This window comes from Budorcas taxicolor, chromosome 18 (genome assembly GCF_023091745.1).
Source record: "Budorcas taxicolor isolate Tak-1 chromosome 18, Takin1.1, whole genome shotgun sequence".
Lineage (NCBI taxonomy): Eukaryota > Metazoa > Chordata > Mammalia > Artiodactyla > Bovidae > Budorcas > Budorcas taxicolor.
Genome location: NC_068927.1, coordinates 41,142,528 through 41,214,266, shown reverse-complemented (window position 1 = coordinate 41,214,266; position 71,739 = coordinate 41,142,528). Strand labels below are relative to the sequence as shown.

General features: G+C 47.7%; 1 protein-coding gene across 1 annotated transcript; it reads left to right on the top strand.

Annotated features, from left to right (window-relative positions):
• Positions 1-37,109: 37,109 nt before the first annotated feature.
• On the top strand, positions 37,110-64,647 carry CALB2 (calbindin 2). The gene is made up of 11 exons (XM_052656456.1): positions 37,110-37,203; positions 47,341-47,417; positions 50,154-50,243; positions 52,879-52,959; positions 58,134-58,190; positions 58,787-58,864; positions 59,362-59,417; positions 59,734-59,773; positions 59,923-59,976; positions 60,739-60,810; positions 64,531-64,647. Exons 1-11 carry the CDS (start codon positions 37,110-37,112, stop codon positions 64,645-64,647), a joined length of 816 nt encoding a protein of 271 aa, XP_052512416.1.
• The last annotated feature ends 7,092 nt before the right edge of the window (positions 64,648-71,739 follow it).

Sequence of the window (71,739 nt, the reverse complement as noted above, 5' to 3'; positions counted from 1 at the left end):
GAAGAACCATGGGGAGACAAGCCTACAATGTCTACACAGGGAAAATTTCCTTTTTTAAAATCCTGCCTGTCATCACGTGCTGGTCTCCTTGCCCACATTAATTTGTGATCATCTCTGGGGAAAGTAGGGAGGAGTTTACAGAAACAGAACAGAAGAGCACAAAGAGACAGGTGAGGCCTCGGGCGATGCACAAAGCCCTGTGATAGGCAGTTCTGGAAGGGAGGAGACTGCATCAGCTTCAAGAGCAGATGAGCCTTGCCTTATTTTTCTTTGCTCATCTGACCAGGTACTCCATAAATGTCAGACAGAGGATGAGAAGAAGTAAACATGTTATTATGAAAAAAGAAGGGAGCCATCTGGTTCATGTCAGAGGTCTGGACTGTAAAATATTGCAGTTCCCAGGTGACCTTGGGGAAGCTTGCATTGGTATAACACCAGCCATCTATGAAGCTATGGTAAACTCTTTGGTTTGAACTAGAGGGTGTATTTACATGGATGGCAAATGCAGGTGCTCTTTGAACACGTGTGCTCTCTTCTTACTCCCTGGAGTTGGCTGTGTTCTCTCTGGCTGGATTTTCTCAAAGCCAACAGATAATCATGTGGAAGGTATGTTTTGCTGCAGGAGGCCTTGCTGTTGAGCAATCCCTCAAAACATAAGAGAAGCATTTCTCCAGATGGCAGGGTGCTTTGAGTTCAGAGGGAGGTGTTTTGGGCCATCACCAAGGCTTAGTCCTTGGTGTTGGCCAGTCACACACGGAGCATCTTATGCAGCTGTGCCCTGTGACAAGCCGCCACAGTTCTGGGCCCTAGGCTGACTACTGTTATTTGAACCTTCTGCTAAAAAGTAAATACGACACTGTGAAATTGATCTAAATTATTCACCTCTCATACTTACACACCTTAAGGAGAATGTTTTATTAAAAATCTTTGAAGTCAGAGAAGTCTAGATTGAAATTTCAACCCCACCCCCTTGTAACTGTGCAACCTTGAGCAAGTTATAAAATCTCCTCAGGAATTCACTTATTTATCTTTAAATGGACATTAAGAATGATGTCCACCTCTTGCAAAAGGGTTATTATGAGGATTAAGGGAGATAACAGGCAAAGTTCTCAGAACAGTGACTGACAGTAAGCAAGGGCTGTTTTCACTGCACAGAGTTCTGCATTAATATATCCAGCCCTGAAGTCAGAGAATATTTTTCAGGATGGGAAAGAAGAGAAACCAAGCATAAAAGTGCATATCCTGGTGGCTAACTCAAGAAGTTTTTAGGATGCCTTTTTTTCACATACCAAATCTATTCAGTGGGCAGAAATCAGTGCTGTGGACTGCTCCACCAACAGCAAATAGGGCAGAAGGTGCTGGCTTTGGACTTGGACCATCGATACTAGTTTTTTTTTTAAATTGTGGTTATAGCAAAATCAATACTAAAGGGTTGTGACCAGAATTTTTAAAAGAAAAGAATAAAAATTTAAAAGCACAGTGTATTTGCACAAAGTACTATTTCATGAATCCTGCGTGTGTGTGTATACTGATATATATATATATATATTCATACATACACATGCATATATGTGTCAAAAGCTAGAAAACCACCGATTCATTTTTCTTTAGAAATATCCATTCTCAATATATTTCTGGCTTGACTGACTATTGATGTCTCCCTTCGACTAAAGTCACACATACCATTTCTCTTGGTCTAGTCACAGTAAAACAGCTCCAGCGATCCAGCACACCACAACTCTGGAGAACTGAAGTTAGCACTCCAAATATCAAGACTACTGAATCAAAAATTCAGTCAGATATCTGGGGTTTGATTTGCCTGACGCTAAATAATCAAGAAAACTATTTTTCCCCACAAGGCTGATAAACTGAGGAGTACTACCTAAAAGTCAGTTCATCAGGAGGAATGCTCATGAACTGGGGAGGCCTCAAAAGATCTGGATGCTTTAGAATACCAGTCTGGGTAGCATCAACCCAGGAGAGACATGGGGATGTCTGTCTTGGCTTCAGGCCACACAAAAGCTTCCTGGAAAGCATCTTGCCAAAGATTTCCTCTCATAAGCTACTCAGTGAAAGAACTGGGATAAATATCCTACTCATTAAATGCCACCTCTGTGGGGACAGGTGTGTTTATTTGCTTTACCTAAATGAAGTCAGAGAGGAACTCCTGGGGAAATGAGAAACTTTCACTCAAGGTACAATGATCTTTCTCGTTAAATATGAAGCTTTACTCCAAATAAACAAATAAATAGGCAGGTTTAGTCAGTCAGTCAGTTTAGTCACTCAGTAGTGTCCAACTCTTTGCGACCCCATGAACCGTAGCATGCCAGGCCTCCCTGTCCATCACCAACTCCCAGAGTCCACCTAAACCCGTGTCCATCGACTCGGTGACACCATGTCAGCACAGTCATGCAATAGAGATACAAAATCGCTGAGAGAGAAAAATGCACTTATTTCTGATAAATGATTAGAGGGTAAGTATTGCCATTATTTTCCAATGTTATGGTTTATGACAAAACTCATCTTCTTCCCATCCCACAATTATTCCCCTGATAAACAAGTTTTAAGCTTTTCTAAGTTTAGAAATACCAAGTTTTTCTCTGCCAGATCTGAAAACGCAATATATTTGGATTCATCTTGCCTTTTGATCACCCAGCCTCTACCTCCCTTTTCTAAAAGCACCTCTATTTCCTTCTGAGAACTTACTTCTTTTCTTTGAGATATAAATATCTGTGCCTAGCACTCTGCTTCTCAACTTGTGTCCAGCTGACCGAAGCCTGAGGCAGTCAGGCACTCTCTGGATTTTGTGTCCTGATTGGTGAGTCAAGAGGCCGACCTTTGTGGGGTCCGTTCCTGGGCAGCATCAGGTGCTAACCGTGCTGGTGTCTCCCGCATCGTTGCACTCAGATTGACCTTGACTCTGCCCGCCTGATTCTTCAGCCTTCAAAAAATTCGGTGAGCTCTCAGTTCCTTCCAACGAACGCCCCTTTGCTTAAACTAATTTTAATCAATTTCTGATGCTTGCCACTAATAGTTATATTCCAAAAATTTAGCAACCAACCCATTTGAACTAGATGCCCTCAGCAATCAGGGCAGATACCAGTCATAAGGAACTGGTAAGACTGTTATGGTGTGTTCTGGCTGAAGATCAGCCCAGTTTGCAGCCAAAGAAGCCTGACAAAATATCAGGGCAATACACCCCACCATTCATGACCCAAGGAAAAAATCTCACTCAGGAGAGATAAAAAGAAAAAACGGGGGATCACAGGTTTGGGAAACTGCATGGTTCAGAGTAGGAATCTAATGACTCAAGTCAATGAATGAATGAATGAACTAATAGCTACCCAGAAAGAGATACAGGAGAGACGTGAGCCTGAGCTACTGCTCACACATACTCAAAGCCAGGTGCAGTCTTCTTTCCTCACAGAAGGGCCTAGACATCGCGCATTCCACTAACGGTGTGCAAAATAAGTATAAATAATTCACAGACAAACATTTACAAAACTGTAATGCTTATGTGATTTTATCATACCTTTATTGTTACCTTCTATTCATGGCCAGTAATAACGGTTTCAGATTAATGATGGTGAGATAAATTTTCCTTATAAAATTGACTATTTAAGCAAAAATATGGGGTATTTTTTAAATTGTATAGATAAGAACACAGGTGGTACAAAGCTGTGATAAGAATCATTATGGCAATATAAGAACACATGGTGTATAGGAAACACTGTATTATACATGGTGGACAAAGAACATAAATTCAAGATCGAAACTTATATCTTGGCTTCTTCTTGGTCTCTCTAAATACAGAAGCCCATCCTCTCTCTACTTGGGTGTCTGCAGCCACTCAACAGGGAATGACAATGCTGGTGGCGTTTACGCATATGTTGTGAAGGGCAGCACTTAAGCTCAGCCACAAAGTGGCACAGAAAATCTAAATATGATAGCAAATCAAGATCCCGAGTCCTTCACACAGTCCACTGAGCAACGGTTGATGGTTACATGTTTTAGACAGCTCTGCCTTCGGGTGGATTCAATTCAGTGACCTAGACACTAAAGACTGGCTATGTCCCAGTTCCAAGTTTCTGAGTTGTGTTGTCCTGTCCCCGTGCTCTGACTGTTCCTATCAAAGTGGGCTCCAAAACACCGAAGAGTTTTCCTATAATATATTTCTTTCAAGCTTTTTACTTAAACAAGGTAGCTTTTAAAATTAAATAACACCCACATAGCTAAAGGCATGTTTATGCATGCATTCTCTGGGGATACTTCAGTAATTTCACTAACCAGAAGGCATATTTCAGAGAAATTATTCTTAAGTGGTAATAGTTGCAGGGCTAAAGTCTCATCTGAATTTTTAAGAAGATCAAAGAGTAGCAAGGATGAAATCACATCTCCTAAAAGGGGGCTATCAAGCTAGGTAATCCACTGGGCTGCCATAAAGAAAAAATTGCAAACCAACAGCCTATAGAGTGAATCAGACCCACAGATGGGGGAGGAGGGGATGTTGGGGGCACAAAAAGGGGGAACGGACAGGGGAAGATTTATTAGAGTGAGTCGCCTAGATCTTTAAATTGGGAATTCTCACATAAAAATGTTAATTTTCCACCTTCTTTGGACAAAATACAAATAGCTGACAACACTGGCAATATGGCCTAGGGACCGTATTCAGGAGGAATTCAGCAGTGGCTTCCTGCTGGAGGTAGGGCACACACTTTTCAGTTCTCCAGAGTCCCTGCTTATCCGTTTTGTGCTACACCCAACCCCTCTGCCTTCCTTACAGTACCTGCCTGAGACCAGAGGACAGAAAAAGGTCACTGTTACTTTTCACCACAGAACTGGCCTCCTTTGTCCAAAGGTCTCAGGAAGGAGATGGTAAATTTTGTGAGGGCAGGCATTCACTGTGTCCATTTTCTATTGTAGCCCTAGCACCTAACATTTATCCGGTGCTCCGTATATTCCTGGGCTAGCTGGCTGGCTGGCTGGCTGGAGAGATCTTGGGATCCATACTGGAGAAGAGGAACATCAGAAATTACTGGCTTGTTTATGTGGCTCAAGAGAAGTATGGTGGCTCCATAGCTCAACCACAGAAAGGGTTATCAGCCCACACAGTGTCCACTGTTCTAAAAATTCTTTCTTCTGAAGAGGAAAGAAGCAAATGAAGGAAAGAGAAGAGGGAATTTCCCAAAGATTTAGGAGACAGTATATTGGCTAAGAGCATGAACTTTGGTGTCAAAAAAACCTGGATTTGAATTTTGGATCTGCCATTCACAAGCTGTTAGACCTTGGCCAAGTTGCTTGATCTCTCTGGCCCTCAGTTTTCCAGTATTTTAAATAAGAATCATGTTTACCTTGTAGGGTTTTGTAAGTACCTGAAAAGATGGTACATGCAAAGCATTTAGCAGCTAGCAAACAGTAAATTCTCAATAAACACTGTAGCTATTGTCCCCAGTTGCTACTGAACCATTATTTCTCTTTTCCACTGGATTATTCTCCTAAGAATTAAACACACAGTAAACTATTTTAAAAAGGGATAAATTTAAAAATCCTTCTCTTACAAACTTATAGTTACCAGAAGGAGAAGGATAGATTGGGAGTTTGGGGCACTGCTGTATTTAAAATAGATAACCAACAAGGACCTACTGCCTGTAATAACGTAAATGGCAAAAGAATTTGAAAAAGAATACGTCGTTTATATGTATAACTGAATCACTGAATCACTGCTGTACACCTGAAACTAACACAACATTGTTAGTCAACTATACTCCAATATAAAATTAAAATAATAAAAAAAATACTTCTCTTGATCCACATCCCTTTCCATCTACTGCCCCATTTCTCTACTCTTCTTTAGAACAAAACTTTACAAAGCTATCCAAAGTCGATGTCTCTGGGTTCTCTCTTTCCTGTCTCTTCTGAAGCTGTCAGGATTTTTTTTTTTTGTCTCCACCACTTGCCTAAAAGAGTAGTGGTTAGGATTACCAATGACCTCCCCATGGCTATATCCACTGATCAATTCTCAGTGCTCATTTCACTCAACCATCTCATCAATATTGCCAATACTTGGCACAACTGATCACTATCTCTTTCTTGAAAAATCTTTCCTCATGCCTTCCTATCTCACTGGCCACATCTCTCTTCTTTTCACAGCTATTTGTAAGGCCTCCCCAGACAGCCATTTTGCTTTTTTGCATTTCTTTTCCATGGGGATGGTCTTGATCCCTGTCTCCTGTACAATGTCATGAACCTCATTCCATAGTTCATCAGACACTCTATCTATCAGATCTAGGCCCCTAAATCTATTTCTCACTTCCACTGTATAATCATAAGGGATTTGATTTAGGTCATACCTGAATGGTCTAGTGGTTTTCCCTACTTTCTTCAATTTAAGTCTGAATTTGGTAATAAGGAGTTCATGATCGGAGCCACAGTCAGCTCCTGTTCTATTTTTGTGGGCTCTAAAATCACTGCAAATGGTGATTGCAGCCATGAAATTAAAAGACGCTTATTCCTTGGAAGAAAAGTTATGACCAACCTAGATAGTATATTCAAAAGCGGAGACATTACTTTGACGACTAAGGTCCATCCAGTCAAGGCTATGGTTTTTCCTGTGGTCATGTATGGATGTGAGAGTTGGACTGTGAAGAAGGCTGAGCACCGAAGAATTGATGCTTTTGAACTGTGGTGTTGGAGAAGACTCTTGAGAGTCCCTTGGACTGTAGGGAGATCCAATCAGTCCATTCTGAAGGAGATCAACCCTGGGATTTCTTTGGAAGGAATGATGCTAAAGCTGAAACTCCAGTACTTTGGCCACCTCATGAGAAGAGTTGACTCATTGGAAAAGACCCTGATGCTGGGAGGGATTGGGGGCAGGAGGAGAAGGGGATGACTGAGGATGAGATAGCTGGATGGCATCACTGACTCGATGGACATGAGTCTGAGTGAACTCCGGGAGTTGGTGATGAACAGGGAGGCCTGGCGTGCTGCGATTCATGGGGTCGCAAAGAGTCGGACACGACTGAGCGACTGAACTGAACTGAACTGGCCACATCTCACCTTCTTTGCTCACTCTTCATCTCTCGTTAATTATTTTTTGCTTGCTAGGAAGTTTCATCCAGTCTTGTAATTTTATGATCATTTCCACTATGATGAGTCTCAAATGTGCCTCTGCAGCCCAGATCCCTCCCTGAACTCCAGACCTCTATACAGAATTGCAATTTGAGTACACATCTCAACTTAGACATCAAATGAGAGGCTTGAACTTAATATTACCAAATTTGAGCTCCTGGACTAGAAACAACAATGTCCCAGTAGCAACTAGCAGAACTGGCCTGTAGATCTTGGTAATACCATTCTTCAATAAAAGAAATCAGAGATCTTTGGAGAAATAGCTAATTCTAGAGACTAGGGAAGAAAATATACAAGATGAGCCTGGACTGTACTAATTGTAAGAAAACAATAATGATAGGAATATGTCAAAAAGACACAGGAGCCAAATAAAAAATTCTCAATGGCCAAACAACTTCAGCAACAAACTAAAGTAGTACTAGATTATAACGCAAAGTATACAGCAAAGTATACGTGAACCGTGAACTTCCAGATGTTCAAACTGGTTTTAGAAAAGGCAGAGGAACCAGAGATCAAATTGCCAACATTTGCTGGATCATCGAAAAAGCAAGAGAGTTCCAGAAAAACATCTGTTTCTGCTTTATTGACTATGCCAAAGCTTTTGACTGTGTGGATCACAATTAACTGTGGAAAATTCTGAAAGAGACGGGAATACCAGACCACTTGATCTGCCTCTTGAGAAACCTGTATGCCGATCAGGAAGCAACAGTTAGAACTGGACGTGGAACAACAGACTGGTTCCAAATAGGAAAAGGAGTACGTCAAGGCTGTATATTGTCACCCTCTTGTTTAACTTCTATGCAGAGTACATCGTCAGAAACACTGGGCTGGATGAAGCAGAAGCTGGAATCAAGACTGCCCGGAGAAACATCAATAACCTCAGATATGCAGATGACACCACCCTTATGGCAGAAAGTGAAGAGGAGCTAAAGAGCTCTTGATGAAAGTGAAAGAGGAGAGTGAAAAAGTTGGCTTAAAGCTCAACATTCAGAAAACTAAGATCATGGCATCCAGTCCCATCATTTCATGACAAATAGATGGGGAAACAGTGGCTGACTTTATTTCTGGGGGCTCCAAAATCACTGCAGATGGTGATTACAGCCATGAAATTAAAAGACGCTTACTCCTTGAAAGGAAAATTATGACCAGCCTAGACAACATATTAAAAAGCAGAGACATTACTTTGTCAACAAAGGTCCATCTAGTCAAGGCTATGGTTTTTCCAGCGGTCATGTTATGGATGTGAGAGTTGGACTATAAAGAAAGCTGAGCCCTGGAGAATTGATGCTTTTGAACTGTGGTGTTGGAGAAGACTCTTGAGAGTCCTGTGGACTGCAAGGAGATCCAACCAGTCCATCCTAAAGGAGATCAGTCCTGGGTGTTCATTGGAAGGACTGATATTGAAGCTGAAACTCCAATATCTTGGCCACCTGATGCGAAGAGCTGACTCATTTGAAAAGATCCTGATGTTGGGAAAGATTGAAGGCAGGAGGAGAAGGGGATGACAGAGGATGAGATGGTTAGATGGCATCACCAACTCAATGGACAAGAGTTCGGGTAAACTCCAGGAGGCCTGGCGTGCTACAGTTCATGGGGTTGCAAAGAGTCGGACACAACTGAGCAACTGAACTGAACTGATACAGCAAAAGTCCATGAGTCCATACTAACATAAATGATTGAATGAATAAGTAAATGAAGGAGATTAGCTAAATGCAGAAGAATTTCCAAATAATTTATGAAAATACTCTGCCCTGAAGGAGGTGGATCATAATATTTCTTAAGTGTAGATTGTACCGAATGACTTCCTTTCACAGCCTGGGAAAGGTATAAGAAAGTTGCTTTGTAATAGAAAAGCCTGAAAAACACCATTTTATCCAGATGATGATCAAGTTTAACATCAACATGGCAAGTCACGTTGGTAGAATGTACCCTTGGTGTGATATGATAAGAAGAGCACTCTATTTCTAAGGTCTTACTCCAAATAAATCACAGCCCTAATTATGAGGGGGGAAAATGAGACAAATCCTAGTTGAGGGATATTCTACAAAATATCTGACCATCACTCCTCACAACTGCCAAGTTCATTTTTTTAAAAAACCCAACAAGGAAATGTTGAAAAACTGACACAGAGAAGCTTAAAGACACATGACTGTTAATGTACTATGATACCCTGGATGGGATCCCAGAACAGAAAAAGGGCATTAGGTAAAAACCAAAGAAATCTGAATAATGGATGGACTTCTGTCAACATAATGTATCAATATTGATTCATTAATTGTGATAACTGTATACTAATATATAATACAAATAAGGGAACCTAGGTGTGAGGGGATCTGTAGTATCATCACAATTTTTCTATGTATCAAAACTATGCTAATGTCAAAAGTTTATTAAAAATTAAATTCTTCCACAATAAAATACAGTCCTTCTCGTCTCAATAAATGGAGAGTCGATTCTTTCAGTTTCTCAGGCCAAAAACCATCATTGAGCCCATTCACTTCTTCTCACATGGTACCCAACATCAAAGCACATCCCCATATCAGAGCATTCTCACTTGATAATCCCTCCGCCTAAACTGCACTATCCTGGGACCACAAAGCCTCTTCCTCCATATCCTTCAAGTTTCTGCTCAAACATCAACTTCATCAGTGAGGTCTTCCCTGAAGAGACTGTATAATAAGAGCATAGCCCACCATGGCATACCCTCCCCGCCTCAAACTGCCTTACTTTTCTTCATAGAATTCTGTACCAGGAGGAATATGCATGTTCAGCTATTGCTCCACTCTGGTGACGAACAGTCTTTAAAAAATGAAATAATTTTCTTAAGGTCCCAGCTAACAGGTGACAGAGGCTGGATTTGAACCCAGATGTGCTGGATGCTGAAACTCACTGTCTTGATCACCACACTACACCCACCAGAGACAAGGAAACCTGCCTGTGACAGGACAAGAGATCAGGTGACAGGTCCATGCTCAGTGAGGAGAGTGTCAGGAACAGCCAGGTGCAGGTTTCTTGAGCTCACACTTGTCTCAACTCCTGTACAGCTGATGTGAGTTCTCAGAGTTTCCTGCAGAACTTCATGGCTAAGTCATTCATTACAGCATTGCTCATATTTTCATTCATTCAGTGCTTATTCACTGAGTGCTGAGGATGTGCTGCCAAATGATTTACAACCAGAACATGTTCCCAGTAGGTCTGCTTTGCCATAGAGATTCAGGAGTAGACAAGTTGACTATAGCATTCCCTTCCAGCTTTGGGTCTGCTGATCCTAGGTGCTCCTGAAACTGATCAGGTGGTCAGTAAAAGCTTCGGCGTGATTGACAGGACAGATAGGCCCCAGGCTGCAAATGCCTGGCTGGTCACAGCGCTCAGTCCTTGACTGAGGCTAAAGAGTCTTGAAGTAGTCCTATGGTGTTCCCCGTGGTGTCTCCAGGAAGTTTTATTATGGTCCAGTTGGCATATTCCAAACAGATCTCTTAAATCCAGGCCTTGGTCCTACAGCTATGACTCTGGGACAGCTGCCCCTACTAGACAGTGGGGAAGAGACCCTGAAGTCACACTATGGGCTGGAATCAGTGGGAAAACTGCCAGTTCGGTGCTGGCAGAATGATAACTCCATCTGCTGCCTGCTTGTCCTCAGGGGCCAGTGCAGGGGCCACCCTGGAGGGGGTCACAGTGCTGGAGGACAGCAGCGAGTCCAAGAGCTAGCGCATGCAGGGCATGGCAGAGAAGGGCTTCTGTGTTCTAGCCGATTTACTCTTATTGATTCTCAGATCAAAGGGGTTTAGCTCACAAATCAAAGATGCTTCTTGCTCCCTCCTGCTAAGTCTGCAGCTTCTCCTGGAACCTCACCAGTCCTCCTCTGGCCTTGATTAGCCTGGATGCCTCTAGGTTAGGATGGAACAGAGCGGGTAGGAGCCTGAGGATGATCTGGGCCCCATCAGTCAGTTTGCCCAGGGTGCTGCTCTGAGGTTCTGGGCAACGACGTCAGCAGCTCAGCAGCAAGTGTTGGGAGCCTGGGTCCTGATGGCATTCCTACTCACTTGGTTTATAATCTCTGCCAAGTCATTTTAACTCTCTCAGGCCCTCTTTTCTCCAAAGGGGAAAAGTGAAGTCATTCAGTCGTGTCTGACTCTTTGCGACCACATGGACTGTAGCATACCAGGTTCCTCTGTCCGTGGGATTTTCCAGGCAAAGGTACTGGAGTGGGTTGCCATTTCCTTCTCCAGAGGGTCTTCCCACACAGGGATCGAACCCAGGTCTCCCATATTGCAGGCAGACGCTTTATCGTCTGAGCCACCAGGGAAGCCCAAGGGAAGTAAGAGCCCTTCAGCCTGATAGTTAAGGAACAAGGGCTTCAAAATCAAACAGAACTGGTTCAAATCCCAATTCCGTCTTTCGTGACCTCAGGCAAGTGAACTCAGCTCTCTAAGCCTTCATTTCTTCATGTGAAAAATGGGTTTCCGGCAGCTGGGACCTCTCATAATGCAGCCCCCCAGAAAAGAAAAGCAGATAGATGGGAGTCAGCCTCCATTCTCAGGCCCTGAACACCATCTCTGGACTTTTTCTATGTGAGAGAATGAGCCCTTATGTTTTAATCTGCAGTTTGTTTTCAGCTTTTAGAAGATAAGAAGAAGTCATACTGCCTTGACATGTTTAAAATTCTGCTCAAAGGTCTAGCATCTGTGCAGGTTATCCCCACCCTGAGCCCTGACCTGAGACTCATTTCTAATGGCCTTCCGGTCAGCCGGAAACAAGCCTGGGACCAGTTCACCACCCTTATTGGTAAGTAGTAACTAAGGTTCCACCTGTGCCTTGGAGCTAAGAGGGAATGGGGGCTCCTCCCCCCTGAGGCTTCCATGGCCCAGGAAATCTGCAGGGAGAGGACTGCTCTCTCCTGCCTCAGCTGGAACGTTTCACAGAGGAGAAGTTAGGCTAGTTCCCAAAGAATGAGCAGAAACTCAACCAGCAAACAAGGAGAAGGGGCACCAGCAAAGGCAGTGAGGTAAGCCAAGGCTTAGGCAAACACTCTGGAGAATGATGGAGCAACACTGGTTACAGGCCGCTTTGGAAGTTACACCAGATTATTCAGGCTTTATTGTACAGAAGTGTCCCTCTGAGAAGTTCAGTGATGGATAATTACTTTTTAAAAAATTGCCTCAAGTCAGGATTGTTAAGAGCACAATCATAATTTTGTAAAAACATTTATTATATGTATATGCATGTAACACAGAGATCATATATAATACACATGTTTTTAAAAGACTGAAATGAGCTAAAAATAGCTAACATATTGAACATTTATTATGTCTAGATGCTCTTCATGCATTATTTCATTTGAGCCCCATGACATCTTGCCAAGATAAGTATTGTTATTATTATTATTACTCCCCCTTTGCAGAACTTTAATCATTTTCTCAGTTTTTATCTATAGTATAAGACAAGGCCAAGATCTGAATCTGGCTGGGTCTGTTTAACTCCCAAGTCCACTTCTTAACTACCAAGGTCAACTCCTTCTAAAATGATTCCCACCAAAATGTCAACCATGGTTACTTTCAGAAGGAGTGATCATAGGTGGCCTGTCTTTTTCTATTTTGTACTTTCCCTGTTTTCTGAATTTCCTACAGGCAAAGTATATTGTTTTTATACTTATACTGTGAAATACTACACATCTAGAAAGATATAAATTTGCAGCTTAATGAAGAGAGGACTAGACACCCATGAGACTACTCCCTATGTCTGCACCCCAGAAGCCCACCATGACCTTTCTGACCCCAGCCCCCTCCTTCTGCACTAAAATAACCACTCCCCTCACCATCTTACTGTTCACACACTTGTTTTTCCTCTAAATCACCACTTGGTCATGTATCTCTAAACAAACATAGCTTCAAGAATTCTTTTTGAATTTTGTATAAATGGAATAATATCTTCTGTATTCTGTTGTGTCTAACTCCTTTTACAAAACATTACACTTTTTATATAATGTGCTATTTAATAACATAGAAGAATGGTACGAAAAAGATCTCCATGACCAAGATAATCACGATGGTGTGATCACTCACCTAGAGCCAGACATCCTGGAATGTGAAGTCAGGTGGGCCTTAGAAAGCATCACTACGAACAAAGCTAGTGGAGGTGATGGAATTCCAGTTGAGCTATTTCAAATCCTGAAAGATGATGCTGTGAAAGTGCTGCACTCAATATGCCAGCAAATTTGGAAAACTCAGCAGTGGCCACAGGACTGGAAAAGGTCGGTTTTCATTCCAATCCCAAAGAAAGGCAATGCCAAAGAATGCTCAAACGACCGCACAATTGCACTCATCTCACATGCTAGTAAAATAATGCTCAAAATTCTCCGAGCCAGGCTTCAGCAATACGTGAACCGTGAACTTCCAGATGTTCAAGCTGGTTTTGGTGATGGACAGGGAAGCCTGGCATGCTGTGATTCATGAGGACACAGAATCAGACACGACTGAGAGATTGAACTGAACTGAACTGAATATTAAGAATATGTTATTTTAAAATAGATAATAAGAAGATACTATATCAAAAAGGGAACTCTACTTAATGCTTTGCGGTGACCTGAATGAGAAGGAACTCCAAAAGGAAGGGGCTGATTCATTTTGTTGTACAGTAGAAACCAACACAACATTGTAAAGCAACTATACTCCAATAAAAATTAATTTAAAAAAAAAGAATATGTTGTTTTTAAAATTTGAAAAAAAAAAAACAACAAATTTGCATTACAAAATATTTTAAAGCTAGAATCACATAGTGTCTCCAGAGCCTGACTTAGGTGAGCCCTTCCCAGTGATATCTTCTAAGTAGGACCAAAGTGCCTTAAAAATAGGATTTGTTCTTTTTAAAAGCCATGGCCAGAGAGAAGAGGGACCATGGCCCCTCAGTTCCCTCTGCTCACGCTCCAGCTGCCCTCCCACCAGGCCAGTTCAGCCAGCTGCTCTAAATGGATTATCCAACTCACTGCCATGATTTTCGAATCACTGCCTGGGTCACCAGTCATGTGTCCCCCTGCCCGGCAGGCACTGGGACCTCTGGGCAGAGGGGAGTGCCTGTGCTGTGTAGAGGTGACTGGACTTCTCTCTTGGAGGACAACCTAAGAATCCTCTGACTTGGGAGATATGTAGAATCCCTCTTCTTTCTTCTCCTACTCCTTCTTTTCAATTTAAAGCAATTTTTTGATGGAAATTTTCAAACATATGTGGAAGTACTGAGAATAGCACAATGGATGCCCATGTAATTAGTGATCAATGCATGTCCAGTCTTTTTTTTCTATATCTTGCCCTAATTTTCCCCCATTCCTACTGAAACATTTTGAAGCAAACCCGAGAGTTGTCTTTTGTGAATACTTCAGTATATATCTTTAAATGATAAAGCCTCTTTTTAAAAGCATAGCCAAAACACAGATACTATCATAATTGGCTTAATTTCATCAAATATCAAACAGGTCTTCAAATTTTTCCAATTATTTCAGAAGTGTTTCCTTATAGTTGTTCTGCTCGAACTAGGATCTAAAGTTCCACATGCTGCATTTGGTTGAAATGGCACCCCTTCCAGGGTTGAATGGGATTTGGAGACTAAAAAATGAGTCTGAGCCTTGCATTGCTACGAGATTGGTCATTATTCTAGGCTTCTGGGGCTTACAGATGTAAGAAACACAAATAGTGTGCACATGTGTGTGTATTTTAAGGGAAAATATATCATAAAATATTTCCAATTCAAATTTTAAATTACAGAATTTTTCCTTGACGTCTTACACTTACATTTGTATCTTTTCTCATGCTGAAAATCTTGGTTTCTAATAACATCGTTACTTATTTACTTTATTTTCCTCTGTGCATGATGGAAAGTTTTGAACAATAATTATTCCTGATGATGTTTTTACTGAAAACACTGTAAGATCTACTTTTTTAGTTATTTTGTTTTTAGGATATATTCTACTGGGTATATACAATTATTGTGATTTAAAAGTCCTGTGAAATAATTTATCTTTGTGCGCCTCCAACCTGGTACACAATCAGGTTCCAGTGTTTCATATTTCTCTCAATCAACCAAGGTTATTTTCATTTTGCAGTTACTTCGGGGCTTTTTCCCCATTTCTTCAGCTCATTTTGTTCTGTAATCATGTACAACATTTACACTGTTTCCAAGTCAAATGCACAGAAAAGGTACATCCTGAAAAGTTCTGCTGTGGACCCTGTCCCCTCCATCTGTTTCTTCTCCCTTTGTAGGTAACTAGTTTTATTACTGTTATCATCATTTTACTACTTCATCTGTTAATGTTAAAGAATGAATTTCTAAGTGCCAAAGACTACTTTTTAAACAGTAATCATGGAATGCTTTTTTTAATGAACAGCATTGCTATCTATTTCTTTTACGATCTCTCGTCTGAGGATTTCTGAGCATTCAGAGTTACTCCCAAAAAAGAGAGATTTACCCACTTTTATAAATAACAAAACAAGAAAAAGGATAAGGAATTTTTCCAAAAGCGCACAGCAAATTCCACAAAGAAAGATTCTCTCTGGTTACTTTTTAGGCACTAATCTAGCCAACAGAGTATAAAGACCAACCCCATCTGAGACAGTCTGCTTCTCCAAACCTAAAAGCACTTGTGTGTTTTTGCAAGCTCCCTGGTGGGCTGCCCTGGTGGCTCAGAGGTTAAAGCATCTGCCTCCAATGCGGGAGACCCAGGTTCTATCCCTGGGTCGGGAAAATCCCCTGGAGAAGGAAATGGTAACCCACTCCAGTATTCTTGCCTGGAGAATCCCATGGACAGAGGAGCCTGGCGGGCTGCAGTCCACAGGGTCGCAAAGAGTCCAACACGACTGAGCAACTTCACTTCACTAAGTATTTCTAAGAAACAGCCCTGGTGGATAACTACCAACATAAGCCAGTGACAGCCAATCAGGCTTCTTTTCGTGAATCTTGAAGCAATTTGTTGTTGCAGGAACAAGTCTTGTATCCAAGATTCAGGCCTGACTGCAAGAAACATTACCTTGTTTTTCTTTAATGCAGCTTAATCTCTACTTTGACCTCTCACCCCACCAGAGTAGAGATCTTGGCCAAAATGAGAATTCTAATTCCACTTCCCCATAAACAGGCATCTAAGTTCCCAGCAATGTCAAGGTCTGGGAGGAGGAAGGCCTGACTCTGGCTGTTCCCTGTCCACTCAGGCCATCACCCCATCCATCTTCATCGCTGATCCACACAGAAGATGGCCCAGAAAACTGATCCGGCCGCAGGCTCGGTCAGCTTCGACAACTCCCTGACCAGCTCAGATGCTATGCCCAAAGCACTGAAATCAACCCACTTTTGAAGGTCCTGCCTGCCTAGAATTACCACGCAGCCCTTCCTTTTCGGGGGCTCCACAGGGAAATGGAACCCACATAACTGAGGTTCTTCATTCTGCAAACTGACCTGAGGTTCTTGCCATACCCTTCTGCCCTAACCAGGACGTGGCCAGGGAGCGGGGTAAGGGTCTTCTTGCCAGAGAGCCACTAACTTCTATGCACTTGTCTCCTCGGCCTCTGACAGCTGAAGGCATCTATCTTTATTTAGACTGGGGCTGAAGAATTCTTGTTTCTAGTTATCCAATATTCTCTTACCCTTTTTATCTATACTTGGAGTTCATTTTGTTCCCCTAAGGCCAAGGCTTTTGAATGCCAAAGTCCCTGAGGCAGCTCCACTTTCTTTTGTTGTTAAATCCTTTTTCAGGGCTATCACACTGCATAATTCAGGGAGCAGCAGGTGAACTTATGCATAGCCTGAACAGCTATAGGAATATCCACAGCTGTGCGTGTTTCAAAATATTGACCACACATTCATGCAGTCTGAATGGGGAGAAGAAAAAATGCCACGGGGAAATAAACATTAGTTAATATTTCAAAAACACTGTCCTGCCACATAAGAGAGCTCCAAAAAGAGGCACCCATGAGCCTGGACTGTTACTGGGAAGTTTGACTGGAACAGAATATGAAAGGTGTGTGTGACGTCATCCCCCTGTTTTACCATATCTCTTCCCCAGTCTTGCCACCTCGGTGTACCAAGGAAAATCTAAGTCTGCCTCATCTGAGCCCCAAACAACCTGGGATCCAAGAGGTCAAGATGATGCGGCCACAAACAGTGAAAGTCCTTAAAGATCCCTTCCCAAAGAGAGGGAAGCGCAGAGACCCGGCATCCTGGGGCACTTGAGCAAAGTCAGTTCTCACTGGTGAGCTTCCAAACACCAGCACGATTCAAAAAGAGCCCCTTAAAAGTCATCTGATCTCTTGTCTGCTCCAGTCCCCAAGTTCTAAGATTCACCCAGTTACCATGGCAGCTGCTGCCTGATTCAAATGTTCACATTTATAGAAATTGGCCAAAGCATTTGAATCTAATAGGACTATCACACCAAGCAGAGAATGTCGCTCCCCCAGACACACAAGGATGCTTTATCCAGAAACCATGGAAGTACCGGCCTTGAAACCAAGCAGAACCCTTCAGGATCCTCTCTGGTATACATGCCCTCCAAGTCCCCCATCTCTAAGTAGCCAGTTTCTATAAATGGGAAGGTTTCAGGCTCCGCCTGAATCTCAAAAGTCTGAATTAATGATTAGAAAGTGTGACCATGTTGTAACAAGTATAGCTATTGAGCAGGAAACTCGTAATAATTTAAACAATAGATCAGCCATATAGCAGTCACAGGACCTTTAGTTCCTCCCTGACGACACAGATAACAACGTTTGATGCACACTCCTAAGTTGTTTTTACAGAAACCAGACTCCCACCAAATGAAAACTGCTGATCACAAGCACACAGACCACAGACCGGTTGGGACCAGAAAATTGATGATGTTGATTCCTCAAACATCACCTTTGCTATCTCACCACCAATCAATCAGAAGAATGTCCATAAGCTGGTCAGACACCCTGCAACCCACACCTCTATGTTGCTTTTAAAAACCCTTCCCTGAAAGCTGTTGGGGAGTCAGGTCTTCTGAGCACTAGCTACTCATTCTCCTAGCTTGGCACCCTGCAATAAACACTGTACTTTCTTTCATCACAACCTGGTGTCAGTAGACTGGCTTCGCTTCACATCAGGCAAACGGACCCAAACTGAAATTCAGTAACAGCCTGGGAGAAGAACCTGAGACTCCGGGCCCTGGCATCAATTAATCACGTGACTGTAAACAGGCATCCCCACCCAAGAGATGTCCCCTGCTGACACTTCATGGTGCCTATTTTATTAGTAATCCACTCACTCAACAGCACCGAACACTTTCTCTGTATTGAGCAAGGAGCTGAGGATAAATGGTGAGCATTGCTGTGTTCACTAAGGCAGTGTAGTCAGGGAGGCCAATAAGAAAACAGTTACAGTGCAGCATGAGAAAACCAAGCAGAACAGAAGCATGGGGGCAGGGAGGCACCAGACTGGGGAAGGGGTGCTGGGTACTTTCCAGGCAAAACCTAAGCTGAGTCTTGAAGGCTGGGCAAAAGTTAGCTGTGTTGGAGGGAGCAAATGGACAGAATGAAAGAAAGGTGCTTCAGGCAGAGTGAACAGCATTTGCAAAAACCCAGGGATGGGAGAGAGCATTCGGGGTGCAGTAAGCAGCTCAGTGCAGCTGTATGTAGCGTGGAGAATGAGGGTGAAAGAGAGGAGAAATGTAGCTCAAGAAGAAAGCGAGGGAGGAAAGGGAAAGTCCCTTGGCTTTCCATGGGCTTCCAGCTACTCAACTCCCCGTTAAAACCAAACAGCAAAGGAAGAGATTAGTTGAGAGGTGGCTCTGCATCGCGGCAAGGAGGGCCAGCGTCCCCGAGAGGAAGGGCACTGACAGGACACAGCAGGCTGGGACGGCTACACCTTCCCGACGCCCAGCACCCCAGCCAGCCCCAACTCCTGTTCCACCAAGGGCTGCCTGTCACCAGGACATCCCTCCCCTCTCCCACCTCCAGTCTGCTCAGAGCATCCCCACCGCTTCAACTCCTGGAGCACACCTTTTCAACTTCTCATTCATTACATTCAGCTCCCCTAAGAGATAAGTAACAATTTACTGTACATCAATTCAGGCTTGGCACTGTACTCAGTACTTGAAAATGCAAAATTCAAGTACTTTTGAATTTTGTCATCCCCAAAATTATGTTTGAGCACCTTCTAGAAGGTAAACAATGTAATTCAGATACTGGGGACATGGCCATGAACAAAGAAACTCCTAGCCCTCCAGGAACTTTTATTCTCAGGATGGGGGAAGAGACAGACAAAAGAAAACAGACATGTCATATGCCAAGAAGCCACAGTGGTCTAAGAAACATACCCAGTAAAGTGAGAAGAGAGTGAGGGACAGCAGATGCTCAGAAAGGAGCATGAAAAAAGAGGAACTGAATCACCTCATTAAAGCTGCATTTAGAAAATAAACAGCTCACACTCTTCTCATCTGAAGCAAGACCTGAGGGAACTGAGGCAGTGAGGGGACCAGGCCAGATCAATGGAAGAGAATCAGATCTTTATAACTGGGACACGAAAAAGTCAAGCACCCTTGTTCAAACATCACAGACAGAGAAACTGAGGTTAAGTAATAAACACACAGGTTCTCAAACCTTTTCCAGACAGAGCTGGGACTCAAACCCAGCTGTCCAATCAAACACAGGCCCCAGCTGCTCCCTTAGAATGTCTTGTCAAGAAACTGTAGGTAACTAAGAATAGATTAATAAGACTCCAGCCTCCTCCATGTTACCCAAAGCCCCAGTGATTTCACACCCAAAACTATAAGGGGATCATCAAAGATGAACAAAGATTTAGCTACTTTGTTTATACAAGCAAACTAACTGGGAAAGATACCTTTTTCCCTAGTAAGCAGGAATTGGTAAATAAATTTAGGATGCATGTACGCAGTGTCTCATGCGTGGCCATTTTAAAAGACGTTGTGGAAGAATATGCAATGACATGGAGAGACGGTCAAACTATGTCTTTGAAACAAAGCCATTTGCACAGTAGGATCCCATTTTTGTAATAAATAAATAATGTGTATAAGTATAAACAAAAGACTGGAAAGAATTAAACCAAATGTTGATAAATCACTAACCCAGGGGATAGGATTGTGGGTGGTTTTTCTTTTTGTTTAGCAGCATTTACTACAATGAATATAAAATATTCTTGCTCAGGGAAAGTTTCAGTTCAGTTGCTCAGTCGTCTCCGACTCTTTGCGACCCTATGAACTGCAGCACACCAGGCCTCCCTGTCCATCACCAACTCCCGGAGGTCACTCAAACTCATGTCCATCGAGTCGGTGATGCCATCCAGCCATCTCACCCTCTGTCGTCCCCTTCTCCTGCTGCCCCCAATCCCTCCCAGCATCAGAGTAGTTTACATATACACAAACACACAGAAAGCTAGCCAGAAAGCGTCCTGGGCTGGTCGTCACTGGGTGGGACCAACCTGGGCTCCTCCAGCCCCCACCCTACTCCCTGGAGTGTATAGAAAGCAAGAATCTGCCACACCCCCATCAGAATCACGTTCAGGTTGGAAGCTCTTAGTATGATGCAGCTCCCTGACCTGACTAGAAAATTCGGGACACACTGACAGTCTCACATCACTCCCCAACAAAGACTTCAGGATTCAAAGCTGGGGGAGAGCTCCAAGCCCATGGGCAGACGATGGCAGCACTCGGGCCAGGGTGCTGGATCGACAGGGTAATTAACACTTCGCTTGTCAAAAAACCTGGTGCTATTTTTAAAATCTTTCCACCTCATAGTTTCACAAAGGATTCCAGGAGTCCTGCTCAGTCCACCCAGTGCTTTAGGAAGGCAAATGAAGCAATTAATGATGTAGTAGAAATCGCCTGGAACTTTAGAGGAGACACGTTACCCCACCCTCACCCCGGGGATATGTTTGCTACTGTTCCTTCCAGAGATGGAGCGGCTTCCCTGGTGGCTCAGACGTTAAAGCATCTGCCTGCAATGCGGGAGACCCAGGTTCGTTTCCTGGGTCGGGAAGATCCCCTGGAGAAGGAAATGTCAATCCACTCTAGCGGTCTTGCCTGGAAAATCCCATGGACGGAGGAGCCTGATAGGCTACAATCCATAGGGTTGCAAAGAGTTGGACACGACTGAGCGACTTCACTCACTCACTCACTTCTAGAGATGGAGGGAGTGAAGCCAAACAGAACTCTCTCACTTGTACCCTGTTTGCTTCACCCTGGAAGGCACTTGCCTTGCCCCCACCAGCCCCCGGTTTCAGGGAGCAGTTTAGTATACTGGCTTCAGAGCCAGGCTGCGGGCCCTGCCACTCACCAGCGTGTAACCCTGGGCAGGCTACTTGACTCCTCTGCACCTCTGTTTTTTTGTCTATAAAAATGAGGATGTGGGGACTTCCCTGGTGGTCCAGTGCTTAAGACTCCGTGCTTCCAGCGCAGGGGGTGTGGGTTCGATCCCTGGTTGGGGAACTAAGATCCTACAAGCCGAGTGGCACAGCCAAAAAATAAAAATAAACTCTCTCTGGGGAAAAAAAAAAAATGAGGATGTGACAGAGCACCAAGCTCCCAAGGCTGCTGTCTTTAGTCTAAGGTCAGCAAACCATGGCCCCCAGACTAAATACAGCCCACGTGCTATTTCTTTAAATAAAGTTTTATTGGAGCACAACCAGGCACATTCATTCATGGAATACCTATGGGTACTTTTGAACTAGGACAGCAGAGGTGAGTGACTATGACAGACCACAAAGTTCAAAACATGTATTAAGTATTTATTACCTCACCCTTTATGGAAAAAGTTTGCTGACCCCATCTTACATTAGAATCTCCCAGAAGTGGGACAAAGATTTGGGGGAAGTGATTTATCAAGAGCATGCTGCCAGGAGGGACCAGTACAGGGGTGGAAGGATCAGGGAAGGAGGGAAGGGAAGGGATGGGAAGGAGGCCAAGCCAGGGCATGACTTCAGGTAAAGCCCCAGCCTGGCTTGAGCCCCGGTGAGCGCTTCCCTTGAACGTGGTGTGGTTCAGATGGTCCCTGAGGAAGGGAGAAGGTGTGAGCTGAAGCAAAGCCCACAGAAGCAATCCCAGGCACAGGGCACTGTGTCAAGCACTCTGGGTGCATTTCAGTGTTGACTCCTCGGTGCAGTGGCAGGAGGTGTAAGTACATGATGCTCATGTCGTCGCTGAGAGTTAGATGATGTCATCCAGGTGGGATGCTCAGTCCATTACCCGCCACGGAGGAAGCGCTCACAAAAAGGTGCTACTGTGTCCCAAGCCTGGTCGTGTGCTGAGTTCTGGGGCCACCGAGATGAACAAAACTAGTCTAGGAGAAAACATGACGGGTCGCCGGGGGACCTAGCATATAACTTCCACCAGAGCCCTGCTTAGCAGTCCCATCACAGAGGTGGGAGGAGGTGACCCTGGGAAGGAGTCTCGAAGGAGAGATGGGAGTTGCCAGGTTGGGGAACAAGCTTTCCAACACAGCACACAACACGTGCAAGGGCTTGGCCTACAGGAAACAACACACACTCTGGCAACTGCAAGGACTTTGGTGAGGGTGGGGGCAGGCTGAGGTGGAGGCGGTGGAAGATGAGGCCGGGGCACAGAGGTCGCACAGAGGACAGATCTGAGAGGATGGACGGCTGACGCAGATTTCAAACGGTGAGCTCTGCAGTTCGGCTGGGGTGTTGGTTTTCCAGGGATGCCGTGAGAAAACCCCACAGAAAACCCGCTGTGTCCTAACGTGGTCTATCCTCTGAACATCCTCGGTCTCTCTCTCTCTGTCCAAACTTTCTCTTCTTAGAAAGACACCAGTCAGGCTGGATTAGAGCCCGCCCCAGGGGCCTCATTTTAACTTAATTACCTCTTCAAAGGTCCTATCCCCAGATAAGGTCCCCATCTAAGATGCTGGGGGTTCCAATATCAACAGGTGCATTGGGGTGGGGGGACACAATTCAGCCCATACCAGTAAGCATTTCAGAAAGCTCTCTGTGGCTCTGGTAGGAGAAACCAGAGGCAACAGGCTGGGTGAAACCAGCCACTCAGAGCCTGAAGTCTGGGTGGCTGAGTCCGCAGTCTGCGGGACAGCTGAGCAGCGGTAGCCAAGCTGCGCTGACCCTGCCCTCTGGCTGCGACTGACCTTCAGATCCAGGCAGCAGAGAGAAGAGAACGAAAGTATGCCTCTGCATAAAGGCAAGCATCTGGTACCCAGGGCACCGGAGCAAGTGTCAAGGCCAACACATGCACAGAGCCAGCTGTCACCTGTCCCCTGGCCATGCCGTGGGGGTCTGACCTCCTGGGCAGCACCTGAGAGCAGGTGGTGCCCCCACTGCCCTGACTTGTTCACAGACTCCCAGTACCATCCGGTCATCAGACACCTTGTACCATCTGGGTTGAAAGTTCACATCAGAAGCACTGTGCCTTCTCTAACCCTCCCTCAGAAGTTCTGGGGCCACTGATGGGGGCTCTCACTGCTCATTCCAAGGTAGGCCCTTCCCAAGAAAGTTACTGATCTATTATACCTTACGCCAGGGCTCTACAGCTGTCGTCCTTTCTCATTACTCATCTCTCTCTCACTCTCCCCCTCTCTCTTACTCTCCCCCTCTCTTTCCCTAACTCCTTCTTTCTCTCCATCTCTCTCTCTCTCTCTCTCTCACACAGACACACACACACATACACAGGGTCAACTGTTCCCAAATTCCACCACTCAAAGTTACTCCTTCAGTCCCATCTCCTGGGAGAAGGAGAGTGCAATACATTAAGTCACCAACACCTTAGTGTGAATTTATTAATCAGATTCTTCCTTCTGCCTTAGCCAGGCGTTGAGAAAATACCAAGCGTTTGAAGGGAAAGGTTATTGAAAAGAGATGGAATCATGGAGGTGAAGCAAATGTAAGCAAGAGTGAAGCATCATTCTCTTCTATCCAGCCTGGTGCTCTGAGTCAGAAGTCAGCCAGCTTTTTCTGAAAAGGACTGGACAGTAAACGTTTTCAGCTTTTCTGGCCACAGGCTATCTGCTGTGATCACTGGACTCTGCCACAGCAGCACGAAGGCAGCCACAGGCATCATGTAAGTGAATGTAGCGGCAGGCACGGCTGTGTCCCAGTAAAACCTTACTCACAGACACTGAAATTAGAATTTCATATCAGTTTCATAAAATAGTCCTTAACTGTTTCCCATCACTTACAATGTAAAAACCATTCTTAGCCTGCAGGCCAGGCAAACATAGGAGGTGGCTGGCTTTTGCCCGAGAGCCATAGCTTGCTGCCTCATCCTTTGCGGAAGACAGAATTTGTGCTTTTTCCATCTTGTCAAACCATCCTCTCTAAGAACAAGCCCGTGGTCATTCTTTGCTACTTGCCATCCTTGCCTCCCCTCTCCAGCCCTCGAGAAAAAAAATCAGCTCCTTGTTTGGCATGCTTTGTCTGTGATCCCTGGGGATCTGCTTTCACGTGTGGAGGAGATGACAGGGTGACAAATGGCCTGCCAGCAAGCCACCAGCACAGGCTGCTGACGGACAGCGGCCTCAGGTTCACGCCAGCTGATGCAGTGGGCTCCGTCTGCCTTTCAGCCCACCTCCGATGTTGTCAAGTCCTGAGTGTCCCATCTGCCGCACTATGGGCCACTCTTCAGGTGCCTCTCCCAAACCACCAAAGGTATCTGTTGTTGTTATCGCATCTGACTTTAGCCATACCACCCCTGTTACCAAAACAGCAATCAATACTCACTGTGTACTGGGTACCCGGTCTTGGTAGGTGCCATATAAACCTTCCATGGCTAATATTCCCTGGATGGACCAGGCTCTGCTGTAAGTGCTTGGCAAGTACTTAGGGCTCTCAGGAACCTACGGCTTTAGTGCCAATATCACTTTTATCTTATGGATAAGAAAACAGAGAAGAGTGGTGTTAACAGCACACCCAAGGCATGGAGCTGTGGGGGTGGGGGGAGATTCTAGCTGATGCTAAAGCCGGTTTCTCTGTTGCCAGCTCCCCTGACCCTCTCTGTCTCACAGCCACACTCCAAGATTGTGTCATGATCCCAGTTCCTCAGATGTAGAAACATAAACCATGAGAATCTCAAGTCTTGGTCCAAGTTCATGCAGCTGATGAATGGCAGTGGTAAAACCCTTTGTTAGAATCTCTGACATGTTGGAAATATCCTGCCCTCTTGTGAAAACATGCATTTTTCTAGATAGTGTCAGAAACTGGTGTCCTAGACTAAACAGTGGGGCCTTTCAACGAGTGGTGAGAGAGGAATCTTTGTCATCTTGTTCTGAGAGTGTGTCTGAGGTCTGACCTAAAAGCAGAGCCTACAACATGGATTCTGTGCAAGTGAGTTATTGAGGGAGGCGCCCAGGAGGAACCCTGAGGAGCGAGGGGAGAAGGTATAGGTTCAGCTGAAGTCTGGCCTCAGTCTGATCTCTGGGGAGCTCCCCAGTGGAGCTGGGTCGGACCACAGAGCTCTCTCATCTTGAGGCAAGGGGCCAGACCCTGTATCTGTCAGTCACTGATCATGGGTCGTCCCCCAGTGGGGATAGGGGAACATCTCTGGGCAGGGTGGCAATTCTCCAGAGAATGGAGCAGCTTTGAGCCCTAGCAGTCAACACTCACAGCAACCAGGGAGCACAGTCCCAGAGTTAGAAGTGTCTCAGTGGGACACAACTGGCATGTACTCTGGATAGGTGAGCCTGGAGGCCCCGACCTATCTGTCTCTGTGACTCCTGGAAAACCACACTTCCTTCCCTCCCCTCCCCTTTCTCCTCCTTTTCCTCCCTTCCCCTTGGACCTCCTCCTTTGTCACCATCCAGCACTGGCTGGGCTGCGCTTGGCCTGGGCTCTGGCTCCTGTATGAGACCATCAGGAATCACAGCCAGAGCTGAAGTTTCCAAGAAGTGCCCAATGAGGTCCTTCCGGCCTGAGCCTTCTCCCCAGAGCCCCATCCTCTGTTCTGCCTGTAAGGGGATCCCACTGATGTGATGGGTGGGGAAGCAGGTATGAGCCAGGCCTAGGGATCAACGAATGAGGGAGAGGACAAGAGAAGGCGGCTCCTCCTCCCCAGACAATGCTTCAGCCGCTAGCAGGGTGAGCAGCTGCCCTCTTGAAGGTGACCTGCTGAGGCCTGCTGCCTGGCACTTGATCACCAGGAGCTGCCCTGGTCACGTTGGTACAAGGGGTCATTTCTAGGGCTTTCAGAGGGTTGTGAGTCTCTAAGTAGTTATATCTCTTCCTCCCTGCTGCCTTTCATTCATTCATTCATTCATTCATTCATCTGCTCAGCAGCTATTCATTGAGCGTATAAGGGCCACACACTGTGCTAAGCGCTGCAGAAAACTGATGAACAAAATGGGCAGGTCCTCGCCTCCGTTCTAGTGAGGGTGACAAGGAACGACTGTGTGTGGGAGGGCCAGAAATCACTCAGAGAGATGCGCGAGGGAGAAGCAGCTTCTCTGTATCCCATAACTGGTTCAGTTCAGTTCAGTTCAGTACAGTTCAGTTCAGTACAGTTCAGTCGCTCAGTCGGGTCCGACTCTTTGCAATCCCATTGACTTGACGGACCTTTGTTGTCAAAGTAATGTCTCTGCTTTTGAATACGCTGTCTAGGTTGGTCATAACTTTCCTTCCAAGGAGTAAGCATCTTTTCATTTCATGGCTGCAATCACCATCTGCAGTGACTTTGGAGCCCAAAAAAATAAAGTCTGACACTGTTTCCACTGTTTCCCCATCTATTTCCCATGAAGTGATGGGACCAGATGCCATGATCTTAGTTTTCTGAATGTTGAGCTTTAAGCCAACTTTTTCACTCTCCTCTTTCACTTTTATCAAGAGGCTTTTTAGTTCCTCTTCAATTTCTGAAGGTTGCATATCTGAGGTTATTGATATTTCTCCCAGCAAACTTGATTCCAGCTTGTGCTTCTTCCAGTCCAGCGTTTCTCATGATGTACTCTGCATAGAAGTTAAATAAGCAGGGTGACAATATACAGCCTTGACATATTCATTTTCCTATTTGGAACCAGTCTGTTGTTCCATGTCCAGTTCTAACTGTTGCTTCCTGACATGCATATAGGTTTCTCAAGAGGCAGGTCAGGTGGTCTGGTATTCCCATCTCTTTCAGAATCTTCCACAGTTTATTGTGATCCACACAGTCAAAGGCTTTGGCATAGTCAATAAAGCAGAAATGGATGTTTTTCTGAACTGTCTTGCTTTTTCCATGATCCAGAGGATGTTGGGAATTTGATCTCTGGTTCCTCTGCCTTTTCTAAAACCAGCTTGAACATTTGGTTCGCCGTTCACATATTGCTGAAATCTGGCTTGGAGAATTTTGAGCATTACTTTACTAGCATGTGAGATGAGTGCAATTGTGCGGTAGGTTGAGCATTCTTTGGCATTGCCTTTCTTTGGGATTGGAATGAAAACTGACCTTTTCCAGCCCTGTGGCCACTGCTGAGTTTTCCCAATTTGCTGGCATAGTGAGTACAGCACTTTCACAGCATCATCTTTCAGGATTTGAAATAGCTCAACTGGAATTCCGTCACCTCCACTAGCTTTGTTCGTAGTGATGCTTTCTAAGGCCCATTTGGCTTCACATTCCAGGATGTCTGGCTCTAGGTGAGTGATCACACCACCGTGATTATCTGGGTCGTGAAGATCTTTTTTGTACAGTTCTTCTGTATCTTCTTGCCACCTCTTCTTAATATCTTCTGCTTCTGTTAGGTCCAGACCATTTCTGTCCTTTATCGAGCCCATCTTTGCATGAAATGTTCCCTTGGTATCTCTAATTTTCTTGAAGAGATCTCTAGTCTTTCCCATTCTGTTTTTTCCTCTATTTCTTTGCACTGATTGCTGAGGAAGGATTTCTTATCTCTTCCTGCTATTCTTTGGAACTCTGCATTCAGATGCTTTTATCTTTCCTTTGCTCCTTTGCTTTTCACTTCTCTTCTTTTCATAGCTATTAGTAAGGCCTCTTCAGACAGCCATTTTGCTTTTTTGCTTTTCCATGGGGATGGTCTTGATCCCTGTCTCATGTACAATGTCACGAACCTTAGAAGAAATGGAGTAGCCATCATGGTCAACAAAAGAGTCCGAAATGCAGTACTTGGATGCAATCTCAAAAATGACAGAATGATCTCTGTTCGTTTCCAGGGCAAACCATTCAATATCACAGTAATCCAAGTCTATGCCCCAACCAGTAATGCTGAAGAAGCTGAAGTTGAACAGTTCTATGAAGACCTATAAGACCTTTAAGAACTAACACCCAAAACAGATGTCCTTTTCATTATAGGGGACTGGAATGCAAAAGTAGGAAGTCAAGAAACACCTGAAGTAACAGCCAAATTTAGCCTTGGAGTACAGAATGAAGCAGGGCAAAGGCTAATAGAGTTTTGCCAAGAGAATGCACTGGTCATAGCAAACACCCTCTTCCAATAACACAAGAGAAGACTCTACACATGGACATCACCAGATGGTCAACACTGAAATCAGATTGATTATATTCTTTGCAGCCAAAGATGGAGAAGCTCTATACAGTCAGCAAAAACAAGACCAGGAGCTGACTGTGGCTCAGATCATGAGCTCCTTCTTGCCAAATTCAGACTTAAATTGAAGAAAGTAGGGAAAACCACTTGACCACTCAGGTATGACCTAAATCAAATCCCTTATGATTATACAGTAGAAGTGAGAAATAGATTTAAGGGCCTGGATCTGATAACTGGATCAGTCTTCCTCAAATGCCTTTGCTCTGCCTGGCAGTGGGAGCAGGAATAGGGAAGCACACTTTGAAATTGCCAGTTTGTGGAACCACCCTGCCGTCTTGCTCAGAAGGGCACTTTTGAAGGAGTTGGTTTCCTTTGGAGAGCATGCAGTCTTCTCCATCCTCTCCTCACCTCCGTCTCTAGAGCAAGGTCTGAGGGTGAGGGAGGGCAGTGATGACTGGATAACTCGTGGTGAGGGGTGGACATCACGTGGAGGAACGCTGGGTCCTCCCGCTGGCTACTGCTCCGAGCGGCTGGCCTGGTCTGCTACTGCCTGGACGGCTCCGCTACACCTGTCCTGTCAGGGGTGCAGCAGCCGCTGCTGGGTCCCCATCCACCCCCTTCACTAACCAGGGCTCCTGCCTCACAGCTGCTAATCTGTCACACCAGGACCCTTCTCCAGGGATCGCCCTTGATGGAAGGAAGGCACCCATCTCCCCTGGAGATGGACCCTGGCCAATGCCTGCCTCTCCAGGGTCTTCGCCACCACGCCCCCCACACCCCCTAAGCTCCAAATCCATGGGTCTTCTTACAGTCCCTCCACCATGGAACATGGGGTTCAAACCCCAGGAATGCCCCCACCTCCCTCCTCAGCTAACTCCCTCTCAGAATGACTTCTCTTAGACACTAGATATTTCGGGGGCTGCTCTTACACAGTCTGCACTTCTACATTCCATTGTGTAGTCTGATCAATACCTGTCTCTCCCATTTGAATTGACACTCCTGAGAGGAGGGACTATTTCTGATTTTCTAACCAGTGAATCCCTAGGGCCTACTACAGTGCCTGGCACAAAGCTGGGGCTTATTAAATATATCTTTGAGAGCATGAACAATTCTGATTTTAAATGAGCTTATGAATAAATGGAAGGCATCCCTTGGCTTTCAGTATTTCACTCCAACTCCCTGCTACATTCTGGGAAATCCTGGAAGTGGGACCCTGCTCCCCTAGGCACTCTTTACCTATCCTTAGAGAAAGGATCCAAAGTCACAGTCATCAGGAAGTCCCCTTCATCAGGAAACAGAGCAGGTCTGTTTGCAAATCAAGCCCAGGGCTCCCTGCCAGGTCCCCAAACAAAGGCCAAACCAGCCTCACCCGGAGGCCCTGCAGCTTCAGATTCCTGTACAGCTACATTTCCCTCCGCGCTCCTCCCGAGCCTTGTCTTTCTCCATCTCCTTCACCCCGGTCCTTTAGTGATCTCTAATCTTCTAGAGGGAGGCACTATCAGGTCAGAGAAGATGAAGAGACTCCTGTAGGTTCATCAAGCAAACCAGTGGATCTAGAATCCAGTTATGGCCCTTTCTCAGTGGTCCAGGGGTTAAAAATCTGTCTGCCAATCCACAGGTTGGGTCCCTGGTCCAGGAGGAGTCCACGTGCCACTGGGAACTAAGCCCGTGCGCCCCAGCTACTGAAGCCTGCACATTTAGGGCCCGTGTTCCGCATCAAGAGAAGTCACTGCCATGGGAAGCCTGAGCACCTCAAGTGGAGAGTAGCCCACTGCTCATGGCAACCAGGGAAAAGCCCGCTCGCAGCAACGAAGACCCACAGCCAATAAGTACACAGAGTCCAGTTATTCTGAGATCAGCAACGAAGACCCACAGCCAATAAATACACAGAGTCCAGTTATTCTGAGATCCCACCCAGTGATAAAGAGAATAAATGCAGCCAATATCCATCTACTCCGTGCCAAACACTGTGCAGAGTAACTTACATGCATCATTTTACTGAATCATTACTATTCTTCTCTGGAGATCCTATTAGTGTCCCTATTTCATCAAAGAAGAAACTGGGGCTTTAAGAAGTTAGAGAGATCCTAGGATTCATTCATTCAGGGATCAGCAGTCTATGTCCCACAGGCCACATCTGGCCCAGGGCATGTTTTTGTAAATAAAGTTTCCTTGAAACGGAGCCATGTTTGTTTACATATCATCCTTGGCTGCTTTTGTGCAGAGTAGCTGAGACAGACACTCTGTGGCCTGCAAAGCCAAAAATATTACTATATGGCCCTTTACCACAAAAGCTTGCCAACCCCTGCTCTGGACGACACCTCCTATCTTGGCGTTTTTACATTTGGACTCATTGATCAGAGGGTCTTATATGCAGGTCTACTGCAAACACCTCCCACTGCATGTTTGAGCTTTCCACACTGCGCACCCAAGCTAGAGGTGTTCAGTAATGCCACTGTGCCCACAACTCCCTCTAAGAGCAACAGCCCTTTCTCTGTACTGCTTCACACCTCAACTCCCCTCACCCTCTTCTGACTGGATCCATAGCTAATGGGATCAAGGGGTGGGTGTCATCCACAGCTGGGCAGTAACCTATGATATAAATGACTTGATATAAAAAAGTGAACTAGACCAATCAGATCCTTCTCTTGGGCATTTAGGAAAGGGAAATTGAGAGACCCAGGCCACTAAGGGAAATGGAAGATATGACTCTTGAGGACAAGTGGAGACCAGGCGGGTATGATAGACAACGAAAGGCAAGGCGATAAGGACATGTGCTGTGGGACAGAAGAAACTGGAGCAACCGTGCTGACTGCGCAGAGAGAACCCTGACAGGAGTAGCTTGCTGCCATAGGATAAAACGAAAGAGAGGGGCCTCGGTCCCAAAGGTTTCCCAAGTCCAGGTCTCATGAGAAAAACTGTCTTCTTGGATTATCAGCTAAGCTTTTTTTGGTTATAAATGAACGAAAATCTACTATAAATGGGTTTAAACATCAATGGGTATATATCAATTAATAAAACTGAAAAGGCCAAGAGGCTTCAGGTTCAGCTTAATCCAGCAGCTCAAATGATGTTACATACAATCCAATTTCTTGCAATTTCTCTGCCTTGCCTTCTGTGATTGGCCTTCCCCCCCACTCCATGCCCTTCCCCACCTTGGGCCACTCTAGACTCTTAGCTCATGGTGTCAAGATGGCTGCAGCAATTCCAGACCTCACAGCTGCATACCAGTCTGTTTGCCATAGAGAGGGCATCCCTTCCAATAGCTCCTTCCCATTCTGGAATGCGATCTCTTACTGCCTATCTTTGATTGCACTTTGGCCAAGCAGTGGCCGGCACTGACTCGATGAGACCCGCTAGCATCTGCTTTCAGTTTTCTCGCCTATAACAACAACATTGGAGTGTTCCTTATGTCCCAGGGCCTCATCATTCTTCACATGCATTCCAACTCTTAATGATCAGAATGGTCAATGAGGAAGTTGTTAGAATTATCCTTATTTTACCAACGACAGCAGGAAAGCACAGAGAGGTTAGAGGCCTTGCCCAGGGTCACATGGCCATCACGTGGCAGAGCTGCTGATTAGCAGCCAAACCAAGCTAAAAGGGGCCGGGGGATCTTGGAGCCAGAGCTCTCAGCCTCTTCTGTGTCCCTGCCTGTTGGGGGAGGGTGTCACTCAACAGCCCCAGCTACTGTCATTCCACTTCGTATTGCTATCCTGGTGACCCAAATCCTTGGTTCAGAGGGAAGTATTTTGTCCACAGATTCTCTGGCTTCAGACCAAATTTACTCAAAAGTCCTGCTCCCACCTCTGGGTTCCTCTGGACTCTTTTCTCCCTCCACCTGATCCGTTTCCATGGAAACTGCTGGGCTCCTGCATCCCTTTCATCCTTCTTCCTGGGAAGCAAAGCCAGCTCTCGGGCACCCAGTAGCCAGGCCTAAACATTATTAAGACCAAAGAGGTAATATCTGGAAGAAATATTTCCAGGCAGAGGGAAGAACTAAACAGGGTTTCTGATTTTTTCCTCTGATGTTCTCCAAAATAACACCAGGTGCTCTGAACAGCTCTGCCAATTACCTCGGCCCAGTGGATACTGGCTGGAACGCGGTTTGTCATCTGTTCTCCTGCATCTCACCATTTCAGTCAGCAAGCCGCCCTCCCTTCTTGGGGGTGAAAGTCTGGGGTCTGAGGCAGAGGGCAAGACTTCTTGCCAATCTTTGGTACTGGACTATAGCACTCACGATGTAGCTGGTGGCCTGGGGGTGCAAAAGGGAGGATATACCCAGTTTGCCCCTTCTGGAAAAGGAAGAAGCAACCATCAGCTGAGCGCCTGGGCATCTCAGGAACAGCAGACGTGGCAAGGTTCCTTGCCACTAGGAAGTGCCCTGCAGCTCCGGCGGTCAGAAAATGGGAAGTATTTTGTACGTACTGTCTTCCCCAGCAGCTTCCCCGATGGCTCAGCAGGTAAAGAATCCATGTTCAGTGCAGGAGGCACAAGAGACATGCGTTCAATCCCCGGGTCAGACAGATCCCCTGGAGAAGGAAATAGCAACCCACTCCAGTATTCTTCCTGGGAAATCCCAAGGACCGAGGAGCCTGGCAGGCTACAGTCCATGGGGTTGCAGAGAGACAGACAGGACAAGTGACTAAGCACGTCAGGGCCTTGCCACCTGGTCCACACGGTCTCCATATACCAGAGAAGCCAGAATGTTCCCTATATCCCACTCCTGCCAGGTCATGGTTGGGTGTTCATCTCTCTGGGCTTTGGTTTCCTTATCTTTAAAATGGGCCCAATTCTTGCACTGATAAGATAGCTGTGAAGACTTAACCAAGCAAGACACAGTAAAGCCCTCTTTTTAAAGTCATCTAAAGGTATCCTTGTGGTCCTCATCGTCATCGATGTAAATCGTGTGGGGAGATTCTGGAAGAGTAGCAGAACTTCAGATGCACAAGAACAATCACAAGACTCAATTTCGATATAAACATAAAAAGAATTTTGTTTCTACAGTCACTGCTTCCAAATATGCTCACTGAATCTCTTTCTCATTCCTGAGTAATTTCTGGATCCATGCCCTTCTTCTCACGTTCAGGTATTTAAACCAGGTCAGGTCCAGCTTAAAACTCCAGACTCTGCTCTTATTCAAAGCTCTCTTCCTCCCCTACCACAAACTGCCTGAGAGACTTGAGAGTCTTGGGTTGGGGCTGATCATGGAGAGGAGGGGTGGGCTGGTTTGGAGATGTCTCCTCCAAACCGGATAGCTAAGATCTCCTCACCCCAGGTTGCAGGAACTGTAGCAGGTCTGGTCTCTAGGGAGTTTGAGGGCCCCTTGCACAGTAGAATGAAGGTTTTATCGGAGCTGTTTTCAGCTCTACCCTAGCTTCCTTCAACACTAAGAATCAACCAGCAGTATCTGGCTTTTGCTCCTCCTTTTCAACTCCAAGCACCTTTCGCAGAAACACAGTGACCTCCAGGGGCTGCAGAGACCAGGAACGGGGTTTTTGATCACTCCCATCTTCCTTCTAGGCCCAGGACAGGACAGCCTGAGCCTTCAGTCAGCTCTAAGTCAGACAAAAGCACCAGTTCTGTCTTCATGGGCAGACTCTACAATTCTGCTCAGGGAAGAGGTGGGCCTGCCAGTGTCCCCTTACAGAAGGCACCCCTCATGACCTGGAGAAGTTTTCTAGAGTCTCCCCAACAGAGTGTGGCTTCAGAGAAACCACACATGCTGCACTCCCTGAAGACTAAGGTTCCTCCCTCTCCCCCAGGCAGCTTCTCCTTTCACAGCCCATGGCTTTGGTTGGAAGCAGAGGGCAGCCCAGCAGACGGAAGACAAGATATTTGGCTCCTGGGGAGGAGCTTTGCAAGTGGGGTACTCAGTCCCTTGTGTGCTACTATTTCAGAACAACAAGAAAAAATTTCTAACATTCTACATTAATAATAATATCTACTTTTTAAGTAAGCACTTATTGCTGCCAGGATTCTTGCAAACTAAATCCTTGAGTACATTATTTTTAGACCTTACACTAACTTTGCACCACCAGTATCATTATGACTTGTATTTCTACTAAGGATCAGAGAGGTTACATAGCTTGCCCAAGGTCTAAGCTCTCCTGGAGGAGGAAATGGCAACCCACTCCAGTATTCTTGCCTGGAAAACTCCATGGACAGAGAAGCCTGGTGGGCTGCAGTTCATGGGGTCACAGAGTCAGGCGCGACCGAGCACAGGTCTCAAAGCAGGTTTTGCACCCACATCTCTCCAATCCCAGGGCAGGGACTTGTCACTACTAAACGTGACTGTTTCTGCAGGACTCACCTTGGGGACAAAGGACTTGCTTGGGCTCTGCCACCCCTCCTGGGCTTGTATCTGGGAGTGAGGGATGTGCCACCCAGAAAGAGACTCCAAGCATGCACGAAAATGAACAACGCAGGGCTGTCCCAATGCTGGGTTTGGAGGCCACTGTGGAACCCTGCAGTCATACTCAGGACCTCTCCTAGTCGGGCCAACATCTTCCCCCATCTCAGCAGTTCTGAAAAGTAGGAAGCATGAGTTCCACTCTCTCTTTCTCACCAGGAAGACCAAAGCAGCCAAGAGGTACTGGTTTGGATCTTTGGAGAACCGGAGATGCGATCTCTCGCCCCTGTCTGGGCCAGGGGAGGGCACAGGAGGTGAGCCAAGGAGCCCGGACGACAGCAGCAGAGCCAAAAGGGGCCGGCAGCACAGTGGGACGACAGGAGTCTGGTGCAGCATTTCCTCGGTCTCACTCGGGCCAGCCCCTCTAGAAGCTGTTAGCCCCCTCAAGGAGGGATGCTGGCCAAGAAATTTCTTGCCAAGCCAACTGCTGCTGATCTCCGTCTCCACAAAGGGCAGCTGGAGTGTGAGCTCATTTAATCCTTGCAACAATTCTTGTGAGGTAGATACCTACATTCCCATGTTTTAAAAGAGAATAACTGAAGCACAGATAGGTTACATAATTTGCCCAAGGTCACACAGCTTATTCTGGGGTTAAGATCCAAGCAGCCTGATTATATAGAGTGCCTGCTCTTAACCACTGAACAATCCTACCACCCTAGACCTAGTGGCTTTGGTGAATTCCTCAGCCCTGGACCAGACAGCATGGGGGCAGAGGGTGCATACAGACCTGGAAAGCTGGCTTTTTATGACAACTTCTCTCTCTTACTCTGTTCCTGCAAGTAACTCGAAACACTTTTGCGCTAGGCAAAAAAAAAAAAAAAACCACACAAGCGGTTTTGGAATCTTCATTGTGTTGCCTCTTTCAGCCCTGCTCACTCAGGGCTCATCCCTCCCCTAAGGAGCAGCCTGCCCCTCGCTCCCCCCAGTCTCCTCCTGGTGTTCCTCTCTCCCCTGGTGACCTCCTTTTCTTTCTCACCTCCCTGCCTCTGCTCCCCCTTTGGAAGGCAGTTCAGCTAACACTCATTAGCACATGCTAATGAGCATCAGTTCATTTCTCAGTCACTCAGCGGGAGAGGAGAGAAAGGTGGGGAGAAGCTGCCACTCTGGGGGTGATGGTTCACAAGGACAGGGCACCCCCCCAGGCTCAGGCCCCCCAGGGGAATGGGAGGGAGCCTAGTTCCCAGGTTGGGGAGACCTGTCAATATTCTCGGGCTGCACCCTCAGCACCTGCCTCCGTCTTCTCTGAGACCAGCGTTTTGAGATCATTCCTAGGTCAATGTGGGACACTCTGAGCCCACCAGCCTCAGCAAATTCCCATGATGCCCATAGGTGGGAGGGTCTAAGACCTGGGACAGGAGGATCTAGTTCATGGACAAGGGCCTGAAAGCCCCCAGGGCCTGTCCTAGGTGCTAGCAGGCATCAGAGGGTGGAGCGAGGTACCCAGGTGAGGGCAATCAGTGGAAGCCGCTTCTCCACTCCCTGGGGGTTGCTGATTCCAGCCCACCCCAGTAAAGCCTAGAGAACCTCGGCTTCTTCCCAGGCCTTGGCCATTAAGGGACCACGATATCAAGGAAAGAGGGCTGGGCAGGGCAAGTCATTTGAAGTCTCAAGTCCCCCTATCAGAAAAGTGGTCCCTGGTCTTCCTGCTGAGGAAGGGTCAGACGAGACAACGCATGAGAGAGTCCTAGAGGAACTCCGAAGTGCCAGGGCTAAAGATTTGTCAAACTTTTATTATTACTACTGTTGGTTGTGGTGGTGTTACTACAGTTATTTATTATTGCCGCTGCTAGTGAGGATATGTGGTGGCTGCTCTCAAAATGATCAGAGTGGGAGAGGGACGGCAAGGGCAACCTCTCCTTTGCGCTTGAGAGCCTTCTCTCTGTCCAGGTCCAGAGTGGTCTCAGCACAGACGGGCATCCCCACCCAGAAAACCCCTGCAGAGCCCCTGGGCGGCCGCCGCCCCGCTGAGACGCAAGCCGATTCTCTGAGCGCGCGCTCCCTCTGCTGGCTGCGGGGCGCGGGCGCAGCCTCTGGATTGTATATAAAGGCAGCGTGGCGCGCAGGACCTGGCGAGTGCCTGAGCGGAGCCGGCGCGCAGGGAGAGGGCGGTGCTGCCTGAGGTCTCTGAGCGGCTCGCCATGGCTGGCCCACAGCAGCAGCCACCTTACCTGCACCTGGCCGAGCTGACGGCGACCCAGTTCCTGGAGATCTGGAAGCACTTCGATGCAGACGGTCAGTAAAGCTCCAACTTATGTGCCCGCTCGCCCCCAGGGGACTTGCAGTGGAGGGAAGGGGTCAGTGATGATGTGGGCAGGTGTTAGATTGCCCCCAGAGCATGCTTTGGCCGCAGAACCTGCTGAGGTCGGGGTCCTGAGTTTGGAAGACACCTCGCTGCCCAGTAACAACTGTCAGGAACTTTTCTCCCTTGACAGAGCCCACCGGCTTTTGCAGCCTCATTCTGGGCAAGTTGGGGCTTTCCCAGACAGGACGTCTGTGCTGGCAAGGCTCCCCAAGACTCCCCGTGCCATTTTATCTTCCCCCGCCTTCCCCTTCAAGCTAACAGCCTGCCTTCAGCGGCTGCAGCCACAGGTCTCAGAAGCCCATTCATTTCTTCCCCCAAGTTCCCCTTTTGTTGAATACCAGGTTAGCCAGTAGGGGTCCAGGGGGCTGGGGCAAGCTGGGGGGTGCTGAAGGAACACCCTTGGCCTCCCCAGCCTGTTTGGTACGAGGAGGAATGGAGAGGACAGCTGGGCAGTGAGCATCCCCTGGGCTTCCTCTGCCGTTTTCCATCCCTCACCAGCATGCAGGTCCCACTCACAGCAGCAGTGGGTGTGGTGGGGGGCAAGCTTGGGGTGCCAGCCTGATGCATTCTTTCAGGGTGCTAATCCTGGGTGCTTTGGGTGACTCCTTCCTTCTCTGGGTCAGGGGAGGCACCATCTTAAATGCCTCAGTGACTGACCCTCTGGTCTGTGTGGTCTTGATACTGACTAACCAAAAACCCAGGGCTGGACTGAATGACCTTTGGAAGTTGGCTCTAGGGATTCCAAGGGTCTAGGATGGTCTGACTCAGGCATAAAGGGAGGTTCCCTTTTAGAGGCTTCAGATATCACTAGAGACTTTTTTTCTCTACCACTCCCCCTGGAGAAGGAAATGGCAACCCACTCCAGTATTCTTGCCTGGAGAATCTCATGGACAGAGGAGCCTGACAGGCTACAGTCCATGGGGTCGCAAGAGTCGGACACAACTTAGCGACTAAACCACCACCACCACCACCCCCCACCCCAACTTAAGTGATCTTATTTCCTTCTCAGAAGTCCTGCCTGGGGTGGGCATCTGAAATATTCTGGTATCTCACACCACTGGCAGGATGGTGGTCCAGAGTGTTTATCCTGGGATGAGAGCGAAGGGGGTGGGAACCAGAAAGAGGATCAGGTGGAGGGTCCCTCCATTCTTCTCCCTTCCCTTCCTTGCCTCAGCAGGGTGGATGGAAAGGCGGCTGAACAGGTACCTTGCACCAGAGTGCTATGGAGAGGCAGGGGTTAATGGGTATGCTGATGAGTGAAGATTTGTTCCCTAGGAGCCAACAAGAAATCTGGGGGTGAGAGGCTATGTGATCTGCCTAAGAATTACTGAAGGAGAAGGGTAGATTGTTAAATCTGTAAAATGGGGCTAAGGAGGGGCTGTGTCTCTAGTCCATGGCTGGGGCCAGAAAACTCCCTCGGGGGCAAGGGCTATGAGAAGATTGTCTCACATTCCAGGTGACATGACAGTCCCTAAGGCTTCTCCTGCCAGTTTATCTGCACCAGAGACTTGCATGATTCAAGGAAAGTTACCAAGTGGCCAAGGTTATACCACCGGCCTCCTGCCAGATGAGTCAGCTATAAACAGAGGACTCCACAGTTATTCTCTCCCCCTTTTCTCACAGGGACAACCAATAGCACTCTTGATAATCAGACACACTTGTCTGAGACTTTGTACTTTTCGGAACACAATCATACCTTCTTGAGTTCCACACAGAGAGGCTCTGGGCAGATCATGACCCTCCTCATGCGGACGAGGGAACAGACATGAAGTGTGACTTTTCTAAGGTCATGGAGCAAAGTGGCCCCTGGCCAGTGCTTATATCCCCACTCTGATTTCTGGACACCTGCTTCCCCTGCCATTCACTCACAGAAGAGCCCCTGACCCAGCCCTGGAGGTGACAGGCAGTTCCTTTAATACTAGAAAGGGGTCCTTCGCATGGCTGGAGCATAGCTAAGCTAGCATGAGGCCAAAGACTCATTAAAGACTCCCAAACCACTGTGCCTCTGGCTCCCTCTGCTCCTCCATGAAAGGGAGCTAGGTTGCTTCTTGGTTCGTTGTCCCATTTGGCATCCCATTGCCCTCTCTGATCACTGCTTCAGGGAAGTTCCAAGGAGGGACCGTGGACCTCACAGAGAAGGAAAGCATAGGAGATTAAAACGCCAGAGATGGTAGAAAATGATGCTACAGCCAAACTGAAATTCCACTAAAGGACCAAGAATTATCCCGTGGGTCACCTTGCTCTGTATCTTCGCTATCTGTCCCCTCCTGAACTCTCACCCCTGAGCTTCCCGCTCACCCTCGAGGTGCTCCCTGCTCTGGCCGGGCCTCCTCTGACTAACTCTGGCTTCTGTTTTTATCTTGGGGTTCTTCCCGACTCTCCTGCCACTCAGAGAGTTTAAGACCTCTGGGAAGACTCAGCTCACCAGGTCTCTGGAGTGAGCTCACTGGAGCCCAATTAGTCCCAGCCACTAGGGAGCACCAAGCCACCCCTCCTGGACTCTAGTAAACAGAGGCCAGGAGTCCAAGGAGAAGCTGGACTCGAGGGGAGTGAGGACGAGGCAGGGATCTAACCCTTACTCAGCCCATCTCTAACAAGGAGGAAACGCCAGCGTCCTGGTGACTTTGCACGAAGAGAGTGTCCCCAAGATTATCATCAGCCTTGTGGTGGAGTAAGGAAGGAGCAGGTATCTGGCGAGCAGGAAGCTGGGCCTCAAAGAGGCACCACTCTTTTCACAATACCACATGGCAAAGTGAGAGAGTGGGGGCCCACCTCTCCTGGTGCCCTCCCCACCCCTCCTCAGTGGCCACCCAAGGCCATGCGTTTGGAAGGGCTCGGGTGTCGTCTCTCAAAGGCAGAGGTGAAGGAGATGGCGGCCGAGCGCACTCTGGGAGCCTGGCTGGGCAACCTTCACGTGCCCTACATGACTGAGCCCCCTGTTTTGTTGTTTCCTCGCCACTCCTTTGTCAGAACCCTTCTCACTGTGCAGGATTCGGGCTTCAGAGAGATGCCTAGTTCCAAGCTGACACTGTCCTGTCTGTGGTTCTGACCACACGGCCACCAGGCTCCTATTCTGCTGACCATCAGGAGGGGGTCTGTGAGGAGCCAAGATCTGCCCTTGGCCTTTGCTACACTTTGGAAGCTGATGCAAGCGTGGGGATACCTTCTCTCCCAGAGGCCAACAGACATTCACACATCAGCTCAGGGAATCCCACTCATCCCAAGAAGCATCCTACACGAATACACTCCTGCATATACATAAAGCTGTGTGAACACAGGGGTCTATTACCAAGTTCTTTGGGATACTGAACTTTTGAGAAAGAATGTGCTTCCCTAGGGAACAGGAAAATAAATCCTCTAATTTCTACAGTGGAATATTATACAACCGATGGGACTGAGATGGGGCTTCTATACTGACATGGAAAAACGTCCAAGATGTATTACCAACATTTTTTTTAATTGCAGCATGACACTATTATAGTATGAGCCCATTTTTACTATTAATGAAACAAGTACAATGGAAAATATTAGAAAGAACATAACAATAGTGGTCTCTGCAGAGTAGATGATGTCAAATTAAAAGGCATTTTCTTTAACTTTTGATGTTAATTTCTATAGTGTTTTACAAGAGCCTGTGTTTCTTGTATAATTAGCAAAATAATAAAAAGAGTCAAGAAGAAAGTAATTTTATGGGCACTGCCCCCCAAAAGAAATACATCTCTCTCCAGTCGTGGGCCTGTGCCCAGAGTTCTCTAGGCCTCTGTCTGCCTCCAGATGGCCCTGGTGATGCAGGAGGCTCTTAAAGCCTTGCACAGGGCCTGCGCCTTGCTCTATACGGTGTGGCGCCAAGGACTGAAAATTACTGACAGGGAGGACCACCAAGAACTAAGGAGGGCCCTGCCCAGTCTTCCCACCTCTCTCCACAGGGGGTAAGAACAGAAGCATCCTCCCAGCCCACCCCCTACAGGGAACACTGGCCGGCCAGAGGGAGAGCGGCCAGGCCAGCTCTCAGTCACCGATGAGCTTGTGTCCCTGATGGAGGAAGCTGAATGGCAGTGCCTCTCAGAGGTGGAGAGAGGCCTGGGCAGCTTGCCCTGGAATTCTCAATGAAGAGGGCTTTTGAGATACTGAAAAGAAGACCTCTGTGCATAAAACAGGGCTTCCCTGGTGGCTCAGACGGTAAAGAATCTGCCTGCATTGTGGGAGACCTAGGTTCGATCCCCGGGTTGGGAAGATCACCTTGAGGAGGGCATGGCAACCCACTCCAATGTTCTTGCCTGGAGAGTCCCCATGGACAGAGGAGCCTGGCGGGCTGCAGTCCATGGGGTCACAAAGAGTCAGACACGACTGAGCAACTAAGCGCAGCACGGTGAATAAAAGAGACCGCTAATAGAACCTACTGTTGATCACGGGGAATTTTACTCAATGCTCTGTGGTAACCTCAATGGGAAGGAAATCTAAAAAAGGGTGGATATACGTATAACTGATGCACTTTGCTGCACAGCAGAAACCAATACAACAAAGCAAAGCAACTCTACTCCAATCAAACTCAATAAAAGGGAAAAAGACTTGCCCAGAAAGGCTACAGAGTATCCTGTACCTAGGCATTCACACAAACGCGACAGCTGTAACTGTGCTGTTCACGAGATGACCACAGGACTTACACAAATGACTGCTTCTTGGAGCATTACAGGCAGAGGGTCTGAGACAGGGGGGAGCCAGCGCTGTCTGAGGGTGGTTTTCTTTTAAACCTGTCAGTGTTTCTCTGTGGGGTCCACGTGTCCCGTGTGTGCCTGAGGTCGGGATTTAGGGTTCTTTGGGAGCAGCATCCTGCCCCACCTGGGTAAGCCCTAAGAATAAGGCCCCCACCCCACCTCCGCTTTCACCCCCAAGTCCCCCGTTTGTTTTGCCCACAGTGCCCTTTGGTGTGGATGTCCACAGCACGCCAGCCCTGCACGGGGTGCCGTTTGTGTGGACTCGTGCCCCATGGCCCAACCTCTCCAAGGGTGATGGTGCCAGCTGAGTGGGGAGGCAGCTGTGTCTGAGAAGAGCTGGGGCTCCCCAGGGAGGCAGCTATGGGACATTTGCACAAACAAGACGCTTCAGCCTGCCCCGCCTCACCAGGGCAGCCAGCAGCGATCCCGCATCCCTGCCCTACTCACCTTGTTTATCTCCCTCTAGACTTCAGTACTTTCAGTAGCTGAGCCCCTGGGGGAGGTTTCCAGGGCTAAGGAGACCTCTCGGGGAAATCTCTTCTAGTACCCAGGGAGCCAGAATTAATAGAGCAGGCGTGCGGGTCTTCAGGAACTGAGCCTCTCCAGCTCTGACCCATGGGGCTGTCCTGGCAGATTGCATCAGATCCCGCCTCTGCCCATCCAGGGCCTCTGGCTTCAGCCCTCTGCCTCCCCTCCTCTCTTGCCCAATCTGTCCCATCCTTCTGGCCTCCACCCCTGGGAGCTGGCCCAGCATTAGGCTGCCAGATGTCCACAGGTTCGGGGGACCCAGCTCCAAAGCCAGTGTTCCAGAAGCAGCTCAGCGCAGAAACACAGATAAAGTCAAGTGTCTGAATATTCATCCAGTAGCTGTGCGCACTGGGTTCTTCCCCCAGGAGCCTCTGGGAGACATATGTCTGTGTCTGTCTGTCTGTGTCTGTGTAAGACTGACAAAGAGAGAAACCAAGACAAAATAGAGATATGGACAGAGGTTGTCCCTGGAACAAGTCAAAGGAAAACAGGCTGTAAGCTGCAGTTCAGTCTCTTTCCCCTCAAACTCCTTCTCTCTAACATGAGGTCGATAGCACCCGTCTGCTTACCTGGCAGGGTCCTGAAGACCAGATGGGACAGGAATTGGAGAGCTCTTTATATGGTGTACGCTGTGCAAAGGCATATTATTAATACTGGAGCAGAGCCAGAGCAAGCCCATTTCTTGCCACAAAGGGTAAGATGTGTCCCAGAGAAAACCGGGGCTGAGGGTAGAAGTTTACTTGCCCTTTCATAAATTTGAGCTCCTGACAGGGAGCCAGGAGGCATGGCCTTCTGGATGCTTTCTTGGGCAGCTAACTTGAAACTGCCTAACTGCCCTCTTTGATTTCCGTAAACAGAAGGAACATAGAATAATACAGATTGGTGAGCATGCACAGCCACAGCCCCAGGTCCACGCATCTCAAACTGGAGCATAGAGGAGGGCTGGTTCAAGAGCACATTTTCGGGCTGCACTGCCAACAATTCTGATTCAGCCAGTCTGGGGTTAGTTAGAAATCTGCATTTCTAACAAGCTCCCAGGTGATACTGACACATCAGGCCCTGATCACTCTCTGAATAGTGCTGGTCTAGGCCACTCTTGTCAAAAGAGGCGCTGTCACTTAAAATGAAACCCTGGTCTACGACCTCAGGGTTCACACCAGCCCTCCACCTCAGCCTCAAAGGTGAAACCAAAGGCATGGTCTCTCTAGGGAGGAGAGCTCACATTCAAAAGCAGCGGTGCCCAAATGTTCACGCTCCTACGTTGTTAAAATGCAGATTCTGATCAGCAGGGCTGGGGTGGGGCCTGGGATTCTGCATTTCTAACAAGCTACCACGTAATTCCAGTGTTCCCATTCCACAGACCACACTTTGACATCAAGCTCTCATACTCCAGATCTGCCAAATTAGAACTTCCATTTTAACAAGCTCCCCGGGTAATTCTTACATACCTTAAAGTTTGAGACAGGCTGCTCTAAAGCAGTCCTTAGTCTTGACTGCACCTCACAATTGCCCAGAGAGCTTTGAAAACATGCCAGTGAGACACCCCCACCCCATTAAATCAGGAGCTCTGGGGGTGGGGCCCAGGCACTGGTGCTGGTTTAATAGCTTTCTGGGTGACTCTAATACCTAGCCTGGGCTGAGAACCAGGATTCCGAAGCTGAGCAGTAATGCTGCAGCTCTTTGGGCGAAAGGGTTTATAGCCATGGATTGGTTTGGAAGACCTTAAGAGCACAGAGTATAAAATGAGGCTTTTAAGTTAGGTGAGATTTTACATTTTCCAGAATCCTGTCACAGCTGCGTGTTGTGTGGCTATCACAATGACTATATATAAAGTTAAAAAAAAAACAAGCGTAACTAGTTTTGAGCAGAAACAGTTACAGCCACTTTAGAGATCAAGAAAGATCAAGAGTTCAGAGAGATTGACTGGCTCAACATCACGTGAACAGTCACAGAAATGGTGATAGGCTTACAGCTCTTACTCAGGCTCCTCTTACCTGTTCAACTCTCAGAAAATCTGTATACACAAACGCCAGTGAGGAACAGACCCCTTTCTGCCGTGGGGCAGGGCACTCTTCAGTCAAGCTTTTCCAAGTGTCTGCGGCCAGATTAACTGGAAAGAAGTGCTGACTCACTTCAAAATTTGGGGAAACCGAGGTACGGTGGTGGTGAAGAATGGTGGCGACCCTAGAATGAGGAAAGATGCAGGGTCCCTGGCTCCACCCAGCCCCCTCGCTAATGCTCACAGGGTGTGGTTTGATGTGGCGATTAGAAGGGATGCCTGTTGTGTTAACCACATCTTTATCAATGCCAATCCACGAGATGTGTGGGGTGGCCAGCCACCCCACCCCCAAATAAGGTGGTCATAGAAAAAGCGAACCACCTGCCTAGTGTTGAAGTCCTCCCTAGAAGCTGGTAGGCCAACCCGTCCCCTACTCCCGCCTTGGTAACAGGTGCCTCCTGCCTGATGGGCAGGGAGTTGCTCTGAGGGAAGCGAGGGTAGCGGAAGCCCTTCTCCCACGCCCTGGTGATGGCAGGGGCCTCGTCTGCCCCCTGCAGCCTGCCTAACCTCTGCTCCTCACCCTCTCCCTTCAGCTGGCAGACACCTCTGTTCTTGCGTGGTTCCCTCACCCCAGGAGACCATTAAATGCTCTTGGGGGACAGGCCTATATCTAAACTTGGCTATAGTTCCCACAGTGTTGAACTTGTTATTCAGTTCAAAAAAAAAACAACAAAGGCTGTAGAATTGAACCACATTTCTGTTCCTCTGCACAGAATGAGGTGCTGGTGGCAAGAGGGGTCACGCAGCCTGCTGCTATTCAGCCTGCACAAGTCGGACTCCAGGAGGAGTTTCTTTCCACGGGGGCGCTGGCTGGCTCCTGGGCCCCCGCTGCCTCTGCTAGTAGCTGGGGTTTCTCAGCGAGGTCTTCCGCCCGTGCTGTCCAAGTAGCCCCATAGTTATTTCAGCCTCCTCCTAGTACACTCGCGAAACAGACTCACAGGCACTGACTCACATGTCCATCCAGCCCTGGGCCAGCCCACCTTTGAGGCCTCTGCTACACTTAACCCCAGTGCATGCTCACTGTACGAGCTCCACACACACCACCCCACTGCAATCGCAGCCTTGGGCTTCTCCTGGACCCAGAGGTGAGCTCAGCTCCCTGCCTGAGAAATAGAAGAACAGCCAGATCACAGCAGGGAGTGACCCAGGGAGACACAAAGTACTGGCTCCTCCAACTCGGAGTCACTGTCCACTGGCAACTGCCTTTTTGTCTAGAAAGCCCTTCATCCCCGCCCCCCTTTCCGCCCCCCCACTCCAGCTGGCCTCGCTGGCAGTAGGCACACACTCGTGAAATTCCAGCTCTCCTAAGAAGCTTTGCAGAACATCCTAGAAGAAAGATGACCTCCCTAGCCTAAGGGAAAAAGGGAACTCAAATCTTTCCCCACCATGCACTACCCCCCCTCCACCCGCAGTTACAATCATATTTTTTCCCTGCAGATAAAAATACATAATTTATCTCACTTGATGCCCTCCATACACTCTCCATATTGTGGCATTTTTCCTACTAGAGGGCGCCAGTAAGGTTACTTATTATCATGGGGCATTGGAGGGGAGGCTGGGAAGAACATAGACTCCCACTCTGACATCCCCCTCCACCCTCTCAAAAGCCCCCACCAAGGCCAGGGTAAACACGTCTTCTTTATTCTCTTTGTTTAGTGTGTAACTCTGCACGCCCCTGACACAAGCTACCACCTCCCTTTCCTTTTCAAGTTGAATACTCTCTATGAGAAACTTCCTCAATTGCTTCAGTTCAGATTTGGAACTTGACCTTTAGCCAGTGGTTTCCAAATCTTGCTATAGGCATGAAAATCACTTGGGGAGCTTTTTAAAACATCAGGTGCCCCCCATACCATGGGATAGATACCCCACCTTTCTCCTTCCACTCTTTTCCCTGCATCAGTTTCCTGGAGCTGCCACGACCAAGTACAACTGGGGGTAAAACAACAGGAATCTATTCTCTGACAGTCCTGGAGGCACAAAGCCCAAAATCAAGGTGTAGGCAGGGTTGGTTCCAGGCTCTGAGAGGTAATATGTTCCATGTCCCTCTCCTGGCTTCTGGTAGTGGCTAACAACCCACAGCGCCCCTTAGTTTGGAGATGTACCACTCTGATTTCTGCCTGTCTTCATGTGGCCTCCTTCCCTGAGTATCTCTCTGTGTCTTCACATGAACTTCTTTTAAGGACACCAGTCGCTGGATTTAGGGCTAGTATGATCTCATCTTAACTAATTACATATGCAAAGACACTATTTCCAAATAAGGTCACATTCTGAGTTCCAGGTGGACAACCTTCAATTCAGTATAGCCTCCAACTTGAGTACACCAAAGACGCAAGTTTTGCCTCCAACCCAATCCACCCTGGTGACCAGGGCTTGCCACCTGCCCACAAACCTTGAGGCTGATAACCTGTTGTCCCCTGTTAGAGCTCCAGCTCCTGCGGCTTGCCCAGCAGGCAATGGAGGGACAGCTGCCAGCCCCTGCTCCCTCTACGGCATGGTCCTGACGCCGGCCCCTCCCAGTGCTTTCTGCTAAACGTACACTCCAAAGATAACACTGTTATTCATCTTGGATTTCTATGGTCGCAAATGCCTGGAGGACAGGACCCACATCCCTAACAGTTCAGGGTTGGCCCAGACACCTGCTTGATGACCAGTGAGGAAAACAAGTTCTCCATGAAGCCCCCGACCTCCCCACCCCACCCACTGTAAATCTTACTATTTAGCTTGGAGATTCATTGCTTTTTTTTTTTTCTTTGCTATCTTTGCAGGAAATGGGTATATTGAAGGTAAAGAGTTAGAAAACTTTTTCCAAGAATTGGAGAAAGCAAGAAAAGGCTCTGGCATGGTAAGCCCCGTCCCCTCTCCCTTTGCTTGGAATTTCTGTCATCTTGAACATGGCTTTGAGCATTATCTGTCCTAGGTCATGCATTCCATCAGCAGCCTGACATCTCTCGTCTTGACCCTTAGAGCTTTTCTTTTATTCAGAAGGATTTTTAAAATTGATATAGTCCCTAAAAAGGGTACCTTACCACACTATCCTTGGGTGTCTGGAATTGAGGGGTGTTCATGTCTACCATAGGTTGATAAATGCACCCAAAACTGCAAAATTTTGTATCTGTGTCTATAAACATTATTTTTTCCCAGGGAAGAGTCCATAGCCTACCTAATATGCTTAGAGGTGTCATGACTCAAGATTGGATGCCTAGAGGGTTTCCAGTGCCTTTATTCAAGACTAGAATTTCTCAGCCTGAGCACTACTGATATTTGGGGTAAATGACTATCATGCGGGGCTGTCCTGGACATTGTAGGGTGATTAGCAGCATCCCTGGCCTCTACCCATGAGATCCCAGTAGCACCCCTCCAAACTGTGACAATCATAAGTGTCTCCAGACGCTGCTAATATCCCCTTCAGGGGATACAGAATTGTCCCTACTTAAGAACCACTGTTCTAGACCAACCGAGGCTGGAACCTCAGCAAGGACTAAGAGGAGAATGGAGGATTGCTCCAAACCAGTATCTGAGCTGGATCGCACTGGCTTATTTGTGCAGACTCCCAATCACATCCCAGCCCCTTAATGGCAGGTACCTTGTCCCTCCTGGTGCCAACCTGGGACTACTGACACTAAAGCCTTTTGGGGGCGTCTAACATGTTGAAAAGGTACGGTGATTGGAGCTAGTCCATTGTGATTCTCATCTGGCTCTCAAATATATGGAGTCAGACCAACTCCCTCCCCCAGCTCCTGTGGGTCTTTTCACGGGCGGGTCTCTCCATTCTCCCCTTATGCGTGTCTGCTGGCTAATCCACTGATTATTAGCAAGTCCTCATGGAGCCTTTGAGAGATGAGTCACAAGCCCACTGGTGAACGCACGGTTCTGAGCTCGGCAGTGGGCCCCATTGAGGAGGATGTCCAAGAGATGGGCTTAGGGGCTGGAGGTGATTCATGGGTTTGTTTATCAACAGTCCTCTATCACTCCTCATTACTAGGATAATGAAGCCCAGATTATGGAAAATGCAGGCTTCTCAGCTGGTACTGAGATCGTGAGGTAGATGGAGGAATGTGATTTTATGAAGTGCTTCAAATCTGAAATCCTTCTCTTAGTCATTCCCTTCCTCAGATGGCATCAGGGGTGATTTTCAAGTCTGTCAACAACACTCTCAATTAACATCATCCTGGACTGGTTTTCAGAGCAGCTGTTAAGTGGCAGGAAAAATACTGGTCTTAGAAACGGGAATCATGCGTTCACATTCTGGCTATACTAACTGGTGACCTCAGGAGAAGCCACTGTATCTCAGCCTCCATTTGTGTGTAAAACAGTCAGGTTGCTAGCTTCATGGGGATTGTTGTGAAATGTAAATAGGGTAAATAGACCCTTACTTGTGATAAGGGTCTAGGATCATCCATGCACATCTGTAAATAAATGTAGAGCAATAAATATTGATAAGCAAACATATATTGGCAAATTGAGACCAGTCCCAAAGAAAAAAAAAAGACAATAGAAGGGATTCAGAAAAGACTGTAAGAATTGGTAGAATTCTTCTAGGCCCAATCCTAGGAAACACACATCCACTAGAAAACCTTCAGTGAAACAAAGAAAAGGCATCAAATGCCAAAATAATTCATCATTGATTAAGGATAAGGAAGAGCTTGTTAATGCAAATAATCAATCAGCAGCACCCCAAACCAAGAGAAGCTCTCAGAACTTCAAGAAGGGCTTAAATTTAAGTTAGGTGATGATGGCCCAACAGAACTTTTGAAGTTCAATGCTTTTTAGTAGTCACACTCATCTAGTGGACTATTTAAATGACCCCTCAGCTAATATAGACTTTCTCTTCACATTCTTCCAGGCCTAAAATCACAGTGAAAAGCATTGTAGAATTGCCAGTTAGAAAACAAGCTATTCCCCTTGCTCTGGTGGAGTGCCTAGAACCTACTGGGGGGCCTTGCAATAAGCTGGGCTTATTAGAAGCTGCCTCGGTAAAATGCTGGGACCTGAGTTCTCACATCTGCAATGGGAATAAATCCTCACCCTTCTGACAGACTTATCGTTTAATCCATTCCAAAGGCAGAGGGCGTGTTTACCTATGTGGCACACAGCATCTCCACGTGTCATGTTCCCCTTTGCAAATTATGTGACTGAGCCTCAGAGAAGGCTTCCCCGGTGGCACAGGTGGTAAAGAACCTGCCTGCCAAGGCAGCAGATAGAAGAGATGCGGATTCAATCCCTTGGTCAGGAAGGAGGGCACGGCAACCCACTCTAGTATTCTTGCCTGGAGCATCCCATGGACAGAGGAGGCTGGCGAGCTACAGTCCACAGGGTCACAAAGAGTCAGACACAGCTGACGCACCTCCGCAGGCATGCACAAGCCTCAAAGAAGAGAGCACTGAGAAGGAAGGACCCTGAAGAGAGAAGAGTACAGCCTTGATTACTCAGACCACTGGTTCAACCCAACTGAACACAGGTTCAACCTGTATATCTGGGGTGCAAAATAACTCCCCATCATCGCCACACCAAACGGGTGAGAGATCCCTGGTTTGAAGGGGACCTAGTGGCAAAATCAGTCCTCTTTGTCTTTCTGCAGGTGTCAAAGAGTGACAACTTAGGGGAGAAGATGAAGGAATTCATGCAGAAGTATGACAAGAACTCAGATGGGAAAATCGAGATGGCGGAGGTGAGTCCTAGGGTCTAAGCTGCTTATAGTCATCAGACCTGAGTCCTAGCTGCTAAGAGCTATGTGGGAAGGGTCATCGGTTGCTTGTATCTTTCCCATGCGTGAGCATCCTTCCAGGAGTCTGATGAGGTGGTGGTCTTGAAGCCCCTAGCACTCAAGCTTATCAAAGAGAACAGATGGAACTTTTTCTTTGTCTCACAAAGAAAGAGGAACAAACATTGGCCTAAGACAGGGATAGAGAACTTTAATGCTCTCAGGGTCCAATAGGCACTGTAAATGTGTGATGAACTTTAGACAGAAAACAGGGTGAGCACTGGGGAGTTAGGAGAGTTCGTGCCCCACCTGAAGGCATCCACAGGAGGGTGTGTGGGTGTACAGTTTTCATGTGTAGTATGCATAACGTTTATATATATACACACACACACATTTATATACGCATAGATAGACACATATTGCTAAAGGATAAACCGAGGCATATTAAAAATTTTAAGACTTTCTTTCAGCAAAAATCAATTCAAATAGAGCAGTACCAACCCGAAATAGTTAGGAACATCCTACCAACAGAAGATAACGGAGACTTCTGTAAAGAAGAGACAGTAGCAAACAAAGAAGTTCTTTGACTGGCTACAGCCTGAGTGGTTACATTATTTGGGAAAGCCAGTTGGCTGTTTTGGTTGGGTGTTTAGATTTTGGTTTGCTTAGGTAGGCTACTAAGGCATTAAGGCCACCTCAGTCTAAAGACTTCCTGTTTAACGATGGCAGAGGAGCCTGGCAGGCTACAGTCCATGGGGCTGCAAAGAGTCAGACACAACTGAGCGAGCGACGCTTTCACTTTTCATATGCACACTTATACGTACACATACACATGTGCACATGTGTGCAGGCCTAACCAAACTCTTCTGGAAATCAGTTTGCCACCCATGGTCAAGGGGTCCAGAATGACAAAGGAGGACATAGTCCTTCTGGGGTGGACTGGTTACTGTGGTGCCTGAGGGCAGTGCCCAGGAAGCAGATACTGAGACAGAGATTCGAGTGGGTAGGACTTCAGGAGAAGGGAAGAGAGAGCAGCAGGAAAGGGAAGAGGAAGAAGCCAAGCAAGGGTGTGGTCTCAGCTGATCTCATGGGGGCCTCTGGAGGGTGGACTGTGCCACAGAGCTGGTCCTACCTTGAAGTAAGGGGTGGAAGGGTGGTCCTTTGAACCCCTATGTCAGTCAGGTATTGGATGTAGGCTGCCCACTCCAGGATGGGGGTTGGAGGGGAGGATGGCTGAGGCAGCCCATTTGGTGGAGGGCAGTTCTCCTGGGCAGCTATGAGCCACTAGCTCACAGCCTTCTCAGCAGCTGAGGGATGGCCCACCAGCCTAGTTAAAGGGGATCTGCAACAGGCACCAAGGCCATCCACTATAGATGCCTAAAGTAAAGGTGGTGGGACATCCTGACTCACGTGGGCTTAAACCAGGGGTCAGCAGGCCTCTTCTGTAAAGATATAGACTATGGTCAATGGTTCAGAGTTTGCAAGCTGTAAAGTCTCTGACTTGACTCTTCAACTCCACCACTGTGGCACAAAAGCAACCACAAACAGTATGTAAATAAATGGGCCCTGGCACGCTCCAATGCAAGTTTCTTTACAGAAAGAGGCAAAGCAATTTGAGACGGTTGGTTGCTAGTACACAGGGGACCCTTTTGGGGGTGATGGAGAGCCAGATTTGGCTCACGGGCTATAATACACTGACTCTTGGCTTAAACTGTAAGAGACTCCTAAGGAGAAAGGCCATTAGAAGGGTTGGCTGGTGGTGAAAGAGGCCAGGTCTCCAGCCTGGCTTCTCTGCAGTTCTCCTGGTTCTGTTCTCTGCCCCACAACAGCTTCATCCCCAGGCTGGATAAGAAAGCTAGCTACAGCAGTTCCAGACAACACATCCAGATGCAGAAAGGACCCACCTCACTGGTCCCTGATAAAAGCAAGGAAACCTTTCCCAGGAGTGCCCTCAGTAGACCTCCCCTCACATTTCATTGGCCAGGACTAGGTCACTCCTACCCAAAAGCCAATCACTGGCCAGGGAAATGAGATTATTATGCTTAACTGAGACTGATTAGGATTTGCCTGTGACTCCAGCACGCTGGGAGCAGAGAAGGTGGTGGGGGGAGCCAATGGCACATCCTCCATTTTTTTAAAAACCAGATTTGTTTGCAGTATAATTCATATACAGTAAGCAGCATCAATTTGAACTGTAAAGTTCCATGAGTTTAGATAGCTGTATATAGCCACAATCAAAATATAGCATCTCCATCACCCCAAAAAGGGTTCTCTGAGCACCAGCAACCACCCATCTCAGATTGCTTTGCATTTTCTAGAGTTGCATATCTATGGAATCATTTAAGTATTCCTTTGAGTCTTAATACATGCATTTTAAAGTGGCACCACTTTTGTCCCTCCAGCTACTCATACCCAGAGGGTTGGGGGCACCCAGAATCGCTTCTTAGAAAACCCTTCTTCCCATTTAAAGGGCTGCCAGCCCCCATTTCCAAGGAAGGAAGCAAAATGGAACAAAATGTGGCTCCATGCTGCCTGGCACTGGCTGTTCTCCGTCCTTCCCCGGCAGGGCTCTAATGTTACTGTCACTCTCTGATCCCCACAGCTGGCACAGATCCTGCCGACCGAGGAGAACTTCCTTCTGTGCTTCAGGCAGCACGTGGGCTCCAGCACCGAGTTTATGGAGGTGAGACCAAGGCGCTGCCTTCTCTCCTGCACACTGGGGCCTGCCTTTCCCTCACATTCAGAGACAGGCCCACCCTATGCCTAGTAGTGGTCTCTGGAAGATACCAAACCCCTTCTGAGTAGCTCAGCTACTCAAAGTGTGCTCTGTGGACCAGGAGCATCAGTGTCACCATTAACTGGGTGCTTGTTACAAATGCCGAGTCCCTGACCGGCTGAATCAGAATCTACATTTTAACAAGATCCCCAGGTGATGCGTGTGCACATTACAGTGTGGAGGATAGGTGAGAAGTGAGCTTGGGTAAAGTACCTTTCTGCGTCGCTTGTGTGGTTCAGCTGGTAAAGAATCCGCCTGCAATGCAGGAGACCTGGGTTCGATCCCTGGGTTAGGAAAATCCCCTGGATGAAGGGAAAGGCTACCCACTCCAGTACTCTGGCCTAGAGAATTTCATGGCTGTAGAGTCCATGGGGTCACAAAGAGTCAGACACGACTGAGCGACTTTCACTTCACTTCACTAAGTACCTTTGGGAAATCACGTGCACACTCTGCGTCCCGTCTGGGTGTCTGACACAGGTGTTTGCATATTACAGGCTCCGGGAAGTCCTGCAGGAAACAGACCGGCTTACTCAGTTTGCTTCTAGACTCTTTCATGTTTTCGCCTCACTCAATAGCATTAGTGTTCCTAGAATTTAGAGTTCCAAGAAGCATTCTGGGAAAGGATGGATTCAGCTACCACTCTAAAACTGAAAAAGGCCAGTGAGAATCCCAGTGTCCAGTACCTTCCAGGCTTGAGCTTTGACTGTGCTCATGGCTTCACTGTCCATCTTCAAAGGGACGTGGCCATCTCTGCAGTAGGGATTCTCTGAGATCTTCATGTGAACAGGACAAGGAAACTCAAGTGTCTTCTGAGTAATATTCAAATAGATTGAACCATTAGAAACTGCTCATATTTAATCACTCTTTATTTACAAAAATTGGAAATTCCTTACAGTTTAACCAAATATATTACTAATCCAGCAAACTACCAAATATTTTCTGCTGTTTTTCTGGGGCTCTGCACCCTAGCCCCTCAACGTATGTGTCCGTCAAGGTGAGAGTCAACTCATCCCCTCATCATCCACACACACACACACACACACACACACACACACACACTCTGCCTGCTGTGATAACTAACTGGCCTTCAACACAACTCCAGTTGCCATTTGTCATGTTAAATCCATTTCCAGCCACCGGTAATCTCCTGTCTGTGATTCACTGCTTAAGAATGACTGGAGAGACAGTCCAGAAACACACATGGCAGTGAGTTCCCCACACAGATGGAAAGTCAGTTAGAAATAATGGATTCTCAGGGTAGAAGACTCATTTTTTTAAGTGGCAGCATGCCTAAGCATTAGATATGGGTTTAATTTTACGGTGCTTTAAAGGATTTTCTCCGGTTTTTTCAAGACGGCAAAATCCCATAAGCTGGTAATTTAACATGCTGGATTCTGTTCTTAGCACCCCCCTTGCCTGTCTAGAAGGAGAAGTTGCATATATGTAGAACTTGTCGGGGGGGCAACTATCGTGAGTGTCAATGTTCTGTCTATAGATAAGGGGCTTCCCTAGGGGTCTAGTGGTTAAGACTCTGTGGTTCCACTGCAGGGGCACAGGTTCCATCCCTGGTCAGGGAGCTAAGATCCCACCTGCCACACCGTGTGGCCAAAAAGGAGAAAAGAAAAGAGAGCATTTATACCTGATTGCTCCTTTCTCGATAGGGAGGCAGCCAGACCCTGGCTCTGTTCCACTTATGATCAGGAAAACGGGGATGACAGCTTACAGGGTATAGAGACACCTAAAGAGGAGCAAAACAAAACCCAAACCCGCCCGCCCCCCTCTAAATCATCAGTGGTTTCTTTCTGTGTAGTTGACATGGTTCCATGTTTTACCTGTCTTTATCCTTTAAGCTGAGCCCAGCTTAACTACCGATCCCCGCCCCATCCCACAAGTTTCCGGGAACCCCACTGCCTAACAGGACGATCCCCTCCTGGGGTTGTCCATTGGCTCCATCTCTGTCGGCTGGAAACCTGAAGAGGCCCCTCTGCAGCCCCAAAGGCCTCGTGCTCTCGGATGGTTTCCATCCCACTGCTCAGAACAACATTTTAATTCCTAATTTTAGTGACACCTCCGGATTTCTTTGCGATTTCACAAAGCCCGGGTCTCTTGAACTCTTCTTCTTGAATGGGAAGAGAACGATGACCCACTGATGGCCGCACACAAAGTACTGGAAGGGGAGAGACGCCCAGCATGAGGCCACGGGGCTGCGGTGGATCCAGGGAGGGAAGGCAGACCTGCTGGCAGGCTCTCACTCTGACGGCAGCTGAATGCCTTGCTTCCTGTGAGCACTGGAGTCCCTTCAGGTTATCCCCCCTCAGGCAATTTGGGGGGCGTCTGACTTTTCTCCCAGTCAAGACTCAACCTAGAAACCAAATTCTAATGCACTCAATGCATGCAGGTGGTTGGTGAAGTCATATTTGAAAATCTGCACATATTTCTTTGTGCTTAACTCAAGGGTGGGCTTTCAGAGCATGAGACGGAATATTTTGATGGTGCTGGGCATTTCTTTCCCCAAAGAAAGTTCTCTTCCCAAGTCAAAAGCTATCTGTCCAAGTTTCATGTAGAATAAGTCTACAAGCAACATAAGTTTCCAAAAAACCAGGATCAAAATTTTTGAGTCACTACTATATCAAAGAGTTGGACACAACTGAGCGACTGAACAAGACAAAACTTACACCGTGAGAGTCACAGCCTAGTTTGGTGGAAGGGAGGAAAGATCCTCACACAGCTCACAATAAAAGGGGGACATGCCACAGACAGGTGAATGTGTGGTACATACATACCACACACATGTATACAGAATATTACTCAGCCGTAAAATAGAGAGCAATAATGCCCTTTGCAGCTGTATGGATAGAGAAAGAGATTATCATACCAACTGAAGTCAGTCAGAAAGAGAAGGACAAATACCATATGACATCACTTACATGTGAGATCTAAAATATGACACAAATCAACTTATCTATGAGAGAGAAACAGACTCCCAGACACAGAAAACAGACTTGTGGTTGCCAAGGGGGAGGCGAGGGGGGCAGGCATGGACTGGGAGCTTGGGATTAGCAGATGCAAACTATTATATATGGAATAGATAAACTATATAGCATAAGCCCCTGTATTTACAGGGAACTGTATTTATTATCCTCTGATTAACCACAATAGGAAAAAACATGAGAAAGAACATATGTGTGTGTGTGTGTGTCTGTGTGTGTGTGTATAAACTGAATGTATAACTGAATCATGATGCTATACACCAAAACTAACACAATATTTTAAATCAAATATAATGGAAACAATTTTTTTAAGTGGAGGGCATGATGTGGAGGAGTTAGGGATGCAGGAGATCAAATCTGGGAAAAGAATGAGTGCCTGCTGACTCTTAGAAAAATCAAGTGTTGCTGGTGTCTAGGTGTGCTGTTTGGGGCTAGGGGAGAAGGGAGTGAAAATTAAGGGAAGACAACTTGAAAGAAAATCTAAGAACTGTGGTCAGGCACCAAAACAGACTGAAGTTTAGGGAAACAGGGTTCCCGGGGCCTCTTCCACAGATACACCCACGTCCATCACCACCACCCCTCAACACGGCATTCCCTCCTCCCACCAGATGGCTTGGGTTTCAGGACAGCTGTACTCAGGACCAGATTTTTCTCAGGACCACTCTATTAGTTACCTATTGCTATGTAACAAATTACCCCCTCAAATTTACCAGCCTAAGGCCACAAACATTTTATCGTCTCTCAGTTTCTGTGGAAATTTGGTAAAGCTCAGCCAAGTGGCTCTGGCTCAGAGTCAAGATGTCAGCAGGGCAGCAGTCATCTGAAGGCTCGACTGGGGCTGGAAGATGCCCCTCCGGGATGGCAGTCACCTGTGGCTGTTGGCAAGGGGCCTCAGGTGCTCCCTCCATCTATCTTTCTATGGTGCTGCGTGAGTGTCCTTACACCATGGCACCTGGCTTCCTCCAGAGTGAGTGACCCAAGGGGGAGAACAAGAAAGCAGCCTCACTGCCATTATGACTTCGTCTGGGAAGCCACAACTGCCACATCTGCCATATTCTATTCATTAGAAGTGAGTCGCCGAGTTCAGGCCACCTTCAAGGAGAAGGGAATTGGGGAGGTGGAGAGTTTATGGACAGTTTAACCTTTCCAACTGTTTCTCCTGTTTCTCCTGTGTAATGTCTGCACCTGCTCAGATGGATAGTACGGAGAGGAAAGAGGTGGTCAGAACCACATCACCTGCTGAAGCTCTGTTTCTCTCTGATCCTCCAGATGCTGTGGTCAGCAGACAGTTCCCTGGTTTCTCACAGAGACCCAATGCATGCACCAACTAACTGGGTCTCAGATCAGAGCCCAGAACCAGTAACGGAGCAAACTCCAGGGAGGGACTGATGGCCAGGCGTAGGTCACATGTCTACCTCTGGAGACTGGTCAGCCCTTCTTGAACCATGTGTACTGAGCACAAGAGAGGGGTAGCTTCCTAAAAAACGAAGGAGGGGGGATGATTTTTATCAGAAAGATGGCGGAGTGGCCTTGGGATAGTCTAAACAAACTGATTACACAACCAATTCTGTTCCATCCTCAGACATGGCTGCCACAGGCCTCGCAACGAGGGGCAGAGGACACAGTACAGTGAGGAGTAACCGGAATCTGTTTCTGCCCCTTCCAGACGGGTCTTACCCTTGCCCCCAGGGCCCGCGCAGAGAATGAGAGGCTTCCAGAACCGTGAAAGAACACTCAATACACCCACAACAAAAACAGGGTCCACAGATCCTAGTGCTAGTCCTGGTAAAATCCGCCTGGCTGGGATCTAAGGAAACTAACCCTGGCTACAAGATGATCGTGAAGCCGGTTAGAGTAGGCAGACCCTGTCCCAGCAAGGCTGTTTTTCTCCTCTATGTGACCTTGGCCAAGACACTTGCCCTCATTTCTTCATCTGCAAAATGGAAGGCACTGAGCTAAACCATCTCAATGTCCCCATCCCACTGTGATATTCTTGAATATGGAGACCCAGCCTGGCCTGCTAGACAGAGATGGAGGGAAGCTTATAGGTGTGGATAAATCTTTGTGAATAGGTTGACATTCCCGTTGCAGGCCTGGCGGAAGTATGACACAGACAGAAGCGGCTACATTGAAGCCAATGAGCTCAAGGTAGGATGGGCCTTGTCAGGGAAGGTGTAGAAAGATGGAGAATGGGCCTGAGGCCCACGTGGTGGTGGGCTTAAGGAACCTGGGGAGGGAGGAGATGTTGGGTGAGGAAGTTGGGTGTGTGGCCTGATCAGGGATACCCAGGCCTGGCTCTGAATGGTTGAACGTATTTGGCCATGTGAAATCAGCAGCCTGGAGCTGCCAGGTCACAGAGTACAACCAGTTCACACTCCTCAGCACATCAGTGCCCAGAACAGGCATCCTCAATGTCTTCCAGCAGTTTGGCCTTCTGGCTTGTATGTCTACCAAACCCCTCGAGACCCAGGGATCTCCAGGCATGACTTAGCATGTGTTCTGAGCTCTCTGAGGAGCCAGAGCCGGTTTCTACCACCTCTCCTATGGGATGAGGTTGCATTTAGCAGCTCCTGCCTCCTTTGGGATTACTCCACGAGCATTAGGGGGTGAGGGGATTATGAGGGCTGCAAGCTACGCAAATGATGAGCTTCAGAAAGCAAGATCGAGTGACTGAAGGAACAAGTAAGTGAGTCAGGGGCAGAGAGACTGGGTCAGGAACTCTGAAGAGGCCTTTCCTATTCCAGGGATTCCTGTCTGACCTGCTGAAGAAGGCGAACCGACCATATGATGAACCCAAGCTCCAAGAGTACACCCAAACCATAGTGAGTGGCCAGGGCACAGGACATGGGACCCAAATCGGTGGGATTTGGGGTTTGCGGGGTCATTAGCTGGCTGATTCTTCAGGCCGGGGAAAAGTGACTCCCAGCGGCAGCTGACGAGAGAGATGCCAGTTCCTGGCCCCAGCACCTTCTCTCTGAGGTTCCCACTCAGCCAGATGCTCCTGGGCCACAGTAAGACCAGAGCATCTGTTTGTGTGACAGCCTCCACAGCTCCAGGGGAGGGTACACTTGGAGAGGGGGGCCTTCAGTGTTGGCCTCTGTCCTCTGCCGCCCTGTCCCTCAGAAAGGGGAGAGGAGAGCTACGCCCAAGGCCCTGCTGATTTAGCCCATGCTGCTCCCTGCCTCCAGGCGGCCTCAGAGGACACATGAGCATGCTCTGCCATGTTCCTCCCTCTCCAGTACAGGGGATGGTGGGTCAAGGTCTCACATGAGAGAAGGTCAGAGCAAATAATCCAAGCACCACTTTCTGTCCCCAACAGCTACGGATGTTTGACTTGAATGGGGATGGCAAACTGGGCCTCTCGGAGATGTCCCGGTAAGAGCCCGACCTCACTCACCCCAGCATCACTTTTCACAAGACCCTGGCAGATAATCCCTGGGCTACCATTTCATCACCAAGATCAACCAGTGGGGAAAGTGACAGGTCAGGGGTCCCAAAGCTCAAATCAAAGTTAGATCAAATAGTGATCAGCATCTCCTCAACGCCGCATCTCCCTCTCTTTTGAACTTTCCTCTGAAGTGCTCAGAAATCGTTTCTGTAACTACGGATACTAGCTCTGCATCCCCTCAGGTCCTCACTGTCCCTCCCTCTGCTCTAGCTCCTAATTACTGCTCTAACATTATCTTTCCAGACTCTTGCCTGTACAGGAAAACTTCCTGCTTAAATTTCAGGTAAACGAGCGACTTTGCTTTTCTTCGATTCCTCCCTTCCCCTCATCCCGCTAAGCTCACCCTTCCTCAAAACACACACACACACACACACACACACACACACACTGTGCAGAGCTTGGCTTCCGTCTTTAATACCTTGGGCCTTCTAGGGCATGAAGCTGACCTCGGAGGAGTTCAACGCGATCTTCACATTTTACGACAAGGTAAGATAAGGGGGCAGTGTGGATGGAAAAGCAGGAGGCCCATCCCAGTCACCCCCCACCACCAGAATGCTCACCTTGGTCCTTAGAAGTAAACAAGCTGTTGGAGCCACAGTCTGGGCCATGCAGTTCCTTCCTGTCGCTTTGGATTCCCTGCAGCACCTTCTGCTGTACGAGAAGATAAATGTCCTTAAGAACGTGTGGCTTGTGGGACCCAAGGTTTTGGTTCCTTCAAAGTACAGGAGAGAATAGCTTGTGGAAGGGAAGAGGGTCATGCCCAGGACTAGGATGCGATTACACTGTTGGGGCCCAAAGGCAGGAGGTGCTTAGTACTGCCCTCCTGGTGCCAGGCCATCACCTTGCTGTCCTTCTAGGAAGTGGGGAGTGAGAGGCCCTCTGTACCACTGTCACCCCTCTCTTAGCTGCCCTTGCCTGGTGACTCCAGTGGTTTTCCTTAGAACTACAGGTTTGGGGTAAATAGCCCCATTTATCCTGACATACTATTGTGGGATTCAACACCCAGGGAGTTAGCAAAATGCTTCTTGAACCTCATTTACATTTTCAACGCAAATGTAAAATACCAGAAGGGAAGGTTGCCAGCAGTTTGCCCTGCGCCCTCACATTGCTGCAGTGACTGGCAGTCAGAAGTGACATGTTATTTGGGCACCTCTTTTGCTCAGAGTAAAGACCCTTAGCAAAGCTAGACTCTGGTCAGGGGTTAGCATGAGTTTTGAGGCTCTGTGCTGACCCTTGGCTCCCTTCCAGGACGGAAGTGGCTACATTGATGAGAATGAACTGGACGCCCTCCTGAAGGATCTGTATGAGAAAAACAAGAAGGTGAGGGGCTTAGCCCAGAGGTGGGGTGCTGTCACGGAGGTGGTGTGGAAGTGGGAAGGCTGGCCAAGGAGTCTATCTTGCTCCCCTCTGACTACCCCTAACAAGGCAATAGGAGCTTTTTGGGTTCTTTCCATGGTTGATTTTTTTTTTTTTTAATACACGTACCAAAGTTTGCCACCTTAGCCACTTTTAAGTGTTCAGCTCAGTGGCATCAAGTACACTCACAGCGTTCTGCAACCATCCCCACCGGCCAGCACTCTTTCTGCCTCCCCAGAATTAAAGTCTGTACGCAGTAAATGGTAACTCCCCCTTGCTGCCTCCCCCCAGCCACGGGCACTCACCATTCTACATTCTGTCTCTGTGAATCTCACTGCTCTAGACACTTCATACAAGTGGGGTGGGTCATACAGCATTTGTCTTTCTGTGTCTGGCTTATTTCACTTCATGTGACTTCCTCAAGGTTCATCCATGTTGTAGTATATGTCAGAATTTCCTTCCTTTTTAAGGCTGAATAATGTACTGTGTCTCTCCCACATTTTATCTGTTCGTCCGCAGACAGACACATGGGTTGCCCCCACCTGCTGACTGATGTCAACAACGCAGCTATGAGGCCATGGCAGTTTCGACGTGGCACACTTCTTGGAAGTGTCAGTTACGTGGCCAAAAAAAAAGAAAAAAGACTTTTACACTAGGAGAGATTTGGAGGAGCAGGGCCAGTGGGAGTTGAGGGTATCCTGAATTGACTCTAGAATCTTGAGCTGGGGAAGGGGCTAACAGAAGTCCCTGACAAATTTGTTCCCTGGAAGGAAAGGCTGGGAACTGGACTCCATTACTTTGCCTGGTCATGTTGCCTCTTGGGCAGTCCCCAGTGGCTCATCTTGGTTCCCAGGATGGGAGGACACAGGCCAAAGAGGAACCAGGAGACAAGTCTTGGCAGCATCTTCCTCCACCTCCTGGAAAATGTCTTTCTCTGAGCAAATAGCTTTTTTGCTGCTTTCTTTAATTAGATGATGAGTGATCTATAATTCCCTACATTGTCTAACTGCCTGGGCAGTCAGGCAAGAACTAAACTTAACTCCTAATTTCAGGGAAAAAAAATCCATCGTGGCTGCTGAATCAATCTATCTCCCTTTCCAAGTGTCTTCTGACCTCTTTATCTTTATCCTGAATATCATCCTTTTCTTTCACCCTGTTTATTTTTTTTAATGTTACCTATAATAGCTTTTTGAAAGAGGCAGAAAATAAGTCATGTGCAAATACTTCCTAGGAAGAAGGAATTACTCATCACGTGCTTGAACTTGGCAAACTTTTTCCTGCTACCAAACTCTAGGAGAAAATCGTTTGTGTATCCTTATGTATTCAAGGGATGTTGGGCATCATAATGAAAAATATGCTTAACTGTAATTGGGATAATGAGATATAGTTCTTCTCCATATGACCCTACGTTACGCCTGAGGCTGATGGGCCTTGAGGGCAGGCATTAAATCTTGGGAGAGACCTGAATTCCGTGGTCATCACCTAACTAGGCTCTTCCCTGATTCCCACAAAAGACAACTCATATGGCTACCCAGCTTGACTTTCTGAGATGTGCAAACAAACAAAAAGTCAGGTGTTGTGGTTAAGAAAAATTCTGAAAGTTAGAGAACAAGGATATTAATAAAGTGGTTTCCCTGGGAACCTTCCACCAGCACTAACCACCAGACTTAGCACATGGAGATCAAGAAAAAGGAATCAGTAGAGAGAGCTACATGCCTGTAAATAGCCTGAGCTGGGAAGGGAACGACCGCTTTTAGGTGACCCCACATGGCAGAGGCACATGCCATTTTGGTGGTGCCTACATGGACAGTGCGGAGAAGGCGGCGGCACCCCACTCCAGCACTCTCGCCTCGGAAATCCCATGAGCGGAGGAGCCTGGTGGGCTGCAGTCCGTGGGGTCATTATGAGTCGGACACGACTGAGCGACTTCACTTTCACTTTTCACTTTCATGCATTGGAGAAGGAAATGGCAACCCACTCCAGTGTTCTTGCCTGGAGAATCCCAGGGACGGGGGAGCCTGGTGGGCTGCCATCTATGGGGTCTCAGAGAGTTGGACACGACTGAAGTGACCTAGCAGCAGCAGCAGAACATGGACAGTGAATCAGTTTTGAAGCAGATTAATGTCTGAGGCTCCTGCAGGACAGGCTGATGGGCTCAAACATTGACATATTCTTAGCATTCCTAAGACAACTGCAACTGCTAAAGCCTTCCCCAGCTTCACACAGTGCTTCTAGACACAGAAAGGAAGCAGCCTCTTCCCTTCATTCTGCTTGAACTCCTCAGGCCATGCTGAATCAGAGGATTTTCTCAGGCTCGTGGTTGATATATGGGGTCCCTTCCTTGGCTCCTGATTGAGGGATAGGTCGCTCAGGCACACCTCAGTGTTATGGACTAGGTGACATTTCCAGGAACTTCACAACTTTAGGGAAGTTAGGGATGTTTGCAAAGTGCCTTGGGACTGGCTGGTAGCACAAACCCAGAGATCAGTCATGTGAGGAGATGTCACCAAAGAACGCAATAAAAGACTGACCCTCCAGCACTGAGTACCAGTGAGCCAGGTAAAGAATTACACAGCCTTCAGAACTCAGAGGACTGAGACTGTTAGTGGCTGTAGGGTTCGTTCCCTCCTTTAGCCAATACCTCAGTCTTCACGCCTCAGTTTTCTCATGGGGATAATGACCCATTAGTGTAGAAGTATTAAAAAAAATAATAATAAGATCTGCCAACAGGTTCAATACAAGAGGAGGAGAAGGGGAAAGGAAGGAAAGAGGAAGGGGAGGAGGAAGGAAAGAGGTGTAGAGGGGAAGAAGGAGGGAAAGAAAAAGAAAATTGCTTAAGTGATTTTCCAATGATGATGACTTTGCTGTATTTCAGTACTACTGGCTCTTTGCATCCAAAGCAACACAAGGCGTATCAGATGCTGGTGTTCTGCCTAGTGCTGGCCTCCAAAATCCCACGGACAGAGGAGCCTGGCAGGCTACAGTCCATAGGGCCTCAAAGAGTCGGACACGACTGGATGACTATCACTTTAAGTTTTCCATTTTATATGAGACCATGAGTCACCTGTCTTAGAGCCTCTGAAGGCCTCAAGGTGTCCGTGAACAAGGAGTAGGCTGGTAGGCTTTGCCCCTGGAGGAGAGAGGAATTAGAATTCCTTGTTCCGCTGGGTGAGGCTTAGCGCAAAGACAAAACCATGGAGTTTCCCTGGCATTCTCTTTCTCACCCAAAGGGACCCAGCAGACTGAGTGAATGGAAGCCCAGTGAGGTAGAGGAATTTAGCGAAGCTGTATGTAGATACTGACTGGTGTCAATAGCTGCTGTTTGGCGAGAATGCGGAGTGCAGGGACTGCGCTCGATGCTGTTTCCATTCATTTCTTATCTAATCATCATAACACCTCAGTGAGGCAGACTTATTCCTGTGCTGATTTTACAGATGAGGCAGCTGAGACTTAGAAAAAGCTGAACACTTTCCCCAAGGCAATGCAGCTAGTAAGTGAAAGGGAGAGCATTTTAACCCAGGGCTTTCTGACCCCAAAGCCCATGCTCGGTATGCCTCTCAGCTACTTGCACTGAGATGGGATAAGGGAAAGGTTCTGGTGAATGAACAGGAGGGCCATTTGGGGAGGGGGGGGTGGGGGCACCTTCCTGTGAACCTGCTCTTAACCTCTCCCTCTGTCTCCCAGGAAATGAACATCCAGCAGCTCACCAGCTACAGAAAGAGCGTCATGTCCTTGGCTGAGGCGGGAAAGCTCTACCGCAAGGACCTGGAGATTGTCCTCTGCAGTGAGCCCCCCCTGTAAAACAGGGGTGGGGGCTGCTTCTCCACCTCCCCCTCAAACCTGCCCCTGCTGCCCTGCCACTGCCACCCAGACCCAGAGATCCTGAGCATCCCTGTGACTGTCCCTGCTACCTGCACACGCCAGCCTGCAGAGCAGGAAAGGAGAAATGGAGAAGGGGCTGCTGCCAGGGCCCCTGGAGCCCCCTGCAACCCCACCCTGGCTGACCGGGCACAGCACTCTGTGCAGGGGGGCACCAACCTCATGGGAGGTGGGCGGGGGCACAGACGGGGTCCCTGGTTCTCTTTGCTGTGATGCATGAGCTCACTCGCTGTATGATTTAGACGTCTATGTCCAACAGAGCGGACCCTCTCCTCCGCCCCTCCCCCATGCCACCGGCCACCCCAACCCCCCAGGCCCCATTGCCCCTACCTCGCTAATGGTGTAGCTGTCTCTCCGAGCTCCTTGTTCGTGGTGGGCGTCAGCCTTGTCCTTTTCTTGACGCAGTGTGCACCTTTTCCCTTTGGGTTTCTTGTTTACCAAAGAAGAGTTTACAGACAATAAAATGTTCTCCTGTGGAAGCTGTCCCAGTTCTGGCCAAGTGGTCAACTTTCTCTCTGCAGCCAACTCTTGACAAAGAGAGAGCCTGTTCTCAAGTGAGTGGGGATGCTGGGGGGAACCACCCAACCGGGGTGTAAGCACTGGAAGCAAGGGCACAGGACCCCGGGGCTCTGGCTCACCCTTGCCATGCACCACCTGCTCTCCATCAACCTGTTGTTTTTCTGCTCCGTGTTTGCTTCTAGGTTTCTGAGATCATAACAGCAGTTATCAGTTCACTGCAAATTCACTAAATGCCAGGTATTGTGCAAAACAGCTCACCTGCAGTGTCTCTCAGTCCCTGGAGAGGGGTGCTGTGACTGTCTCCACTGAACAGATGAGGAAAACTCAGGATTAAAGAGGTTAAGTAATGAGCCCCGTGTCTCAGGGCCAGTTGGCAGCACAGAGGCAGGGTATGACTCGAGCATCGGATCCACATTTTTTTTTAATAGGCCATGCTGCATGTCTTGCAGGATCTTAGTTCCTTGACTGGGGACTGAATTCATGTCCCTGGCAGTGGAGCATGGCATTCTGACCACTGGACCACCAGGGATGTCTCTTCACAATAGGGATACCATAGTCTGTGGTAATGGAACTAGGTGTCCCCTGAGTAGGGGTGACCTCCACCCAGGAGTTCCAGACACCAAAAACTTAACTTCTCCCCACAAAATGCAATTTACCCCACAACAACACATCAGGTGCCCGAGGGTCAGCATGGCCTTTGGGTGCAGAGAACTCTTTGGGGCCTCAGAATAGAGAGAAAACTGTTTGTGTGTGTGTGTGCTTTTTTTAATGCTATCAGGTTTGACTGTCTACAAGATGAGTTTTGACATTACCTCATTTCATGGACTGTCCCAACAGTCCTTGCAATGAATACTATTTCAGGTGAAGAAACTAAAGTGCAAAGACATTAAGTAACTTTGGAAGTGTCCATTTGATAATCAGGAACCTAGCTGGAGCAACAGAGCCCCCAGAGTGGATAAACCTGGGTCAGAGATACAAATCTATTTTAGGTTCTCTGAAAAGAGAATCTATTCAGGTTCTGAGAAATGAATGAAGTGAGAGGAGCGGGCCATGCTGCCATTGTGGGGGGGAGTCCAGATAGAGGAAATAGCAAGTGCAAAGGCCCTGAAGTGGGAGAGTTCCTGGCGAGCTCAGAAATGTGGTCACTGGGGCCAGAGCAGAATAATGGAAGGGGGGTGAACAGTAAATAGGGCTGGGGGAAAGGGGGAGGCCAGGCAGAGGCCAAGACAAAAAGGACTGTGTCAAGGGAAGCTACAGAGAGGGGAACGCCAGAGAAGTGACATGAGCTGAAAGGCCGCCCTGACTCCTGTGTCAACACTAAACTTAGGAAAGCAGGGACATCAGCTAAGAGGCCAGTGCACTAGGGTCGCTGAGGAATGCTGATATCTTGGACCAAGAAGTGATGGGAGGTGACAGCAAATATCAGATTCTGGGCCTGTTTCTAGGATTGAATCAAAAGGGCTCGCTGAATACTGAATACGTCATATGGGAGAAAAATGAGTCAGGAATGGCTCCAAGGCTGTTAACTGGAGCAACTGGGCACATGGTGGATGCCAGTAACCCAGCAGGCAGACAGCATGTTTGGGGATAGGGCAGGGGTAACCGGGATATGACTGTGGCTTTCACTGTCTACCCTGTAATGGATAAGAGTAAGAGGCCTGTGAAAGCTTCCTGATGGGAGGGACTGGTTGTGGGGGAATCTGGGTCTTGCTCTGACGGGCGGGGCAGTCCTCAATAAATCTTTATTCCAGTCTTCTGTTGGGGTGGAGCTGTGTTCCCTCCCTGCAGTCTCACCTGAGGCCAAGCACGGCAGGGTCATGGTGGTCATGGCGGCCTCCTTCGAAAGGGCTTACGCCGGCACGCCAGAATGCTGCAGCTCCCAGGGCTGCTGTATTCAGCGCCTCAACCCCGTGGCAGGCCGCTGCTGACCACGCCTGCACCAGACACTTCCGGACACTCACAGGCAGGTCTGGCTCAGGCTCTTGCGGAGCCACTGCTCCTCTCTCCTGGGTCCTGGCACAACACGGTTTTGTCCGTGCCCTCCAAGAGTCTATTTCCCCAGTGCTGTGGAAGTTCTGTAATCAAAACCCACTGGCCTTCAAAGTCAAATGCCCTAGAGGTTCTCAGTCCCTTTGCCGGATCCCCAGCTTGGGATATCTGTTGTGGTCCTAGAACTTTTGCAACAGTTCAGGAACTTCTTTGGTGTAATTCTTCTCCAGTTTGTGGGGCAATGCTCAGTGGCTCTATGGTGGGGCTAACAGCCACCTCCTCCAAGAGGAATTATGCCACACGCTGCACCTCCCAGGTCTGCTGCAGCCAGAGCCCCTTGTCCTTATTACAAAATTCAGACTTAAATTGAAGAAAGTAGAGAAAACCACTGACCATTCGGGTATGACCCAAATCAAATCCCTTATGATTATACAGTGGAAGTGACAAACAGATTCAAGGGATTAGATCTGATAGAGTGCCTGAAGAACTATGGACAGGGATTCGAAACACTGTATAAAAGGAGGCGATCAAAACCATCCCCAGGGAAAAGAAATGCAAAAGGGCAAAACAGTTGCCTGAGGAGGACTTACAAACAGCCGAGGCAAGAAGAGAAGCAAAAGGCAAAGGAGAAAAGAAAAGATATATCCCCCAGAACACAGAATGTTAAAGAATAGCCAGGAGATATAAGAAAGCCTTCCTCAGTGATCAGTGCAAAGAAATAGAGGAAAACAACAGAATGGGAAAGACTATAGAGATCTCTTTAAGAAAATTAGAGATACCAAGGGAACATTTCATGCAAAGATGAGCACAATAAAGAACAGAAATGGTATAGACCTAACAGAAGCAGAAGACATTAAGAGGAGGTGGTCAGAATACACAGAAGAGCTATACAAAAAAGATCTTCATGACCCAGATAACCACGATGCTGTGATCACTCACCTGGAACCAGACATCCAGAGTGCGAAGTCAAGTGGGCCTTAGGAAGCATCACCACAAACAAAGCCAGTGGAGGTGATGGAATTCTAGTTGAGCAATTTCAAATCCTGAAAGATGATGCTGTGAAAGTGCTGCACTCAAATGCCAGCAAATTTGGAAAACTCAACATCAGCCACAGGACTGGAAAAGGTTAGTTTTCATTCCAATCCCAAAGAAAGGCAATGCCAAAGAATGTTCAAACTACAGCACAATTGCACTCATCTCACACACTAGTAAAGTAATGCTCAAAATTCTCCAAGCCAGGCTTCAACACTACATGAACCAAGAACTTCCAGATGTTCAAGCCGGATTTAGAAAAGGCAGAGAAACTAGAGACCAAATTTCCAATATCCCCTGGATCATAGGAAAAGCAAGAGAAATCCAGAAAAACATCTGCTTTTGCTTCATTGTCTACGATAAAGCCTTTAACTGTGTGGATCACAGAAAACTGTGGGAAAATTCTTTAAGAGATGGGAATACCAGACCACCTTACCCGTCTCCCAAGAAACCTGTATGCAAGTCAAGAAGCAACAGTTTGAACTGGACACGTAACAACGGACTGGTTCCAAATCAGGAAAGGAGTATGTCAAGGCTGTATATTGTCACCCTTCTTATTTAACTTATATCCAGAATACATCATGCAAAATGCTGGGCTGGATGAAGCACAAGCTGGAATCAAGATTGCTGGGAGAAATATCAATAACCTCAGATATGCAGATGCCACCACCCTTATGGCAGAAAGAAAAGAGGAACTAAGGAGCTTCTTGATGAAAGTAAAAGAGGAGAGTGAAAAAGCTGGCTTAAAACTCAACATTCATAAAATGAAGGTCATGGCATCTGGTCCCATCATTTCATGACAAATAGATGGGGAAACAATGGAAACAGTGACAGACTTTATTTTCTTGGGCTCCAAAAATCACTGCAGATGGTGACTGCAGCCATGAAATTAAAAGGCTCTTGCTCCTTGGAAGAAAAGCTATGACCAACCTAGACAGCATATTAAAAAGCCAACAAAGGTCTGTCTAGTTAAAGCTATGGTTGTTCCAGTAGTCGTGTATGGAGATGAGAGTTGGACTATAAAGAAAGCTGAGTGTCGAAGAATTGATGCTTTTGAACTGTGGTGTTGGAGAAGACTCTTGAGAATCCCTTGGACTGCAAGGAGATCAAACCAGCCAATCCTAAAGGAAATCAGTCAATACTCACTGGAAGGACTGATGCTGAAGCTGAAACTCCAATACTTTGGCCACATGATGAGAAGAACTGACTCACTGAAAAAGACCCTGATGCTGGGAAAGATTGAAGGCAGGAGGAGAAGGGGATGACAGAGAATGAGATGGTTGGATGGTATCACCGACTCAATGGACATGAGTTTGAGCAAACTCTGGGAGATGGTGAAAGACAGGGAGGCCTGGCGTGCTGCAGCCCATGGGTTGCAAAAAGTCGGACGTGACTGAGTGACTGAACCGACTGAACCAGGATGTGGGACGTGCTGCCTGATATCAGGTGTCCGTCAGGACACCAACAGAAAACAGACGGCAGGCTCACGGTGTTTGCTTTTGACGAACATCTGCAAGATAAACAAATGCCAGGTGCTGGGGACAAAGGAGAGAGCAGACCTGTTCCTGGCTGCTGAGAGCTTAAAGGCTCCCAGACCCGAGACGAGGAAACTAGCAATTCAGCCTGGTAAGTGGTGGGTCAGAAAAAGGCAGGGAAGAGGCCCCTAAGGGTGGAGGAATTCCTTGGTGAGAATGCCTGGCAGGCACCAGAGCCAGATGAAGCCAGGATCAGTGGGGTGGAGAGTGGGTTTGGTGGTGAATGCTAGTCCCTTGGGAGCTGAAGCTGAGAAAGGAGCAGCTCAGAGAATAAAGCTCAAAGACCAGACAGGCCCAGCTCTTGCAGGGCCCTGCAGCCCTGAAGGCTTAGTCAGCAATCTCTCCCCAGGCTGCTTTGAAGTTTCTCTCTTTTCCTTCTGGTCTTGTTGAGGAGCCACCTTGAGGAGATGGCCCAACTGTCACCCTCCTCAATGAGGCCCACCCTGATGAAGCTGCAACCCACTCAGCCACACCCCGTACCCCATAACCCCTTCCCCGGGAACATTTTTCTCCACAGCACATGACCACACACCCTGATGTGCGTTCAGGCGCTTCCCCAGCGCAGGCAGGTCCTCCAGGGCAGTGCTCTCACTCTACTGCCCCGCCCATACCTGCTCCACCCACATACCTGGGGGCACCGGTCCTCCCAGCCTCCTCCTCACCTGGTGTCCCTAGCTCCACAGAAGAGTGACCCCAAAGATGTCTGAGTCTTAATCCCCAGATGCATAGTGAATATATGATGTGGCAAAGGGGAATCACTTGCAGAAGGAATTAAGGTTGCTAAGCAGCTGACTTTGGGGAGGTCATCTCAGATGACCCAGGTGCACCTGAAGTCATCACAAAGGCCCTGGAGATGAAAGATGGAGGCCAAACCCAGAATGGAAATGATGCATAAGTGAGAAGCATCTAGAGACTAGGAAAAGCAGGAGAATATTCTTCCTTAGAGCCGCCCCACAGGCCCGCCGATACCTTGATTTTAACACAACTTGGACTTCAGACCTCCAGATCTGTAAGGTAATAAATCTGTGTTGTTTTAAGCAGCCAAGTTTGTAGTAACTGGAAGTGAATACACAGCAGCAACATAAAGTGAAACACAGGCCAAAACACAGACCCACCTATTCCATATTTGTGCTCCTGGCACATTATGAGATAGGGGTAAGGACGTGTCTTCCTCCAAGTGTTTCTGTGAGGATCCAGATCATCCTGGCTTCACATGCTTTGCATGGTTCCCAGCATGGAGTCTAACTGGAAGCTGCGGGGGTGATGTCTGCTGTGGCTGGCACCCAGGGGGCTTCCTCTTCTTCATGCTGTGTGACAGGGGCTGCCCCAGGACTCACAGGGACCCAGCTGGCTCCAAATGTGGCAAGTCTCCCCTTTTAGAGAAGGCGTACCCGCCTGGTGTACCACCTCCTCCTTCAGGGGTGGGAGTCTTCTGAGCCTGGCAGACACGCCAAGGGGACGGTTCTGTCTGCTGCAGCCCCGCAGCTGACCTCATACACCAGGCCCATGAGGGTCCCAGAAACTGCCCACAGGTCTGGCTCCGGGTGCTCCGTCCTCCTTATGCCAGTCCTTTGTGTCCACTCAGAGACCACAGTCAACCAAAAGAACCCGGCCAGACAGCCCTGGTTTTGCTCTCCAGTTCCCCATCTGTAGAATGGGAAGCTTGGAGTGGACAGTGTGCAAGCATCCTTCAAATTCTTACCCCCCGACATTTCACTGAGGAGTATTTATAAATGCAAATAAACACAGTGAAGATGACTGACCTCATCAGCCATTAGGGAAATGCCACTGTGGAAAACTGAGTCTCATTTTTAAGTGTCTTATTCCCATTTACAAAAGCAAAATCTACTCAATTGTTGTGGATGACAGGGAGCTGAAGAAGAAAAAAGGCTTCCTTATAGAGCCAGTAAAGCACAGTGTTATAAAACATTACCAAAAA

Bases quoted from the DNA above. Each gene is read 5' to 3' on its own strand.
- CALB2 (XM_052656456.1), top strand. From the start codon at position 37,110: ATGGCTGGCCCACAGCAGCAGCCACCTTACCTGCACCTGGCCGAGCTG. The intron at 58,865-59,361 runs GTGAGTGGCCAG...TGTCCCCAACAG, and splicing joins AAGAGTACACCCAAACCATA to CTACGGATGTTTGACTTGAA. The intron at 59,774-59,922 runs GTAAACGAGCGA...TGGGCCTTCTAG, and splicing joins ACTTCCTGCTTAAATTTCAG to GGCATGAAGCTGACCTCGGA.